A 72,089-nucleotide genomic window follows, 5' to 3' on the forward strand; every position below is an offset into this window, starting at 1 on the left:
GTGCTTTACTGTAATCTAAAATTTGGCAGTTTCCACTGAGTAGTACAATAATCATCGATATCAAATGTTACCAACATCTTCAACCACAATAAACAAGGGATAATCTTTTCACAAATTAATAAGATGCAAAAGATATCCTCCTAGACTATCACGACTCATGACGAAATGGCAATGCCCTATTTCTGTGAAGTAAAAAATGGCAAGAACAATGTCACAAAGATGTCCATCAGCTTCCTTACCCACAAGCTTCATCTCCAAAGCTTCATCTCCCTCAACTACTTCTCTGCCTCAATTCCATGACCAGTACAAATGTACATACCAAGGAGTCTTTCATGAATCACTCCATATAGTGATGGGCTGCCATCCTGTATTAGCCAATTGGACAACCGCACTCCATGGACCAGTAGCAAAACTCTGAAAAAAAATTGAACAATATTTTCAATGGTGTTGGTGATGCCTACAACCACAAAACGACAACTATCAAACCCAAAACAATTGATAAAGAAAGAACTCGGCCCAGGTGGGTCTCCTCCTGGGGCACGAGCCCAGGCCAGAGGTGCGGCGGAACAAACTTGTCGAGCTTGGGGGGCGGAGACGAGAGCAAGGAAGCAGCGCCAGTTCGACGAGGAGAGAGATCGCGTCCGTGGCGGAGCCAGATCGCGTCCCTGGTGGAGGAGAGAGATCGCGTCCGTGGCGGAGCCAGATCGCGTCCAGATCGCGTTCGGTGGAGGAGAGAGATCGCGTCCGTGGCGGAGCGATATCGTGTCCAAATCGCGTTCGGTGCCGGAGCGAAAACGTGTCCAGATCGCTTCCCGTGGCGGAGCGAGATCGCGTCCGGTGGCGGTTCTGATTGGTGGTGGGGTTAGGGTTGTGGGGGTGGGAGGCGTGACAGGTTTGGGGGTGGGACAACGACGATGCGGCCATGGGCTTTGGGAGTAGAGACGGAGGAAGAACTGCGGGGGAGAAGAGGAAGAAGAACTGTGCGCGGAGAAGAGGAAGTGGCCTTTGGGAGCAGAGACGGACTGCGGGGGAGAAGAGGAAGAAGAACTGTGCGCGGAGAAGAGGAAGAGGAACTGGAGATTAGGGTTCTGCACTTTTGAAAATAAAAAAGTAATACTGACTCGGTTATTTACCAAACCCGATGTCTATACTGAGTTTACTGTCTCGGTCCAATTCAACCGATGCCGTAGGTCAATTTGAAAAAGAATTACGCCTCGTTTTAACCATTAACCGAGGTAATTTGACATTTATGCCTCGGTTTAAAGAGAACCGAGGCCTATAAATTCACTTAAATTGCAAAAATGCCACCGCCTTTACATATACCTCGGTTATCTGAAAACCGCGACCTATTGGCCGCCTTCTTTACCGTATTTTGTACTAGTGAAAAGACCGCATTTATGAAGATAAGGGAAATACTCAATGTTGGGTACTCTAATGGGACTAAGCAAAGTCACCAAGCAATAGGCATTCCACTTCAGGGTAATTTTCTCTTGCATAGGTAATTAAATATTGCGAGAAAGTAAGAAATAAAAGGTTGTGGCAAAATCAAGTACAGTTGCAGAATAGAGGGCAATGGCATTAGTCATGGCACAAACATTTGCTCAACAGAACAGCAGCAAGAATGTTTGTGCACCCAAGAACATTGAATTTCACTTACAAAAAACATACTAAGCTTTGAGCTGCAGCAAGAATGAACTCAGTACCACACGGAAGGTTTGCCTTGGATGACAGGCCGAGCACATCCTCTCTGACGGGCTTGGTCCAGCCCAAACCAGCAGAACTGGGCCTCGAACCACTTCTAGAACCACCGGGGCCAGCAGGCCCACCTCCTGATCCCAGCGAATCGAAGCGCTCATGCTCCTTCCGCAGAGAAGGAAGGTTCAAGGGGGCGGAACGGAAAGCTTGGGTCCATCCTTGTGTGAACTGCGTGGCCGTGACGGAACCACCGCGGCTCCTGGGCGCTGCGATCTGACGGATCCAAGGGCAGTGGAATGCTGGCCATAGGACTTGTTCAGATTCACTGAGACGTATGTGGTGCCAGAATTGGCCGCCATCGCGAACCAAGTATGAATCGTCAAAGCATGAAAACCTTGCCCCGGATTGTTTTGACCAAATTTGTTGATGATCAAATTCGAACCCTAACCCTAATCAAGTTATTATATAGAAAAAAAAAATTACCCAAATGATAGGAGAGGAGAGGAAGATGACGTTTTGGAGGAGCAAAGAGGAAGGGTTTCTGAGCAAGGGTTTTGGACGACCAAACTTGGGCTACTGGAAAATGAATTGCAAAGAGGGAATAGCTGATTTTGGCCAAAATACTTCGAAGACATTACCGAGGACCCATAATCCTTCGGTATTTTATTTCACCACTGCATTACCGAGGGCTCATAGGCCGCCGATGAAATGCCGCCGGAAAAACCCACATTTCTTGTAGTGTAACTAAATATAAAATATAAAGAAAAGATAAAAATAATATATCTAAGACTCTGTCTCGAGCGGGTACATACAAATCGTATAAGTACAAAGTTTGTTACTATAATATAATCAACAAAGACTTAGTGAAGATATCTGTTTCTGCATTCAAATGACACAAAATATTTAATAATTTGCGAAGACGACATAGAAAACAAAATATCAACCCAAAAGACTCTCCCTGACCTTGCTTCATATAAATCTAGGAAAAAAAAGTATGGATGGGTGAAACGTAATAGTGACAAAGGGAGATGAGAAGAGACACCAACGTAAGAAGTCATTGATGAACAGGAAATAGAAACCTTAAAAATCCAATATTCTTCGATCAAGGCACTAGAAAGAAAAAAAAAAAGCGATCCCGACACTCTGACAGGAGACGAGACGTGTGACCATGCACGACGAACTTTAAAGAGCGACACTCTAAATCGTTGTCTGCAAGGAGACGAGATGCACCACCAGACACGACGAAAAATGAAGCATATCTACAACTTCAAATAGCATTGAGAATGTGTAGGAACTCCGATGTTGACGGCACGATGGTCGCCTAGCTTAAACGACTAAAATCGTGTCATCGTTAATCAAAATTGATACTCTAGTATTGACAGCGGTAAATGACGACGCCGCCAACAATGGTAGACGCTCCCGCCAATCGTGGTATACGGTGCCACCACCCATAGTAGTAAATGTAGTGGCAGAAACAATAAGTATTTTTTCTAAAAAAGAGCCTTAGAATTTAAATACCATATTGAATGTAATGAAAACTACCTATATAATTAATCTCTCTTCATTTAAATATATACATGAAATATTATATTTGTAATAAAAAAATATATAAATTAAACTCAAAATACAAATTAAAAATAATAACAAACAAATACAAAATCAAAGTAAAATAAAAATAATATATCTATCCCATAAACTTAATCGTGTTAAACTCCAACAATAATATTAAATTTTAAAGTCCATTTTAGCCTACCAAATCAAATTGACCATATATTAAATATGCTTTGTTATAATCAGTGTATCGCTGTTTCTCACAATTGAATATTTTATGATAGTTTTTAAAATGTTTGACTTGATGCATTGATTACAATCAAACATATTTGACGCCACTCGTGCTTTGAAATAATATACACATCATTTGAAATAAGTGTAGTTTTCATTATCTCCGTTTTTTCTACTTTGAAAAGAAAATTAGAAAAATTAGAAAAATAAGAAAAAAATAACATCTGTGTCAACATTCAATAAATATGATATGCTATTTTGTGTTATATATATATATATATATATATATATATATATATATATCGCTGCCTATCAACATAAATTAAATCAATGAATGAATTAATATATACTCTTAAAATTAAATTAAGTCGAGTTTTGTTTAGTTCTTAGCTGTTTTAAATAGACATTTTCACATTTTCATTCACCAAAAAAATAAATTATTATTTCACATATTTTTCATGAAGTAAATAAATTAAGATAACCAACTATGAAAGATGCATAAGTATATTAAAAAGAAAAAAAGAAAAAAAAGTTATTTAATGATGCTCTGACAACATACTAAATGTGTCATATTTACCCGTATGAGAAATTAAAATCCAAAGTTTAGAGATCGAGACTCTTATTATTGTATTTATCTGTTGTTCGATTTTAAGTAGAATCTATTTACTTATTTATCATAGTGAGATCAACTTAGGCAATCAATAATTAAATGTCTTAGGACCAATTTCATTTTCTTCCTTTGTTTAACATGTTTATTTTTTTTTCAACTACAAATTAATGCTTAAGGTCTTTTTGGACTAGTTTCATTTTCTTCTCTCCAAATATCCAAATGTATATGTTTCTTAGTTTCTTTTTTATCCGATTAAACGGATGGATTGATTAGTATACTTAATTTCAAATATCGAAATGTGTCACACCTTATGCACATCCAAACCCTCCTGTCAACTCATTTAAAACGCACTCAAAACCCTCTGCGCGGACGCCAGGTGTCAAGATACGAGGATCAGAAATCAGATAGTGGGATGCAGGTGTCAGTAGAAGAGTGGACGCTCATTTTGACGTGGGAAGAAAATGATTTTCTGAAAACTTCCGTCCCACTCTCTTCTGCATGCAACCTTCTTCCCAAAACTCTGATCTTCCATTGTCTCTGCGGGAGGAATCTCGGTAGATCCGGCCAAAGTGCGAGCGGTACTGGAATGGGAGAGTCCGCGTTCGGTCACTGAGGTTCGAAGCTTCGTGGGACTATGAGGATACTATAGACGGTCCATAGAAGGGTTTTCTAAGATAGTAGCTCCGCTGACTCAGTGACCAGGAAAGATCGACCGTTCGCTTAGACAGATCGGTGTGAATCCAGTTTCCAAGAACTGAAGCAGAAGTTGACGAGCGCTCCAGTTTTGGTCATTCTTGACACGACCAAACCTTTCGAAGTGTATTGTGATGCATCTCATCAAGGTTTGGGCTGCGTTCTTATGCAAGAGAAAAGGGCAGTGGCGTATGCTTCTCGGCAGCTGAAGGTACACGAGAAGAACTATCCGACGCACGACCTGGAATTGGCAGCGGTCGTCTTTGCACTGAAGATTTGGAGGCATTACCAGTATGGATCTACGTTCCAAGTCTTCAGCGATCACAAGAGTCTCAAGTACCTCTTTGATCAGAAGGAGTTGAATATGAGGCAGAGGAGGTGGCTTGAGTTTTTGAAAGACTATGACTTTGAACTACTCTACCATCCAGGAAAAGCGAACGTTGTAGCGGACGCTCTGAGCATAAAAGTGGTTCATGTCTCGTCCATGATGGTTCGAGAATTAAGTTTGGTGGAGAGCTTTAGAGATCTAAGGCTACAGTTCGACTTGGAACCGAACAGTATCAGATGTTGTAACCTTAAAATATCCAGTAACGTATTCGACCGAATCAGAGAGAAGCAATCAACGGATGAAGATCTGGTGAAGATCTTGAGCACGCTCGGTACGGATCAAGCCAAGCACTTCAACACTGGAACGGACGACCTCTTACGTTACATGGGTAGGACGTGCGTCCCTAATGATAGCGAGCTGAAGAGAATCATTCTAGAGGAAGGACATCACAGTCATCTTAGTATGCACCCTGGCATGACTAAGATGTATCAAAATCTAAGGAAGTCTTTCTGGTGGCCGGGAATGAAGAGTGATGTCGTTCGTTTTGTGACATCCTGTTTAACATGTCAACGTGCAAAGGCGGAGCATCAGAAACCGGGCGGTTTGCTACAACAATTGGAGATTCCTGAGTGGAAGTGGAACAACATCTCGATCGATTTCGTGACCCATTTACCACGCACGGTCAAAAATCACGACTCCATCTGGGTGATAGTGGATCGGCTGACGAAGAGTGCTCACTTCTTAGCCGTCAACTTGAAGATGTCCATGACGAAGCTTGCATAGCTCTACATCAACGAGATCGTTCGCTTGCATGGAGTTCCGTCCAGTATCATCTCTGACCGAGACACAAGGTTTGCTTCTCGGTTCTGGCAATCCCTGCAGAGCAAGCTCGGTAGCAAACTGCAGATGAGTTCAGCCTATCATCCTCGGACGGACGGTCAATCTAAGAGGACCATCCAGACGCTTGAAGATATGCTGAGGACGTGCGTGCTGGACCACATGGGCGTTTGGTATGAAGTCTTGCCTTTGGTTGAATTCACCTACACCAACAGCTTTCAGTCTAGCATCGGGATGGCTCCGTTTGAGGCTCTCTATGGGAGGAAGTGTCGAACGCCACTTTGTTGGTTCCAAGAAGGGGAGAAAGTATTAACGGGGTCAGAGCTTATTCAGCAGACGACCGAGAAGGTGAAATTGATCCAAGAAAGGTTGAAGACGTTGCGGAGTAGGCAGAAGTCCTACGCGGATAAAAGAAGAAGACCCTAGGAGTTCAATGCAGGAGATCACGTCTTCCTTAGACTAAATCCAACCACTGGAGTAGGCAGAGTTGTTCGTCCCAAGAAGCTATCTCCCAAGTTCGTCGGACCTTATCAAATCCTAAGGATGATCGGACCAGTGGCGTAAGAGTTGTCCTTGCCGCCTCAGCTGTCCAATCTTCATCCAGTCTTCCACGTTTCCCAACTCCGGAAGTACATAGCCGACCCTTCCCACATACTGGAGTTAGAGGACGTTCGTCTTCGTCAGGACCGAACGCTGGAGATGCAACCGGTTCGCGTTGAAGACAGTCGCACCAAGTACTACAAGAGGAAAGCAATCCGATTGGTGAAAGTCGTCTGGGATGACAAGACGGGCGACTCTACATGGGAAGTGGAGGATGCCATGAGGGACTTATATCCCCATCTGTTTTCGGGTAAGTTTTAATTTTCGAGGACGAAATTTTTTGTAGTTAGGGGGAATGTCAGACCTCGTAAATGCGCACCCAAACCACTCCTGTCAGCTCATTTAAAACGCACCCAAAACTCCTCTGCGCGGACGCCAGGTGTCAAAATACGAGGATCAGAAATCAGATAATGGGATGCAGGTGTCAGCAGAAGAGCGGACGCTCGTTTTGACGTGGGAAGAAAATGATTTTTCTGAAAACTTCTGTCCCACTCTCTTCTGCATGCAACCTTCTTCCCAAAACTTTGATCTTCCATTTCTCCTCCTTCTCACTAGAAAACTCTTCCTTCTCTCTAAGAAATCTTACCCTTTCTTTTCTCCGATCACCATTCAGGCACCGTGGAAGCGTTTCCGGCGCCCTGAGCTCCATTCTGAACCGAACAGCTTCGTGTTCTGAAACAGGTAAGTTTTCTTTTCCTTAACCGTTCGTTCTTGTAAAACATGCAAACCAAGTTCTGGTTGCATGGGCTCTTAGTTTCATTCTGAACGAGTTCGGTCTGTTGTTTTATTTTGGTTCGAAGAGTAGTTGAGCATTGAGGGTAGAAAGGATCGTAGTTTGGCGAACTGATTTTCATTTTGTAGGACGTACGTTCACGCTCTAAGGTAAGGGAAGCTTATTTAATTTAATCTGTATGTTTACTGTGTTGTATGAACGTTCGTTGATTTGATGACTGGAAATGAAATATGTCTGTGTCATGTTTTGAAGCATGAAATATATGAAATTTCTATGTTTGGATGTTATGAAATATGAAAGTAATTATGATATGAATCTGGAAAGTTATGAAGTATATGTTAAGAAATGAGTTTGAATATATATGAATTTTGAATATGAAATTCCCCTAAGAAAGAGTACGTACGTTACTGAACGGTCCTTAACCGTTCAGTTTTCTAGTGAATTTGGATTTGTAGTGGATTCTTTCATTTGGGAAGAATCCTAGTTGAGGAAGAGCGTCTTCACTTTATAATACTGTGCATGAGCGTTCGGCCAAGCACGGTTGGGTATTAACGTTCGGTTATAAATCTAAGTATATCTGTATTTGTATATTTTATCGTTCGTAAACACTACTTCAACATTTTAGTACTATGTTATCAAGCCCTTTTATGTTAAGTTTATTGGTGCTCGGTCTTACACCAAGCACTCGTACTGAGTAGTGTTCGGTCTTACACCAGGCACTCGTTCCATCTCCTTAAGCTAATGGTTAATACGAGCGTTCGTTTAAGCCCTCTAGGGTTCGCTCTCTATAGCGTTCAGTCTTTGACTGACATTTTGATTCCTTGATACTAAACTCAATTAAACACAAATGTTCGGTTTTCTTCATGTGAATCACTTTAAGTACCAGTTTTTGAATGCCTAGAAATATCCTTATTCATTGGTTTCACCCTAGAGTCTACGTCCTTGGTTTAGGTTTTTTTTTTATTGTTCTGAGTGAGTTCTCAAGAGTCAGTTCATCTAATTGACTCAACGTTGAAATTGACGTTCGTCCCATTCGTCCTTGGAATATATTATTGTACTCATTATCTCTCATTCTCACTCCACGTGTTCGATCTTGTTCTCAGTTCGGGTTGAACGTTCGTCATTTTAAAGTTTATTGGAATCTTTGTCCGAGATAGTTCACTGAGATATTTATTAATGAAAGATGAAGAAAATGTGATTTAGAAATGTTGTGGATTATGGACGAGCGTTCCGGGGAGGAACGACTCATGTATGAATATTGGAATTGGTAAAGTATGACTGTGGGCATGCTAAGCTGGTTGTTCATCCTGATGTTCCGTGAGTACTCGTCTTCACGTAGAGGAGGGTAGGTCATGTGTGGGAACAGCAGGAGGTCCTAGTCCTTAGGGGTACTTTGGACAGATAGGACTAACCTCGGGTGGCAGCTGTTGAGTGTATCCCAGTTACTACATCACCCGGGTGCACGAACGCCTGTAGCTGCACATATTTCATACAGTCCGGACGGTCAGTCTAGTGATAGGCTTTGTATGATACCTACGTTGAAATGCTCTTGTGTGTTGGATTGTTTAACTTATATGTTGATGCATGAATTAAATTACATAAGCTTACCCTGTGTTTTCCTTGTGTTGTCTCGTCTTGTGTGTCTGTCTTGTCATTGCAAAGATCATCCGTGTAGATGTGAGCAGAAGGAGACGCGCTGTTGGAAGAGGTGCTGGAAGAAGAAAACTTGGTGGAAGTGGAAGTGAAGGCCGAACCGTAGAATGTTCGGTTAATAGATAGTAGTTTAGTATGAGGTGATCGTACGGTCACGTCCTCTCTTTCTCGTTATCTGACCATTCGGTATTTGACTTTTGTAAACCGTTCGGTCAGGTTCTCAATTATCTGGTACAGGTAGCTGGAAAACTTATGTAAGGCCGTTCGGCCATAAACGTTCGTTGTTTAGTGTAAGACTGAACTGTTATATTATTAGATGTAATTAATTATATTATATGATTATTACTGTATTTTTTGGGATGTTACAATATATATGTTTCTTAGTTTTTTTTATCCGATTAAACGGATGGATTGATTAGAATACTTAATTCTTTATTTGGACAAATTTCATTTTATTTTTTTATATACCTAATGAGATTAATTTTTCTAACCTATAAAATGGAGTCCAATAGGACAAGTATAACTTAGGAGTTTTCGACTAGTTTCATTTCTCTTTCTTCCAAGTGTAGTGTGGAAGGAGACGAGTTTGCGTTCGTGGTAGATGAGTTTTTTTTTCTTTTTTCTAACTCATAATTTGTACTTCAATTTTAATTCCAATGTATGTACTTCATATATTTTGATATAAATATAAATTTACTATTATATTTAACTAGCAATTTGATGATCCATCTACTTGTTTTATTTATTTAAAAAAAATTTCAACAAAAATATATAAATAAATACATTAAATGTAAATAATTGTAGTTGAAAAAATATACGAATGCTTAGTAATAAATGAGTATGAAAATTAATTTTAATAGTTTCGAAATCTATGTTACAAGATGAGACCAATTCATCATATGTCCATTCCATATTTCTATAACATTAAAAAATATTAAACATCTTAAATTGTTCTATTCTTTTATATATTTTGGTCTTCTTATTTATCGATTAAATTAATTTTAATTATTATTTTGGTTCTCATAATGATAATTATTAAGTTTCATCAATTAATTTTTTTTAAATAATTATCATATAACAAATTTTTATAAATTTTCATTTCAAATATTTTAATTTCTTATTATATTTCTCTTAATCCAAACAATCTCCCTCTTCTTCTTTAAATCTATCCAAATTCACTCCTCCAAATTCATTAATCTTGAAAAACAAACCCTGGTCTTTTTGGACCATATTCGTTTTCTTCTTTTCAAATTTCTATAACGCTTACTTTTTCTATCCCATAAAATGGACTGATTAGGACAGTTAGTAGCATACAAGTCTTTGCACCAATTTCGTTTTCTTCTTTTCATGTATCTATCGTGTTTAATTTTTTTTATCCGATAAAATGGGCTCGAATATGTTAAGTATGACATAAAAGTTTTAGACCAGTTTTTTTCTTTTTTTTCCTTTTTTTTTAGTGTATTTAATTTTAATGGGGTGGGCTAGTACAACCATAAGTTTTTTCATATAATTATAGAATTACATTTTTTTACATCTCTGAATTAGTCTATCACATCTCCTATCATAACTTAATAAGTTAATTTATCACTCCAAAACTTATAAATGCAGAATCTACTCACTGACTTTATCAACAAAAAATAGTAATTTATTACTTAGTTTCTGAAAAGAGACTGAAAATGGATTTAATTACGACCAACGGAGTTTAAAAAGTATAAGTAGTAACAAATAAGATCGAATATCGTTTATTAAGACACTCACGTAAACTAAATAATCAGTAACTAATCTAGACTAAATAATAGTTCCATAATTTGAGATTATGTGTAGTAAAGTAAATTGATGAATAAATGTAAGGATAAACTTCCGAAGTTAAAGTCACTTAAAAAATGAAAAAAGGTTATAAAATGTATGGATTTGTATTGCTGAGATTAGATTTCACTGACTTCACTCTCATATATATTAAAACTCACGTCTCTATTAATATACTAATGTCAACCTTCAAGTCTAATTAAAATCTAATCCCTTAGTAGAATGAGTCTATGTTTCTTTATTAAGAGTCAATCCCTTAAACCTCTAATAAACAAACCTACTTTATCAACTAGGGTTTAAGACAACCAATAAGTCAAGCTTTATTCCTAAATACAAACTTCATTATGTATTTTGTTCCAAGCCTAGGTTTCAAAAGATATTTTCCAAAATATCTAATGAGCCAAGCACCAAGCTATGAGTGGCAACCATGTAGAATTGCTTACTTGACTTTGTTGAATAGCCTGATACACTATTTACTTGAAATGGTTGTATTGAATATAGCATAGTGCCAAAGATGACTCGGACCAATAGGTACATAATTCTACTAACTTCTTTCTTTGAATTTTATAATACTTATTTCTCTCTTCAGTTAAGTAAATGAGTAACTATGTTTATATTGAAATTCAGAATGAATGTAATTGTTATAGAGTTTAATTATTTTAATTATTTATCCTTGCTAATTAATAATAGCACCAAAAAAGTACTTTCGTTAATTGTATGTCTCTCTCGGCTACATAGATATTTTCATCAATTTTGTTAAACATTGATTTTCCTATGCTCTTATTCTGGCTTTACTAATGGGAGTTTCCTTTTCCATAAATGATAGATCTTTGGTTGGTATAAAGAAATTATTGATAGTTCAAATGAAGTATGCTTAGATCATTTTCAAAGTTCTTATATGTTGCCTTATGTAGTCTAATGGGTTCAAATAATTTACTTTACCACTAAAATTTGGTCTCCGAATTTTTCCCCATCATTAATGTTTGTTGTACAAATTTTAGCACAAAATTTACAATTTATAGCAATTTGCTTCATTTAGTATATCACTAATACTTGTTTCCAAACAAAGTTCCATCATTTTAGTAACGTTTGTCATAAATTTTGGCACAAAATTTGCAGTTTAGTGATTTGCTATAAGACTCCATTGATAAGTGTGAAAAAGAGTTATTTTTACACTTATAAATGAACTCAATCTGGTAATTATTCATGTTCACTACAAGAAAAAAGTGTATTACATACAGCAAAAATCCGTATATAAGACCCAAAATTCGTATATATTTTGTGTTTATATACGGATTATATACGGACAAAAATCCGTATATAATACCATCGTAGCTAAGTTTACATACGGATTTATCCGTATATAACTTATATACGGAAATTATATACGGATTTTTCCGTATATAAGTTATATACGGAAATATCCGTATATAAATTATATATAGAAATTATATACGGATTTATCCGTACATAAATTATATACGGAAAAATCCGTATATAATTTCCGTATATAAGTTATATACGGATATTTCCGTATATAACTTATATACGGATAAATCCGTATATAACTTATATACGGAAATTATATACGGATTTTTCCGTATATAATGGTTTAACGAGAGCTAAATAAATTCTCTGTATATAGCAGTTCTCCATGCACAATATACAAGCAGACCTGGACATTGTAGTGAACATTCAGCATTGTTACAAGCAAACCTGGACATTATACATTGCACATTGACATAAATTTAATAAGGTTTTCAGATACACTTAATCCACAAAGAAAACATTGTATATGAATACATAAATATTGTATAATGTAAATATAACTGCAACATTTGGAGTTCATAAACAGATTGTAGTTGTGGTTCTAAATAAGTTCAACAGTAATGGAAATAAGTTCTATAAAATTCCTAATAATGCATGTAATCATCCTTTCCATCTTCTGGTTGTTCATGTGGTGGTTGCTGGTGTGGTGGTTGCTGTTCTGGAGGTTGCTGTTCTGGTTGGACTATATTGGGTACGTCATTTTGAACTTGAGGATTTTGAAGGTTTAAAAATTGTTGTGCAGCCGCGGCTGCTGAAGGCGGAAGGAACGGCAGGAGGACGCCAATAAAGCCTTCAAACTTTTGAAGCTGCTGACCATATTGTTGTAACTGCGATTTCAGGTTAAGAATTTCTTCTGAATTTTGAGGTTGAGCAGTAGAAGATGCATGTGTCTGTTGGATGTAACTATCAACACAGTCATCTTGGGAAGTGACATTTCCAATGCCGTATATGCGTCCCTTGTATTTTCCACCAGATTTTTTAGTGAAATATTCCTTCCATTCCTCTGCATAGAAGTCATATACAATTAATTAATCACCAATAGATTCAGTGTGCTTAGCTGTTAAGTTACGTATAACACAAGACCATGTGACATATAGGCCTTTTGCTAGAGTTTGTCTTTGATTTTTTTAAGAAAATAAAAACCAAATTTTGTATAAGTTAAAAATAAAAATTGAAAAAGCTGGTGAAAACTTCATCATAAGTAATGTTCAATGAACAGAACACTTTAACAAACCAGGAAAGAAAGTGACAGAGGAAAAAACAAAGTGAGAGAGGAAAAAAAAAGCAGACATCATGGCATAACATATTATAATATAGAAATAGAAAAAACACAAAACTAAGGATAGATATTGTCATAAATGAATTATAAATCTAACTCAATCTATAAAACCCACTTCTAAAACTACTTAAATATTCTAAATTGGTCTTATAGATAAGAGATCCAACATATATATATCCTTAGCAGTGAGAAGGTAGCCATAATAATGAGTAGTAAACATTGAAGTATTTACGTTTTTGCTTGGGAAAAGTACGCACACAATCACAATCACAATCACAGATAGCAAAATACAAATGATGTGGTCGTGGTCTTGCATGGAAACGATTCCCAAGGAGAATCGAATCAGCCCACTTCCCTTCCTCTTTATTCTTCTTTACAGTTTGCCTCTACTTCCCTTTACCCTTCCCCAAGAGAATGGAGGCCAGATCTTCTTTCTAGGTAAGTAATATATGTTAAGTGGAATAAAGAAAAACACATGGCCCCGCTAGCTTGGAAAAAAGAAGCCTTTCATTTTGGAGAAAGAAGCAACACGTAAGGAAAGCAAATTGTCAAGGAACGCAAAGACCCACTGAATGAGACACATAACACATCAACAGAGGAAGTTAATATAATTGAATTTTCCAGAACTTCCGTTTCCAAATATTCTGGGCAACAGGAATGTTTATATGGTTGAATTCTAATACATCCAAATAAAGAACATTAAACTAAATTATTCCATTTGTTTAAATTGGGCAGAACTTTTCCCTTCCACGCATCTCAATTTCTTATCAAAATCACAATCCATGCCATCGGTTCCAAGACAAACTTCAAATTCAAAGAGACAAATTTTAAAAAACCAATAACTCTCAGGAAAAACTGCAAACAAAAGATTTCATATTGGAGAGACAAGAACTCACTTGTAACTCCACAGTGATAGCAAGGCCCTTGCTTGCCCATGTCTCAAACTTTTCCTCAAGTAAAGGGGAAAATATGTAGAAAAACTCAGAACACACAGAAAATATGTACAAAGGCAGCAGAAGCCAATACACCCAGAAGAGTTTATGTTTTACTGTCCTTAAAAAAACTCACATAAACATCACAGAACACACAGAATTACAGAAATTGATATCTGGGTGTTGTAGCTAGAAATCTGTACAAGAGAAAAAACCAGTAAAGCTATCTCAGAAATCACAGAGAAAAGAAGAAGGGAAGGTGCAATGGAGAGAGACAGAAAGAGAGAGGAAGGTCTGAGTATGTGACTTCTTGTTGTATTGTACATAATTTGAATAATCTGTTGACGGCCAATCTTCCTACTTTGCAATTAACGGCATGCTTAACAAATTGGAAAGGTGTTTTGGATAATATCAAAAGCAAAAAAGCACATAATGTAGGAGTACTTTAGCAATTAGAGGGGTACATTTAGTAGTTATCTTCAAGATTTTAACTCACCTTCTTTTAGTTTTACACCAAACAAAACCCAAGCAAATAAGAAAAGGTGTGCTACATTCACAAGTCACATAATAATGAAAATCATTATAAAACAATTAAATAAATGTTAGGAATAGAGAGCCAAAATATAATTTAGATTTTTTTTTTCAAACACAATTTATATATTTTAATAGGCTGAATGGGTGGGATCGACTCATTTTTGTTGTCTTAACAGCTGCAAAAATCATTACGTTGTGGAAGCAGAAAACAACCTGAAAATTCTTCAATTAAAGATGTTTGTTACATGTCTATGTTTCATTCCTGAGAATAGTGAGGATGGGAATAAGTATTCTCACTATTGGTAAAAGTTAGGGAAATATATTCTGGGATATCTTTATTACCAGCAAAACCCACCATCATGAAAATGATCTGGTATCTTTTATATTGCCCTAGATATGAAAGTCATTGTCCACAATAACTACTTATTCCCACTGAATTCTTCTAGTTTTCCTTTTATTTTTCAATTTTTAACAAAACTAATTTTAACTTTTATCTTAAATGTTAATGGGAACGTCATTCTTGGGTATAATATTACAGAGGATACGATTCCTAAGAGTACAAAATCATATCAGGAAACAAAACTAGCCACAGATTTTCAGAACTATTAATATAGTTCTATATTAAATGACCCCAATCAGATACAGATTGCCAAAAGAAGAATAACAACTATCCAATAGAACCCCAGAACAAAACAGAATATGAGCTCTATATTTTACAATTATCATTATAGGCTGGGCATATGACGCTGAAAAATGAAATAGACTATACAAAAGAAATTTTGCAACAAATTAGGGAGCATAAGATGAGAATTGTCAATGCAAAAATAAAAGATGAAAGACCACACTTTGAGTTGGAAATTGAAAAGAAATTTGCAGATAAGTGACTGAATAGCTGCATAATGAACTTACTGTTTGACCTCTTTATATGTCTGCATAATTTACTGCCACAACTGCACTGGAACACCTTGATAGGATGATCATGATCATCAAAGTCAATGCCATAATCCTGCAGTAACACAATAGGCTTTACAGTGAAAATTTGATTCCAGGATTAATATTAAATGGTTTTGCATTAAGTGAACTCCAGAAAATGAGAAGACAAGTCAGTACAAGTTACAACCATTCTCAATGGACTTTCAACTACCCAATTAATTTAATAGCCATAAACAACTACCAAATAATTTATGCAATGAATAAATCAAATTATCTTGACTTTGATAGTCATTGCCACCATCATGCTTCCTAGTTAAAAAGGGAAATTAATATGCATTACAAAGAATTGAAGATGTTTATATTACACTAACAAGCTTGCTCACCCATGTTAACTCCTCAAGTGCTGCTATTGTTCTGGAAGTAAAAAAAGCAAACTGCACATTTTAACACAAAATCATCAGTAAGAAAAATATTCAATAGTCCACCAAGGCAAAAAGAAGCTACTAAAAGATTTAATAACTTCTCACATGGTAGTAATAATGACCAGGATCCTCAACTTCAACTGGGATCTCAACCAAGTTTGCATCAAAACATATGGAAAAAAGAAGTATAATTACTATAAACTTTTCACAAATCACAATCAAATTGATACAAGAAAAAAAAAACTATAAAAGCAACTCAAATTTAGAAACAAAAATATAAATCAAATGAATAATTAAACCAAAATTTTAAAATTATAATCGCACTATTTTTTAAAAATCATTTCATAGTAAAACATATTTTAGCAAAAAATTTACTATCTCGTTTTAGTAAAAAAAAATTATATATATATATATATATATATATATATATATATATAAAGTTGCTCTATTTCCTGCTAAAAGCATTTTGTTTGTTCTTTTTCTGCCAATATTGAAGGCACCCTTTCTGTCTCCCATGTTCCTTAAAACAAAAACTCAAATTCTGTCTTTTTGCATGGTTTCAGTGACTCATCATATAAAGTATCTTAGTTCATTTGATTTTGTCTGCATGATCTCTTTAGCTCAAACTGCCTTCTGTTCTCCTATGTACCTTAACATAAACAGTACTATTATGTCTCCTATAGTGTCTTGACTCAAGCTTGGCAGCAGTTTTTAACACAAACTGGCATTTTCTATCTCGAGAATCAAGACATGTCAAAATTTAAAATTTGGACATTACCCCATTAATTGTGCATGATTTTGCCAATATATTATTTGAGAGTTCTGTGTAAGTTTATCTGGCTTCATGGATCAATTATTTCAGATCACTTACAGCGTTCCATATGCCTTAGTTTCCACACATATTCAGTCATTGGGGCTTGGCCAAGGTGAGCAGGGTTGATAGCTTATTCTTTCTTGTGAGTATATTATTGTATTTTATGGCTACTTATATTAACTGTTAGTATTTCCAGGATTGTCAATGGGGGTCCTAAATCTTGCAATAGTGTTCCCACAAGTATTACTTTTCGAATTATCCCCTATTTCTTGTTTCTTTTGTTGGATGGGGTGAGGTGGGAGGTTGAGATTTCTAACAAAAAAAAAATCAAACCGAGACAATCAACAAAGAGAAATTAAGAAATGTGGTTGAATTATTATAGAGTATTATTATAAAAGTCAGTGAACCTCTATTGCAGAACACATGGTTATAAAGACAGAGGAGCACTACATTACATTAGGTTATTCATTTGAACAAACTACAGCTGTCAGCTGTTTACTTTGTGTTTAGCCTTTGGATGTAAAACATGATTGTGCATTGAATTTCCATCACTGAGTGATCGCATTAAATAATCAGAGTGGCACAAGGGATTGCTTGCTAAGTGAGTCGAGTTTGAATCCATAATAGAGCAGTAGTAGCAGAAGCAAGAATCACATTTATAAAAGCTAATTTCCATTACAAGAGAGGAAATTAAAAACACCTTTTTGTGGTTCCTTCGGCCTTCGCAGCACCAAGTTCTACGTCTCAGCTTATACCGCAACACAGCAGCCTCAATCGATGCCTCGTCAAAATCCAACTACGTCTTCCCAGACGAACCAAAAATGGGGCAATGAAAATCAAATCAACACAGATTAGGTTTCAATTTTAAAGATTTCTAACCATTACAGATTACCATAAACATGAACGAAAAGAAGAATCACTTACCAGATTTAGGGCTCCAGAGAAGAATGATTTACAGCTGCAGAGAAGAGACGATCCATAGGGGACGTGACTGAAGGTTTCAGACGAAGGCTCGACACGAGAGCTGACTGAAGGTTGGAGAGGAGAGGTGAATGAATGGTTGATGAAGGATTGATGAAGAGGAGAGTTCGAGAGAGAGAACAAGAGTTCTAGAGTTCGAGAATAGAGTTAGGGTTCGAGAAAGAGGGGAAAACGCTTCTTCAGAGTGTGATATGCAGCTCAGCATCCAATTATTCAGAAAAAAAAAATTTAAAAAAAATAATTTCCCACATCCGTATATAATATCCGCAGTTAATAACTTCGTTCTAACTACATACGGATACTACGGATTATATACGGATATATCCCTGGATAATTTTCCCGCCACCACACGCAAACTTTATATACGGAATTTATATACGGATTTTTCCGTATATAAATATCCGTATATAATATCCGTATATAAAGCTTTTTCTGGTATCCGTACATAAATTCCGTACATAATGCCTCATTTATATACGGATATGAATCCGTATATAATTATCCGTATGTAATTTCATTATTTCTTGTAGTGGTTGTTACTCAGTGAAAGTTGTAATAGGAAGTAGATGTTATGTAAAACATTGTAAGGAAAGATTGTATTATTTGGACTCTTGTCAGCCAATTCTCGCAAAGCGCAAGCCCTAACTTGCCCAGTCAGAAGGAGGACATTCGCACAACGCACCAGTACCTGTGCGCTGAGCGAATACCATCAGTTGAAGTGCAGCAGTTAAGAAAATTTGCACAACGCATAAAGACATGTGCGCTAAGCGAATTAATGAAGTTAAGTGACTTAAAAAGACATGACAGAAGGACATAAACTATCTTCTGACACACAAACAGAGCACGAAAAAGACTAGAGAACTTGAGGAGACGCTCAGGAGACACTTCAAGACATCAAGACTTCACTTTCTGCAAGAAATTGCGGTAAATAGTACGTTTTAGATGTCTAGGAGAGACTAGTTTTTCTGTCCAGTGGAATTGGTTGTATGACAATACATTAATGTTCAGGATGTTTGAATAAATAACGTATTTTGTTCACGATGTTACTGTAATGTTAGTCACAGACCAATTCCAGTGATATTTATTCCAATTTTACAATTTTGAATTTTTACATTGTTAATTTGATGCTATTTTTCAAAGTTGAAATCAAATGTTGTTATCAATAATTTATTTTGATAAATAATCTTGAAAGAATAACGTGACTCAAATTCCCTTGAAAGAACGATATTTTACTTATTCACTGTATTACTTGTAACGATTTGGTATACTTGTAAAAAAGTTATCGAGTGTTTATTCTAAGATGAAGCTTTAATGATTTGATAGTGTGTAATTAGATAATCTATTTTGTAATTTTAATTTTAAGTCAATGTGAGAATTCCTAATAATGTGAATCTTTTACATTCCATCTTGAAAACTGATGATTGCTAGTGGCTTGTCACATTTAGTTATAGCCAATCGAAATTTGTATTTGTAAGAAAAAAATGTGAGATATCCCAATAAGTTGTACTTCAGCATATATTGAATCTCATCTTAATCACCTTTTTAAGGATGATCATGAATTTGATTATTGAAAATGCGGTCATTTAGATTCAATAAAATAGATTGAATATAAAATTCAGATTCATTTTAATTTCACTCTAGATTAATTTGGATTGTTTTTCAATTCAATATAAATTAAATTTACTTTGATAATTTGATTAATTATGATCAATAATGAATTTTGATATGGGATCCATCTAATTATGTTTGAGAAGTCCACTTCCTCTTTATCCAGCCATGCACTTTATTTGAGTTTGACCCTAGTATCATTTACTCCAAAAGCAGAAGAATGGTCTTTTTGAAATACTTTTATTTTTCCACATTATGTGATTATTTGTGTGGTTAATATTCTTAGCCATGAATAGAAATTAGGAGATACTAATTATATAAGTCAATACAACTAATACAAGCATCTACTCGTTCACATATGATATAGATTTTTTTTCCAATGCAAATATCATTAAAATATGTTTCAAACTTTATTCCAAAAGTGTCCTAATAATAAATGAATTATGAAGTTAATCTTACATGTTTATTGTCACTAAAAAAGGTTACCTTTGTATATATATATATATCGATGAATACTTCTATTATTCATAATTTGTTGTAAATTATGTATATAGATAAGATTAAACAATTTTGCATATAATTATTTCTAAAGATCAAATCTCAAAAACCTTCAAATTATAGATGCTTAATGTAAACCTAGAAAAATAAAATTGTATTAGCTATTCTTATTGAATACAGTGAAAATTATGTATGAGATTAATCTTTCTTTTGTTGTATATACACATAGGGTATTCTATTTATAATAAAAGAAATATGGGTTAAGTCCAAAATACAAATAAGAAATAATAACAAACAAACTAAGATAAAATATAAAAGATAATATATCTAACACTCCGTCTTAAGTGGGTGCATACAAATCGTACGTACAAAGCTTGTTACTATAATATAATTAACATAGACTTAGTGAAAATATTTGTTTATACACTCAAATGACACCAAATTATTAATGATTTGCGAATACGACATAGAAGACCAAATACCAAACCAAAAGACTCCCCCTAACCATAAATCTAGGAGGTTACTTCATATAAATCTAGGAAACAAAGTATATATGGATGGGTGAAACGCAATAGTGACAAAGGGAGATTGGAAGAGACAACAACAAAAGATGTCATTGATGAACAGGAAAGAAAAACCTAAAAAATCCCAAATGCTCTAAATAGCTACCTAACAAGAGACGAGACGTGCGACCATGCACGACGAACTTGAGAGAGCGATGCCTAAGAGGAGACAAAATACACCATCGAGCACTACGAAAAAATGGAGCATATCCACAACTTCAAATGGTATTGAGAGCGCATATGAGCTCCGATGTTGATGGCACGATGGTCGCCTGCCCTAAACGATTAAAATTGTGTCATTATCGGTCAAAACTGAAACTCTAGTATTGATAACGATAGATGACAGAGCAACCAACAATAATAGACGACGCCACCACCAACAGTAACAGATGTAGTGACAAAGACAACAAATATTTTTTTTAAAAGAGCCTTAAATTCTAAATACCATATTAAATGTAATAAAAATTACGTAGATGATTAATCTCTTTATTTAAATATATACATAAAACTTCATATTTATAATAAAAAAATATAAATTAAATCTAAAATATAAATAAAAAATAATAACAAACAAATAAAAAATAAAATAAAAATAAAAATAATATAACACATGTAAACTTACTCATATATGTTAAACTCCAACGATAATATTAAATTTTAAAGTTCATTTTAGCCGATCAAATCAAATCACCATATATAAACTTACTCATGTTAAACTCCAACGATAATATTAAATTTTAAAGTTCATTTTCGCCGATCAAATCAAATCACCATATATTAAATATGCTTTGTTATAATCAGTGTATGGCTGATTCTCACAATTGAATATTTTCTGATAGTTTTTAAAATGTTTGACTTGATGCATTGATTACAATCAATCATATTTGACACCACTCGTGCTTTGAAATAATATACACATCATTTGAAATAAGTGTAGCTTTCATTATCTCCGTTGTTTTTAACCTTGAAAAGAAAATTAGAAAAATGAGAATAAAACAAACATCTATGTCAACATTCAATACATATGAAATGCTTTTGTTTCTATCTATCTATCTATATATATATATATATCTATCTATATATATATATATATATATATCTATCTATATATATATATATCTATATATATATATATATCTATATATATATATATATATATAAATCTATATATATATATATATATATATATATATATATATATCTATATATATATATATATATATATATAAATCTATATATATATATATATATATATATATATATATATATATAAATCTATATATATCGCTGCCGATTAACATAAATTAAATCAATGAACGAATTGATATATACTCTTAAAATTAAATTCAGTCGAGTTTTATTTAATTCTTAGCTGTTTTAAATAGACATTTTCATTCACCAAAAAATAAATTATTATTTCACATATTTTTCATGAAGTAAATAAATTAAGATAACCAACTATAAAAGATGCATAAGTATATATTAAAAAGAAAAATATTATTTAATGATGCTCTGACAAAATACTAAATGTGTCATATTTACCCGTATGAGAAATTAGAATCCAAAGTTTAGAGATTGAGACTCTTGTTCTTATTATGGTATTTATCTGTATTTCGTTTTTAATTGGAATTTATTTATTTATTTATCATAATAAGATCAAATTAGGCCATCAATAAGTAAAGGTCTTAGGACCAATTTCATTTTATTCTTTTGTTTAACATGTTTATTTTATTTTCTTTAACTACAAATTAATGCTTAAGCTCTTTTTGGACTAGTTTCATTTTCTTCTGTCCAAATATCCAAATGTATATGTTTCTTAGTTTTTTTTATCCGATTAAACGGATGGATTGATTAGTATACTTAATTATTTACTTAGACAAATTTCATTTTCTGCTTTTCATATATACCTAATGTGATTAATTTTTCTAACCTATAAAATGGAGTCCAATAGGACAAGTATATCTTAGGAGTTTTCGACTAGTTTCATTTCTCTTTCTTCCAAGTGTAGTGTGGAAGAAGACGAGTTGGCGTTAGTGGTAGATGAGTTTTTTTTTCTTTTTTCTAACTCATAATTTGTACTTCAATTTTAATTCCAATGTATATACTTCAATTAAATGTGAATAATTGTAGTTGAAAAAAAATATATGAATGCTTAGTAATAAATGAGTATGAAAATTAATTTTAATAGTTTCGGAATCTATGTTACAGGTTGAGACCAATTCATGATATGTCCATTCCATATTTCTATAACATATAAAATAATATTAAACATCTGAAAGTAGAATTGTTCTATTCTTTTATATATTTTGGTCTTCTTATTTACGGATTAAATTAATTTTAATTATTATTTTGGTTCCCGAAATGATAATTTTTAAAATTTATCAATTAAAATATTTTTTTAAAAAAATTATCATATAAATATTTTTTATAAATTTTATTTTTCAAATATTTTTATTTCTTATTATATTTCTCTTAATCCAAACAATCTCTCTTCTTTATATCTATCCAAATTCATTAATCTTGAAAAACAAAACCTGGTCTTTGGACCAATTTCATTTGGTTTGATTTTTTTTCACATATGAAGTGCATTAAGACATATACAATAATTAATGCTTACGGTCTTTTTGGACCATACTCGTTTTCTTCTTTTGAAATGTCAATAACGCTTAGTTTTTCTATCCATAAAATGGATTGATTAGGACAGTTAGTAGCATAAGTCTTTGGACCAATTTCGTTTTTTTTTGGAGTGTTGCTTCCTCCACCACCACATACTTTTTCCTGGACCTTTTCATCTTTTTTTTGCCCTTTATTAATATTTAATTTTTATTTTTATTTTTTTACTAAAATTGTAACGGAAGTGGATAAACGGATGTCGACCATGGATATTCACATCCATTTAAGAAGTAAACGCATATTGACATCCGCTCAACGTTTTCAATAAGAGTCCCAACATGAACAAAACCTTCCTTCTACCTCAACTCACAGAAAGATAGGTTCAGGTTCGAAACTAAAAGCTTCGTAGTTGGTCGTGTTGCTCCTCTGTTTGACCGTGTTCGAAACCAAGCAACATGGCGAATGATATATGAGCTTGACGACCTCGAGCATGTGATCTCTTCAACCGTCGCGAAATTGCCAAGATTGTGAAGCAACGGCGAAAATTTGAGTACAGGCTGAAGCATTCGTGTCCTCTAAAGTAGGATTTCTTGGCCTATATTGAGTATGAGACTTAACTTGACGCTCTCTGCGAGCTACGCAAGAAGTCTGTAGCACGATAAATTAGAAATCAAGGTAACAAGAAGCTGAAGAAGTCCAAGTCGAATGTCGCCGGCTTGCATAAGATTATGGAGATTTACGAGCTCGCTTTGAAGTGCTACAAGGGTGACATGGATCTCTGGTTTCGCTATCTCGAGTTTTGCAGGATCAGAGAATACCGGACATGATCTCTAGAGCACTCATGAATACCGGGCACGCGCATGGCCTATTAAGCGCAACACAGCGATAACAGCAAGGATTGTGGGCGTGTATTGTGATTGATAAACCTCTAACACACGTCTAGTGTCTTTGGTTCATATAGCTTGCTATACCAACTACACTATGTGTTAAGTATTTCAATCTAAGACTGGTTCATATAGCTTGCTATACCAGGTCTGATGTATTACATCCTGTGAGACCCAGAATAAAAGTTTCTTATGTTTTTCTTTTGCTATAAGTAGGGGATTGTTGTAATAATGTTAGATTATTGCCAAAGAAAAACGTTGGATTGCAACGTTCAAAACTTTAATTGCCAATAACGTTTAAATTCATTTTATTAAGTGCCCAACCGGTAAAATATTTAATAACTTTTATTGTCTTTTATTGATTTTATTCTTTCCTAACTCTATAAATAGAGAGTTTTTCCCCCATTCCAAAAACATCCCAAGTCAGTCTTCTCTCCTTTTCTTTTCTTCTTTTCGTCTTCTGGGTTTATTTTATACTCTTTTTAGAGATCCTTGCTAGTTCTGATATCCTCAGAGAGAAGTTCTGTTGTATCCTTGGGGCCTTGCGCAATACACCGCGAATAAATCCTTAAGGACAGTGACGCCTCAAGAAATATTGCTCTTGATTTTGTCAGCATTTTTTTTACAACAATCTTAAGAACTTATACATCTGTATATAGATACAACCGACTGAAATTTTATTCCTTTGATTTCTGATCTGGTTACTATACAAAACTAAAAAGGTATAGGGAACTATCTTGATTTGCAATGGTTATTTTAAATTATGAGATTGTATGGTTGTCTTGCTTTCACTAGTGGAAAAATGACATTTATAACGTAATGATATATTATAACGTAGTTATTGGGGACATAGTTTTGGGCGATATAATAAGTCTGCGCATTTTATAACGTAACAAAAATTTACGTTATAATAACTTCAACATATTATAACGTAGTTTCTGAAGTTCGTCATAATATGCGCAGTTTATTATGACAAATTTTCATTTGTCCGTTATAATAAGACGAGACATATTATAACGTAAATTTGTTTTTACGTTATAATATGTCATCTATTATTACGTATATATTTTTGTACGTTATAACATCTGATCAACATATCATCACGTACATTCTTTAGTACGTTATAATATGTGTTTTTTTTAAAATAATAATGAATACATAATAATATTCTTTTCATCCAATCAATTTATAATCAATATAGATTCGAATAAAAAAATTTTAGGAAAAAATTTGATAAAAAATTTCAAAATAGTAAGATAGAACTGAAATCAACATAGATTATTCAGTCTCAAATAAATTATTCATTTGAGTAAAAAAAGTAAGATATGATAGTTTATAAAAAGGTAAAAGATTAATAATCACATAATTTACAAGTGTAAGTGACATTGGTAATTTTCTTATTTGAAAATTCTCACTAAATTTTGAACAGCTACAAGGAAAAAGTTGTTCTATTATCATCTATCAGTATGATACGATTGCTATATCACTAAAAAGAGATTTGATTCATAAACAGAAGCTTGTGGTTGTTACAGTAAAGGAGAACTCATAAGTATATAGTAATTCAATTGGATATGATAGGATTAAGAAGTTGGACACACAAAGATTACAATTAATCAATAATTAGAAAAAAAAAGCAAAGAAAACTTATATCCTATTTGAAATAATCTATAGAATAACCAATAATTATTTTTAACTTATCACAGTTCATAAAGCCATCAAACAAATATTTGGAATAAGAAGATCATAGACTTCCAATAAGTGCTGACACCTATAATATTTCATTTCTTAAATGAGAGAACAATATCTATATCTATAAATAACCAATAAACCTTTTTAAGTGTACTATCTCACTCTTTCAGTAGAGAGATAAAACAAAATGTTTTTAATGTATTTTTGAACGTTTAATAACTACAGTGCAGCATAGCACTGATACAAGATACACAAAATAAATAAATAGAAAATAAAAACAAAATGACAAAGTTATATAAACTTCCTAATAATTTGTAAGAAAAGGAGAAAAAATAGGGAATATGGGGCCACTAACTTCAAATGTCCAAAAGCTTCATCTCTTGGAAGATAAATATCAGAGCTCCTACTCTCACTTTTTGGATCTGTTTCATCAAAACACCAGAATTTATCAGCGGCAAAATATAAATATTCAAACTTAAAATAATTACTTCTAATTTCTAAACAATAAACAACATTCATCCGATATGGCTAGCTCAAATATTCACGATAAGGATCATTCTAGCATGGTCAAGTGTAGAAATAAGGGGTACTGAAGTACTGAATGTATATGCCTTCTTGGATAAAAGTGAAATAAGGGGTATATATATATATATATATATATATATATATATATATATATATATATATATATATATATATATATATATATATATATATATATATTGAATTCTAATTTTTGAGGTTACAAAATAAAAATCTAATAAAGGAAAATAAGAATGTGATTTGAATTGTGTTTTGAATATCTATGGATAGTGGATAAATTATGGTATGCTTTAACACTTGAATATTGTTTTGAATATTGTTTTTTTTCGTTGTAAATATTTTATATATATATATATATATATCTCTCTCTCTATATATATATATATATATATATATGGATGGGATCTCTGGTTTGGATTGTGTTGCTGCTGATATTAAATGAAATAATTATGTTTTGGTAAACTGGGAAGACTAAAGTTAATTTTTTTCTCATAATAATGATTAATGAAATGGTTGAATATTTTTTTGTGTATTCAAGTTTTGTGAGTATAGAAATTAAACAAGAATGTGATGGTAATATTGAACTGTTCTATCAAAAAGAGTAATACGAAGAATGTCGGGATAATACTTTTGGAATTGTTGTTTCGGCTATAATTTGAGGCACAATTATTTTGCTGGTCAGCTTTATTTTTTTTTCGTGAAGTGTGATGTTAGGTTTGCGTTCAACATATTGGTTTAGTTTAGTTTGAATAAGCAATTTTATGGTACTGTGAACATATCTTCATACATATATTATGATTTGGTGCATAAAAATTTGGATTAAATATTGTGGGACCATGATGGGTTCATTTGTTATAATGTTAACTTTGTAGAAATTTTTCAAAGATTGGCACATGGTATTGAATGGAAAGCTAACGTACGGTTTAGTGCTTTTGGCATATATTATTTTGATTTAAGGTGGTGCATTTTTTTTGTATAAATGCAGTGGCAGTTTTGTTTTAAAAATAGAATAAGTGTCGATAATTTTACTTAATTACTCAAAGAAATAAAATTGGCTTTTTCACCTGATATTGATAGTATTCTAAATTTGAAAATGATGATTGTCATTATATGTTTGTGTGTGGATGACATGATTTTGGTACACGTAATGAGATTGTCGCTAGAACTAAATTGTTTCTAGGATCAAATTTTGAAATGAAAGACATAGGTGAAGCCAATGTGATTTTAGGTATTAGAATCATAAGGAAGGGAGATAGTATATTACTATCCCAAGAACAATATATTGAGAAACTTCTTAAGAAGTTTAGGTTTTATGACCTCAAACCAGTGAGTACCCCTTATGATGCTAATTCTAAATTAATGAAAAATAGAGGAGAATTATTATCTCAGACTCAGTATGCCCAGATAATTGGGAGCTTACTACACTTGATGAACTTTTGTTATGCAGTAGGTAGACTGAGTAGGTACACTCAATGTCCAAATCAAGAACATTGGGATGCACTTTCCAGGATTATGAGATACTTAAGAGGTTCAATGGATTATGCCATTGAATATAATGGATTTCCCACTGTACTAGAAGGGTACAATGATGCTAACTGGATCTCTGATTCAGATGAGACAAAATCCACTAGTGGTTATGTATTCACACTTGGGGGTGGTGCGATTACATGGAGATAAGCCAGACAAAAAATTATTGAAAGATCAACAATGAAATATGAGTTTGTTGCTCTTGAGATGGCTGGTAGTGAGATTGTGTGGTTGACAAACTTCTTAGCGAACATTCCACTAGGAATGAAACCAACCCCATCGGTATCAATACATTGTGATTGTCAATCGACAATGGCCATAGCTAAAAACAAGAATTACAATGGAAAGAATAGAGACACAATTTGGTGAAGCAGCTACTAAAGAGTGGAACTATTTCCATTGACTATGTGAAGTCAGAACGAAATCTAGCAGATCCTCTAACAAAACCCTAGGAAGACAAATGATATTAGAAACATCGAGGGGAATAAGACTTAAGCCACTGGCAAACAAACAAGTGATGGTAACCCAACCTTTGTGATTGGAGATCCCATGAATAAGGTTCATATGGGTAAAAGCAAGTCATTTGTTAGTTCTGATAGCACTAAATTGATTTTAATCAATTATGTCCCTTCCTATGGTGTGTGTGAAAGTGCTAGAGACTGCAATATTGAGAGGTTAAACTTTGTCGTTAAAATTCTATGTGGTGAAAGAATTTTAGCTTAAACAAAGTTTTTAATGTTTTTTCATATCCCTTACGGGTGGTGTATGATTTGCAACATACACTTGATGAAATCACCTATATGAGTGTCGAGTGGGGCCGCTTGCATGAGATTGGTAAAAAGTTCAAAATTTTAAGAAAAATAAGGGGGCGAACAAGGGTCTCACACGAATTTCCACTCATACATCGGTACATCAACAAAATTCAAAAGAGAAAGTCCAGAGCTATATAACAAGAAAAAAAGAGCATTTGTTTCAAGCTTGTCAAAGCCCAGTTTTCATCCTGGCACCAAAGCCCAGTGTTCATTCTGGCACCAAAGATTCAAAAAAAAAAAAACTCAGTTTTCATTCTGGCACCAAAGCCCAGTTTTCATCTTGGCACCAAATCTTTTTTTTCTTCAAAAAAACAAGGTTTATACATCTCTCCAGCGAGATTCATAGGGCAAGTACACCTCTTAAGCGAAATCAAAGGTGATACCCCTTCCACAGCGAGATTCATAGGCAAGTACACCTCTTAAGCGAAATCAAAGGTGATACCCCCTCCACCAGCGAGATTCATAGGGCAAGTACACCTCTTAAGAGAAATCAAAGGTGATACCCCCTCCACAGCGAGATTCATAGGGCAAGTACAACTCTTAAGCGAAATCAAAGGTGATACCCCCTCCACAGCGAGATTCATAGGGCAAGTACACCTCTTAAGCGAAATCAAAGGTGATACCCCCTCCACAGCGAGATTCATAGGGCAAGTACACCTCTTAAGCGAAATCAAAGGTGATACCCCCTCCACAATGAGATTCATAGGGCAAGTACACCTCTTAAGCGAAATCAAAGGTGATACCCCCTCCACAGCGAGATTCATAGGGCAAGTACACCTCTTAAGCGAAATCAAAGGTGATACCCCCTCCACAGCGAGATTCATAGGGCAAGTACACCTCTTAAGCGAAATCAAAGGTGGTACCCCCTCCACGAGGTTCGTGCGCCTCTCCATTTAATTTTACGAGGTTTGTGCGCCTCACCATCAAGTTACAAGGTTCGTGCTCCTCTCCATTTAATTTTACGAGGTTAGTGCGCCTCACCGTCAAGTTATACGAGGCTCGTGCGCCTCTCCATTTAATTTTACGAGGTTCGTACGCCTCACCATCAAGTTATACGAGGTGTCACGGCTCTTCAGCAAGATCCTCAAGGTTGCTACATGCTCTACCAGGTACGCTCCGAGGTAATCTTTTTCCTTTTCCTTGGACCGAAACGAAATTAGTGTCTTTATCTTTATTTAGCTTTTACAAGGATAACACAAAAACTCTAAGGTTCATGTTATCCAGCAAAATCCAAATAAAGAGGGGCAACTATCAACACCCAATTTCGTCCGGGTAAGTAAATATTTAAAAATAATAAAAAATAGGATAATAATAATTAATGGCGGGTAAAAAGGGATAAAATAATGACTTTAATACAATATTTTTGAAATGTTAGGTTAATATGGTAATAATTTGAATTAATATTATGCTAATAATTATAAACAATAATTAAAATAGTATATTAATATAATTTGTTGCATCAGTTGAGAAAAATATGATTTTCTGACAATAATGATAATCAATGTTTTGAATATTATTTAATTTGTTTTCTGGCAACCATGACCATTTCTTTTCCTATTTTGTTTTATTGTCAATTAATTCACAATCAAGGCAAGATTTCCATAATATTATAATGTGTGTATATAAATACGCACTCTGTCATAGAAAAAAAAAGGGAGAGGGAGGTGTTGGTATCGGAGGGGGTATTTTTCGAAGAGTATAGCGCAGCGGAATTAAAACTCAGAGAGCGGAAAGCGTGTTCGATCACAATTAAAAATAATTTGGTCCTTTTAGTAAAAATAATTTTCTTTCAGAAAATTAATCAAACAGTTGATATACGTAAAATAATATGAGTGTAGGGAATAAGAAGATCAACACAAAATTTTTATCCTGGTTCGAATCAAAAGATTCTACGTCCAGTCGTTAATCACTATAAATAGTGATTAACCTTTTTCACTAAAAATGGTTTAACCGATTACAAGATAATGAATAGGAATAAAATGAAAAGAACCACTCTACCAACTTGAAGAGAACCGCTCCAGCAATCGACCAACGATTCACAAGCTTCTCCTTTCACAAGACCAGGCAGAGCACCTTGCTAACTTGAAGAGAGTCTGCTCCGACTATCGACACACACGATACGCGAGCCTCTCCTTTCACAAGACCAAGCAAGGGAGCAATGAACAAAAAGCTCTCTAAGAACGTTCCTCTGACACACAGTGTTCTAAGCTTTCTCAGTTCAAAAACATTCCCTTCTGATTTCTCCAAATCAAATTATATAGCCAAGTACACTGAGTGCCAAAGGTCAGCTCTCAACAGCCATGAATAATCGATTATTGTAAGTGATAATCGATTATTCAAGTCCATTACAGGTTTTCAAAAATGTGATAATCGATTATATGAAGTGATAATCGATTATTCAAGTATGACTTGTGATAATCGATTATTGCTTAACCATAATCGATTATTCTAGTAAACATTACAAAGTTTAACATTTTCCTACTACATTCAAAATCTACAAGTTGCTTTTTTAAATATTTTCCTACTACATCCAAAATCTAGCAGCATCATCAAAATACATCTTCAGGTTTTACCAATACTCCTTATTGGTAACAATCTCCCCCTTTTTGATGATGATCAAAAACTCTCTTTTTAAAAGCAACTCAGGTTTACCTGCAACATATATAAACTAATGGACAACCACAGTTAGTAGTACCTGTACAATTAAAAAACTATTTTTTTTTAATCCTCCCTTTATATTTCTTCTCCCCCTTTTTGATCATAAGCAAAAAGAATAATGTAATAACCTCCCCCTTAATATGAGCTTCCCCTCAAAAATGGAATATATGCAAAAAATAAAAGCTCATTATATTAAGAACAGAAAGGAATTACATGAAATTCATAAAGATTAAAAAACTAAATATCATAAAGACAATAACATAACAATCAAACTTAGAGGCCTAAAACCTAGAATTCAGGACTAGGAGAACGTTCAGGAGGTGGGATATTAAGATGACCCTCGATGTTAGATAGGCGAACATCAAGATCAAGAAATTGATCAACCATGTACTCATCAACAGATCGCTGCCACTCATAAATCTCCTCAAAGTGAGTCTTTTGTGCAAGACTCATATCCTCCAATGTTTAGATAACCTTGCAAAATGTTCTTCCATAGAAGTTGAGGAAGAGGAGGGTATGTTGGATGGTCCAGCATCAGACGGAGCAGCAGCATTTACTGGGTCAGCCATATGAGTGTCCATGTCATCATCTTCATCTACATCAGGATGATCATCATCTTTGTGAATAAGGACTCTGCCTCTAGTAATGAATCCCATTTGACGAAAGGTAGTATCTCCAATTTCTGATCCCACAGCTTCAATATTTTGAACGAGTTCTCCTTCAACAGGTACACCTTTGAATTCTAAAATCCTAGAAACAAGAAGGGCATAGGGAAGTTGATATGAATGGGATTTCTTGGCTTTTACCATTGTGTCAGCAATGAGAGCAGGCCAGTCGATATGTATGTGATTTAGAATCCCATACAAGAGAAGTAAATCCTGCTCAGAGCATTGAGCATGGTTGGTTGCTCTAGGACATAAAATCCAAACAATCAAGTAGTGGATCATCCTTTCTTCAACTTTAAAACCTCCAACCATTAATTGCCTTCTATTTGTTTGCCGTTCAGGATGACGTAGGAAGGATTGAAAAGTCATCATCCGGTTGAAATCTTCAAGTCCTAAATGGACTTTGACAGCATCATCCCAAATGGAAAGTTGAGCAACATTGGTCCATACATCATCATCTAAAATGATGCGTACTCCCTTGACCTTAGTAGATATTATCCCATCTCGATAGCGCAAGTTGAAGTAGAAGACTCTTATAAGATCAGGATAAATGCATCCTTTTTGTTCTAACAGATGCGTTAACCCCTGCTCAGCAAAAGTGTTTGGAAATTGAAAGCCATAGAAGCGGAAAAAGTCAAGACGAATAAACTTTACCGCCATGATCTTCCTTTCTTGCCAAGAATTAACAAAGTCTGCATGTTTCCCTTGATCTGAAATCCATCCATCTATGTTTGCAAGACGTGGTTGAGAAGAAGAGGAGGCTCCAGCTGTTCTGCGACGGTGCCTTCTTGAGTCAGCCATGGAGGAAGAATGGGAAAATGAGATTTTGAGAAGGTGAAGGGAAATGAAGAAGATTTGAGCTCTAGATTTGATTTCAGCAGTATTTGGTTGCAAAGGAGTGTCTAATAATCGATTATGGGGGGCTATTTATAAGAAAAATGGAAAAGCTAGCCGTTTATGGTCGTTTATAGCCGTTATGGGATGCTCCAACGGATTTATTTTTTGAAACTGTCAGCGCGATAATCGATTATGGCTCGTGATAATCGATTATCAGTTCAATAATTACTGCCCAGAATTGCATGATAATCGATTATGCATAATGATAATCGATTATCTGCTCAAGATTTTCCAGAATTGAATTTGATGCATGAATAATCGATTATAACTTAGTGATAATCGATTATGAAGCGTTAAGTTTACGAAAAATGCAAAAATTTGCATAGATTTTGATTCTAAGATATGTCTAACACTCCTAACTCTCTTCTAAGCTCAAAAAATCTATCTTTAGGTAGAGCCTTGGTAAAAATATCAGCTAATTGATGTAAAGAATCAACATATTCAATTTGACAATCGCCCTTTTGAATATGATCTCTTAAGAAATGGTGCCTAATTTCTATATGCTTAGTTCTTGAATGCATGATGGGGTTCTTGGTCAAATTTATCGCACTAGTATTGTCACATTTTAGAGGAATTTTGTCAAGGAAGATATCAAAGTCTTCTAATTATTGTTTCATCCACAAAATTTGGGCACAACAGTTTCCAACTGCAATATATTCAGCTTTGGTGGTAGACAAAGCTACACATGCTTGTTTCTTTGAGTGCCATGACACTAAAGAACATCCCAAGAAATGACAGGTTCCACTAGTACTTTTTCTATCAATTTTACAGCCACCATAATCTGCATCAGAATATCCTATTAAACTAAGTGAGGAGTCAGAGGGATACCAAAGTCCAAAAGAAGTAGTTCCCTTAAGATATTTTAGAATTCTCTTAACTGTAGTCAAATGAGATTCTTTAGGATTGGCTTGGTATCTAGCACAAACACAAACACTTTGCATAATATCTGGTCTACTAGCAGTTAAGTAAAGCAAGGATCCTATCATGCCTCTAAACATGGTTTCATTCACTCCTTTTCCAATTTCATCCTTGTCTAAATAACATGAAGTACCCATGGGTGTACTAGCTTCCTTGCAGCTATCCATACCAAATTTTCTAAGAATTTCTCTACAGTATTTAGTTTGGGAGATGAATGTTCCACCATTCATTTGTTTTATCTGTAGTCCTAAGAAAAAATTTAACTCACCCATCATAGACATCTCAAATTCACCTTGCATTATTTTTGCAAACTCTTCACACAAAGAATCATCAGTTGACCCAAAAATGATATCATCTACATAAACTTGCACGATTAAAATGTGTTTTCCTACTTTCTTAATGAATAAGGTTGAATCAACCTTTCCTCTAGAAAATTCATTTTCAATTAAAAAGGTACTAAGTCTTTCATACCAAGACCTAGGTGCTTGTTTAAGACCATAAAGGGCCTTTTTCAACTTGTAAACATGATCAGGGAATTTAAAATCTTCAAAGCCAGGAGGTTGACTAACATACACTTCTTCTTTTATAAAACCATTTAAGAAAGCACTTTTTACATCCATTTGATATAGTTTAAATTTCATCAAAGATGCATATGCAAGTAATAATCTAATTGCTTCTAACCTGGCTACCGGTGCATACGTTTCATCATAATCTATACCTTCCTCTTGACAGTAGCCCTTTGCAACTAGCCTTGCTTTGTTCTTTGTGATGTTTCCATCCTCATCAAGCTTGTTCCTGAATACCCATTTGGTTCCTATGACTTGATAATCATCTTGCTTTGGAATAAGTTCCCAGACTTCATTCCTTTCAAATTGGTTTAGCTCTTCTTGCATAGCAACACACCACTTATCATCTTGAAGAGCTTCCTTTATATTCTTGGGTTCTATCTGAGACACAAAAGCTACAGTTAGACAAAAATTATTAAGATTATGTCTAGTAGTTACTCCTTTTGAAATGTCTCCAATGATGTTGTCCAAGGAAAGTCCTCTTGGTTGTTGATAGCTTTTAGAATCAACAGCTTGAGGTGTTTCTTGAAGTTCTGGAGGATAGTTCTCATTTAGATACATCTCTTCAAGAGCTTCCTTTAAATAATCCTCATCACCTGCAATAGGTTTGTTTGACTCAAGAGGGTTTTCCTCAAGGTCCACAATCTCATCAAAGACAACATGCATTGATTCTTCAATTGTCAAAGTTCTTCTATTAAATACTCTATATGCTTTACTGGTCAAAGAATATCCTAGGAAAATTGCTTCATCAGATTTTGCATCAAATTTGCCTAGATTATCTTTTCCATTATTCAAGACAAAGCATTTGCACCCAAATATTTTCAAGTGAGATACATTTGGTTTTCTACCATTCAACAGTTCATATGGAGTTAATTTCAGAATTGGCCTAATAAGCATCCTGTTTAACACATAACAAGCAGTACTAACTGCATCAGCCCAAAAATATTTTGGCACATTAGATTCATTCATAAGGGTTCTAGCTAATTCTTCTAATGATCTATTTTTCCTTTCAACAACACCATTTTGTTGGGGAGTTCTAGGTGCAGAAAAGTTATGTGCTATGCCATATTCTTCACAAAATTTATCAAATGACTCATTTTCAAATTCTCCACCATGATCACTTCTCAAAGTTTTGATTTTCAAATCTTTTTCATTTTGAATACGTTTAGCAAAAATTTTAAATGCTTTGAAAGCTTCACTCTTCAGAGTTAAAAAGAAAGTCCAAGTGAATCTTGTGTAATCATCAACAATTACAAGAGCATAGTAATTTCCACCAAAACTTTTAATTCTAGATGGACCAAGTAAGTCCATATGCAAAAGTTCTAAAGGTTTTGATGTTGAAATCATGCTTTTGGATGAAAATGAAGATTTGGTTTGTTTACCTTTTTGACATGCAGTGCATAATTTGTCTTTCTCAAATTTCAGTTTAGGCAAACCAATCACAAGATCTTTTGAAATCAATTTATTTAAATGTTGCATATGAATATGTGCAGCTCTTTTATGCCATAGCCAAGGATTTTCTTCTTTAGCAACTAAGCATGTTATACTATGATTAGATGCACTTTCAATATCAATCAAATAAATATTGTTATGCCTAACACCTTACAAAGCAATATCAGCAGAATCTTTAAAGTAAACAGTGCATTTATCACTTTCAAAAGTTACCTTGAGACCTTTGTCGCATAATTGACTTATGCTTAAGAGGTTATGCTTGAGGCCTTCAACATATAGCACATCTCTTATTGTTAATGTATTTCCTCCTCCAATGTCTTCGGTACCCTTGATTCTACCTTTGTTGTTATCCCCATAAGTCACAAATCCTTGCTTCTTCTTCTCAAAAGAAATGAATCTTTTCTTGTCACCGGTCATGTGTCTTGACATCCACTGTCAAGATACCACAGTGACTTCTTTGACTTAGTAGATTCCTACAAAACAAATTAGCAAGAGTTTTAGGTCCCCAATCTAATTATGGGTCCTTGAGGTTAGTTCATGCAAGTATAAATCATTTTACAACTTTAACCCATGCATATTTACCATTTGGAACACCAAAATGTTTAATGTTGCATTTGTTTGATGTGTGTCCATGCTTCATACAGTAAAAACAACAAGCATTGCTTACTTTGTTTTTAATAAAAGTTCCTTTTTCAACCCAAACTCTACGAGTTCTTCTTACTTTGGACTTATTTATTTGATGCATATATTTCTATTTTCAACATTGTTTTTCTTAAGGTTTATCTTAGCATGTGAATTATTCTTGGTTTCCTTTGCAAGTAAGTTTTCAAGTATATCAATATCAAACATATGATTCTTACAAGACAAGCATTCAACAGGTTCAACAGTAGCATTTGCATCAGATAATTTTGTTTCTAAAGAACTAACTTTATTTTTTAAGACAACTTCATCATCAAGCAACTTTTCATAATTCAATTTTAATTCATTGTGCTCTTTCTTAAGTTTTTTATGTGCAGCATCAAGTTTTTCAGATTCAATCAACAATTCACAGAAGGCCTTTTGCATGTCTAATTCACTAGATTCAAAGCTGGAATCACTTACTTGGCTTCCAGTATCTTCTGAGTCAGCCATTAGACAAATATTGGCTTCTTCATCTGAATCACTTGAGCTTGTTGAGCTAGATGCATTGTCTTCCCAAGCTATGTATGCTTTCTTTTTCCTTTGAAATTTTCTTTCCTTCTTGTCTTCACTTTTCTTGCTTTTTGGACACTCAGATTTTACGTGCCCTCTTTCTCCACAACCGAAGCACTTTACGTTTGATGGAGATTCTGGACTTTCTTTCCTATCTTTGTGAAACTTGTCCTTTCCCTTTGCTTTCATGAACTTTGCAAATTTTTTTATCATCAAGCTCATGTTTTCTTCATCATCAGAATCATCTTCTTTGATCCTCTTAGAGCTTTTTCCTTTAGATATTTCAGACTTGAAAGCTAGAGTTTTTCTTTTGCCTTGATCCTCTTCAGCAGTCAATCTTCTCAGCTCAAGTTCATGCTCACGGAGCTTTCCAAACAAGATTGGCATTGACATTTGAGTAAGATTTTGAGATTCCGAGATGGCAGTCACCTTTGGTTGCCAAGACCTGTCCAGAGATTTCAGAATTTTTACATTAAGTTCATCAGTATCAAAAGTCTTACCCAACCCTGTTAAATGATTCACAATATGAGTGAATCATTTTTGAACGTCAGAGATAGTTTCTCCAGGTTGCATTCTGAACATCTCATATTCCTGAATGAGAGTGTTCTTCCTAGCGCGCTTCACGTCCTCTGTTCCTTCATGAGTGACTCTGAGGACTTCCCACATTTCCTGTGCTGTCTTACATACTGAAATTCTATAAAATTCATCAAGTACAACAGCAGATGAAATTATATTGCGAGCTTTAATATCAAACTGAGCTCGTCTATTTTCTTCAGCAGTCCAATTAAAATAAGGTTTTTCAGTCTCTACACCATCAACAGTATTCATAGGAATATAAGGGCCATTTTGTACAGCTTCCCAGATACCTCTATCAACAGACCCCATAAAAATCTCCATTCTCACTTTCCAAAAAGCATAGTTATCACCAGTAAACAATGGAGGTCTGTTAATGGAAGCACCCTCAGCATATACATGGTTTTGATTGTGACTAGCCATTTTCGCAAATGTTGAAAAACTATCAAAGCAAGCTCTGATACCAATTGTTGGTATCGGAGGGGGTATTTTTCGAAGAGTATAGCACAGCGGAATTAAAACTCAGAGAGCGGAAAGCGTGTTCGATCACAATTAAAAATAATTTTGTCCTTTTAGTAAAAATAATTTTCTTTCAGAAAATTAATCAAACAGTTGATATACGTAAAATAATATGAGTGTAGGGAATAAGAAGATCAACACATAATTTTTATCCTGGTTCGAATCAAAAGATTCTACGTCCAGTCGTTAATCACTATAAATAGTGATTAACCTTTTTCACTAAAAATGGTTTAACAGATTACAAGATAATGAACTGGAATAAAATGAAAAGAACCACTCTACCAACTTGAAGAGAACCGCTCCAGCAATCGACCAACGATTCACAAGCTTCTCCTTTCACAAGACCAGGCAGAGCACCTTGCTAACTTGAAGAGAGTCTGCTCCGACTATCGACACACACGATACGCGAGCCTCTCCTTTCACAAGACCAAGCAAGGGAACAATGAACAAAAAGCTCTCTAAGAACGTTCCTCTGACACACAGTGTTCTAAGCTTTCTCAGTTCAAAAACATTCCCTTCTGATTTCTCCAAATCAAATTATATAGCCAAGTACACTGAGTGCCAAAGGTCAGCTCTCAACTGCCATGAATAATCGATTATTGTAAGTGATAATCGATTATTCAAGTCCGTTACAGGTTTTCAAAAATGTGATAATCGATTATATGAAGTGATAATCGATTATTCAAGTATGACTTGTGATAATCGATTATTGCTTAACCATAATCGATTATTCTAGTAAAAATTATAAAGTTTAACATTTTCCTACTACATTCAAAATCTACAAGTTGTTTTTTTAAATATTTTCCTACTACATCCAAAATCTATAAGTTGCAGCATCATCAAAATACATCTTCAGGTTTTACCAATACTCCTTATTGGTAACAGGAGGGAGGAATATTTTGAAATAATAGAGATAGCAAGAGTACTGAAGAAGATAGAGAAAAGTAAGCTCTCAGGTTGGAGGAACTCTGCCAAAAGAGATTATCAAGGACTCTCTTCTCTGCTCAAACTTTTCTCGAATGAAGTTTGATGACCACCAAATGTAATATTTTTTTCATTTGATACAAATGCATGTTGATTAACTATTTTAGGTATGATTTCCGTTTGTTTTGACTGATTATTTTCGTGTTCTTGTTCTTTATAGGTGCATTTTGCTTTCTCTCTCATTGGTGACAAGATTTTATTCCGACGAACCCACCTTTTGAAGATTAGTTTTCGTTTTCATTTTGAAGAACTTGTTTGTTCAACTTGTTTGTTGTTATTGTCTGTTGTTTGTTGTTGTTGATACTACATTACACATTATACATATAAGGTTTAGAGTCGAACTGAGAGTATATTGAAAACAACTCCAAATGACCTAAAAATTTGTCATAGTTTTTGTCTTTTTACATTTGTTGTTTTTCTCCTTTTCAAAAATGACCTAAAAATTTGTCATAGTTTTTGTCCTTTTTACATTTGTTGTTTTTCTGCTTTTCAAGTCTCGTAGAGTTGTAAAAAAGATCACAAATGATCAAAATTAATTAAAAAAAACAAAAAAATGATTAACGTCGCACATTAGCAAAATTTGATGTTAATTGACGTTCGACATAAAGCAATATCCGATTGGGGATGTCCAATTGTTTAATGTCCAACATCAATTAATGTAAATTAACGTCGAATCTTTTAAATTCGACTTCAATTTAATGTCTTCCAATATGATGTCGATCTCAAATTTGACGTGAAAGGTGAAAAGACACCGACGTTATACTATTCTTTTGTACTAGGGCCCATAAAATACTATGAGAGAACCATACTTTAGAGTTTTAGACTAGCTACATTTTTTCTCTTTTAAATATGTGATAAATTTTCTAACTTATAAAATGGATTCAATTAGGGAAATTAATGAATTGATATTTTGGGACTAATTTCCTTTTTCTCTTTTTCAACCATCATGTACGATAAATAGGTTGTTGCTTTCTTAGGAATACTTTTATTTTTCCTTCTGTGTTATTTGTGAACTGATTTTCTATTTCAGAGCGGACTAAGACTGTCATTATATTTAGATATTTTGAACTAGTTTCATTATGGGTGTGATTAATTTCTTCAAACCTAGGTTTTAAAGTTTTACCTCATTATAACCCATTCATCCAGTCACACATCTTAAAGTTCTAATTCCACACAACTCATGCTTTGAAATAATATACACATCATGTGAACTAAGTGTAGTTTTCATTCATCTTCATAGTTTTCTACCTTGCAAAGTAAGTTAGAAAAATGAGAAAACAATAACATCCATGTCCACATTGATCAATACATTTGATGGATTTCCTTTATATGTTTGTGATATTAGTTTATACAATTAATGATTTTCGTGTATATAGAAACTTAATAAGTTATAGTTTGAAATGTCATGAAGAATGTTTTATGTACGAAGGAAACACATCATAATTAATAGGAGTTAAATACAAAATCATAGTCTTACATTCATTATTTGACACTCTTTATTTTCTTTCTACTCTTTTTTTGTCATAAAAATACAAAATTTCAATCTTTTATCATCATTTTACTCTTTTGAATCTACTCTTTTGATACGTGTTAAATGAATATAAAGGTTTGTCATCCTATCATTACATTACATCTTCCATTCACCTTATTGTGCATTTCATACCATATCTCCACAACATGGAAAAAATATAAAACATCTTAAACTGTTTTTCTTATATCTTTCACTTTATTTTGGTATTCTCAGTCATTGGTTAGTTTCAATTTACAAATAATCTTTAGTTCTCAATTATAAATTTTGATATTATAAAAACATTAAATTGTTTGAAATAATTTTATATTATAACTTAAATTATTTATTTTAAATCTATACCAGTAAAATTATTCATTTATAATAACTACTATTTTATAGATTCAATATTTCATTAATAAATATTGATAAAATATTATAAAGTATCGGACATGGATAGCGTCAAACATGGACAACATAGACGCATGATCCAAATTAATCAAGTATATAAAACATAAGAAAGTAATGTATCTAATGTTTGCCAAAGAACGATGGAACTCTTGTATGCTAAAATAACAACAACTAATTTCCATATCTATATGAATTCTGTTTTTTTTATATATTTATATTTAGTATTATTAAATGTAGTATTGAGAATTTATCTTTTTCTTGTATTTAGAACGTAAATGAGGGAAAAAACCAACCAGCCGACCAATTGTCAACATAAATGTTGCCAAATAGTTTTTTGAACTTTGCAAGTTAGTAATTGTGTTTCTGAATTATTTATTCCTTTTGTTTTAATTTACTTTTTGTGCAATTTGAATGTTTCATTCTTTTTCCTTTTTTCGTAGAGTGTTTAATTTGCTAATAGTAAAATAGATTTGAATAGTAGAATCCTCAAGTTCTTTGGACCAATTTCGTCTTCTTCGTTTCAAGTGTCTAAGATCCATGCTTAATTTTTTTTTCAAACCCATAGAATGGATTCAAATATGACAATAATGGTTTAAGGACTTCCTGGGCTAGTCTCATTTTCATCTTTTGAAAATGTCTAGCATGCTTATCTTTTCTAACACTTCAAATGGATTTATATACAACAATTAGTCGTTTAAGGTCTTTTATTTGGATTAGTTCAATGTTTTCTCTTTTCGGTGTGTTTCAAATTTATAAGCTATTGATAAGGAAATCAATAACTTGAGATTTTTGGACCAATCTTATTTTTTATCATATAATTAATTTTTAAACAACAAAAAAAAAAAAGAGTAAGAACAATCAACATCTTGTTTTTTCTCAAGACAAGTTTTATTTTTCCTTTGCGTTATTGGTGCACTAATTTTCTAACTCGGTGGGCCTAATGGTAAGATTTTTCTGAATTAGTTTCAATTTTCCTCATTATGTGATTATTCGTGTGGTTAATTTTCCTATCCTTAGATTGGAAATGAGAAGATAATAATGATCTAACACCATACAAATTCAATCATCTTCCTCGTTCCGGAGAAAACCAAATTAAAAAAAAAAAATTAGGCATATCATAGAGTTTTGGAAACACGCAACTCTGGTCCTTACAATTATGAATATAAATGAATCATAGTTTGTTTCTCTCAATATACTACTCTTGTTTACTCTTCCCTCAGTTCAGATTATTTGATATCAGAAAAACTACAATGACTGCTTATTTTCTGAAAACAGTTTACGTTCTTCTTCTTCTTTCTTTGCTTGCCTCAGGAATTATTGCCACATTGAAAAACTCAAGCGAAAGTGGTGAAGCAAAGTGCATAGAGAGGGAGAGAGAAGCACTCCTCAGCTTCAAAGAAGGCCTCATAGATGACTTTGGCATGCTCTCCACTTGGACCAACCATCTCAATAACACAGACTGCTGCAAATGGAAACGCATTCAATGCAACAATCAAACTGGTCATGTGCAATCTTCATGGAAACTACCACTATAGACCGTATTTGAGAGGTACAATCAATGTCATTTCATTGATTCACTTGCCATTTATTCAACACATGGATCTCAGCCATAATTGTTTTGAACTGAGTTGCATTCCAGAGTTCATGGTCTCTTTCACCAACTTAAGACATCTTGATGTCTCCCATTCTTATTTTGCGGGTACAATTCCTTCTACACTTGGAAATCTCTTACAACTACGTTATTTAGATCTTGGGGAAAATGTTCTTTGGGGAGAAATTCCAATTCAGATTGGGAATCTGAAACACTTACAGTATCTCGATCTTGGACTATTTTATCTTTCAGGAAAAATCCCAACTCAAATTGGCAATCTCAGAAAGTTACAATATCTCAGGCTTGGATGTAACACTCCTCTATATACAACCAAAACGTCAAAATATATTTCAAATTCCCTTTCTGGAGAAATCCCTTTTCGAGCAGGGAATCTTCCATTGTTGCATACTCTCCGACTAGTTGGCAATTTTGATATAAAACCTAAGGATGCAAAATGGTTGTCTACTCTCCATTCTTTAACCATTCTTGAGTTGAGTTCATTGCATAATGTTAGTTTCTCTCACCAGTGGCTATTGCAAAGTATTAATAAGCTCATTCCAAACTTGGGCGAGTTGAGGCTGAATAATTATGATCTTTTGGATGATGATATTCAATCTTTGTTTCATTCCCATTCTTCAAACAATTCAATTTCCCTTACCATCCTAGATCTCTCTTGTAATTCGTTGACATCATCAACATTTCAATTCTTGTTTAACTTTAGCCTTCATCTTAAAGAACTTTATCTTTCTCACAATAATATAGCTTTGCCACCTTCTTTATGCCCAAAATTTCCTTCTCTTAAGATCCTCGACCTCTCTAATAATAATCTAACATCATCAATGTTTCTAGGGAATTTTAATATAAGCTCTAAACTGCAAGAGCTTTATCTACGAAACTGCAGTCTTATAGACAGAAGTTTCCTTGTTTCATCTACTTCCACAATGAATGTTTTGTCCTCGCTTCAAATCCTTGATCTCAGTCATAACTTGTTAAAATCATCTCCTATGTTGTACTTGTTGGGTATCAGTCATACAGCACAAGCACACACAACTAAAATAGAGAAGAGAAAAATACCGATGATAGACAAAATGGAAATTTTATACTACTGAAAGAAAATTACAGCACCTCTCTCTTTCACTAAAGAACTTCTCAAAATTATGAGAATTCAAGAAAGGAGAGAAGAAATGAGAGAATGGGATGTGTTACAAAGGGAGCAAGGGGTTTCTTTTATAACCACCAAGCCATACCCCTTTACAAGTTCCCACCAATGTGGGACTTCATTTCTTACAATCTCCCACTTGAAGATTTTGATGAAACTAATCAAATCTTCACACCATCTTTGCCTTCGTGTTACTTGTTCTTCTGATAAACTTCAGTAGAATCGAATTTACTTAAATCTGTCAATAGCCTTTGACACCTAATTCTGATTCTCCGAAACGCAATGCAAAACCTGATCAATATTTCACTGCTCTCCACCAAAAACTGCTACGAACCTACTAACCACTCCCAGTGCTTGTGCAATGTCTGGGTCTTGTACATATCATAAGAATTACAAGGCTGTCCACCACTGATGCATACGGTACTCGAGACTTCTCCATCCTTTCCGCTTCATTGCTAGGACTCATACTTGAGGATGATTGATAGGAGATGGGGTAAAACTGGCTTGCACTCTTGCATGTTGAAGCGCCGCAAGACTTTCAGTAAGTTTTACTTCTGAGAAAGCCAAATCTTCCTATCTTTTTCTGTCTCGGTGAATTTGCATCCCTAAAATCTTGTTTGTCGGTTCCAAGTCCTTCATATCAAACTCCCTAGCCATTGTTCAACCTACAAACCAAGTTTTCTTGTTCTTCAAAGCCTTCTGGTTGGAGCATCATTTTATTCCTGCTTAACAATAACCTTGTGAACGGTGAAACTCACAGGCAATACCCCTTCACATTGTTAGCATATCCAAGCACTTAATTCTTTCCCCAGTTTCAAGCTTGTGCTTTAGTTTCCTTGAACTGGTAACAACACATTTGACTTCCTCTTGATGTAATACACTCAAACTCCTGGAATAAACTTTGCTTCTCCTAGGAATAACTCCGGTGATTCCCTTACATCAGAATGAACCAAGTCTTCTTGTGTTTTCTTTTCTGGTAGTCAAACTAGTAAACCTCGATCTATGTTTAAGCCCGGGTACAGATTACGTTCTGCCTTGCAAACTTCACTTTGACATTTGTCCAAGTACGATGTCACGTCAACACCGCTTCTTCTTGACTTGTCGATGTAACCATTGCATTAGTCTTTTGCAACGTATCTCCCATAAGTATATGCCATGATCTTCTAAGCTTTTATGACTTACCAGACCTCCCTTCTTTCTCACAGAATATCTTCATCCTCTAAGGTATTTGCCATACAACCTTGTGAGGTTGATGCCTCAGAGTTCTTTGTTCCACTCTTCCCGTGCCAACATTCTTTCTTGACATGCCCCCTCTTACCACAATTGTAGCATTTGAGATGCTTCTTACTTTGAGATATATCATGGGACTGACTCCCACTAGACCCATATTTCGTTGATTTTCCTCTCATCATCACCAAAGCTTGTGTTTGCTTTGAACTTTCCAGCATGTCTTCTTTGTTCCTTCACCTGAATTCTTCTTCAAGAATTGCTCCGGCAACATCCTCAAAGTGTAGACTACCTTCAATATTATTATTCGTAATATTCATGATGAGTTGATCATACGAGTCGGGTAAACTCTGCAGTAGAAGCTCCGCGCATTCATTTTCAACTATGTTGAAATCAACAACTGATAGTTGGGCAAACAAAGTGTTCAGATGGTTGATGTGGTCCGTCACCGTTGTGGACTCACTCATCTGGAGAGTGTAGAGTTTCCTCTTCACGAATATTCTTGTGTGGAGAGACTTCACCTCATATAATTTTATGAGGGCATCCCAAATCTCCCTTGCTATTTCTTTTTCCGCCACACTAACACTGAATCTGCCATTGATAGGTGCAAATTCGCGATGGCGTTATTGTCAATTTCTTTCCGTTGAACCTCTCTAACTCGTATTTTGTTGTCATGGTTTTTAAGAACCGGCTTATGCACTTCTCACTATGAATAATATTGTGTTGGGTATCAGTCATACAGCACAAGCACACACAACTAAAATAGAAAAGAGAAAAAAATATCAATGATAGACAAAATGAAAATTTTATACTACTGAAAGAAATTTACAATACCTCTCTCTTTCACTAAAGAACTTCTCAAAATTATGAGAATTCAAGAAAGGAGAGAAGAAATGAGAGAATGGGATGTATAACAAAGGGGGCAAGGGGTTTCTTTTATAGTCATCAAGCCATACCCCTTTACAAGTTCCCACCAATGTGGGACTTCATTTCTTACAGTACTGGCTTTCTAACTTCACCACCAATCTACTTATCATTGATATTAGTAGTAACTTATTAGAAAGTCCCATTCCGGGTGAATTTGGGAAAGCGATGAACTCTATTGAATATCTTTCTCTCTCTAATAACAACCTACAAGGCAAGGTTCCGTCTTTGTTTGGGAGCATGTGCATATTACATAGATTAGACCTCTCAAATAACGAGTTGAATGGCAAACTTCCGAGCTTCATTCAAAATTCTTCATGGTGTGGCAGACACATATTACGGGAATTGAACTTATCTTATAACCAAATTACTGGCAAGATACCCAAGAGCATCAGAGTGCTATCTGAGTTGGAGATTTTATCGTTGGAGGGGAATTCTGTAGAGGGTGATTTCACTGAAGCTCATCTTTCTAATTTTTCCAAATTATATTACTTAGACTTGTCAGGTAACTCGTTGTCTCTAAAGTTTGGCTCTAGTTGGGTTCCTCCTTTTCAATTAAATTACTTGCATCTTGCATCTTGCAAGCTAGGTCCGAGTTTTCCGTATGGGCTAAATGATTTAGTACCAGAATGGTTTTGGAACAAGTTGCAAATTCTGTACAATTTGAATATGTCTCACAATAATCTCATTGGTTCAATCCCTAATATGCATTTGAAGCTTCCTTACAGGACATCTATAATTTTAAATTCAAATAAATTTGAGGGAGAAGTTCCATTATTTTTACTAGAAGCTTCCGAGCTCTTACTCTCTGAAAATAAATTTTCAAATTTCTTATGTGGAAACATCACAGCATCAAACTTGGCCACTTTGGATTTATCATACAATCAAATAAAGGGGCAACTTCCAGATTGTTGGAAATCGGTAAAGCAATTATTGTTTCTTGATATAAGTAGCAATGAATTGTCAGGGAAACTTCCTATGTCCATGGGAACCCTTGTTAAATTGGAAGCTTTGGTTTTACGAAACAATAGTCTAATGGGTGAATTGCCTTCCTCTTTGAAAAATTGCAATAATTTAATTATGCTGGATGTGAGTGAGAATATGTTGTCGGGTCCAATACAATCCTGGGTTGGAGAAAGCATGCAGCAATCGATAATCTTGATCATGCGAGGGAATCGCTTCTCTGGAAATCTTCCACTACATTTATGTTATTTGAAGCGTATTCAATTGTTGGATCTTTCCAAGAATAATTTATCAGAAGGAATTCCAACTTGCTTAAGCAATTTTACTGCATTGTCTCAAAACACCATAAACAAAATTGAAACTGAAAATCGTGTTTATTGGTACAATAGTACTTACTCTGAAATTTATAATTTTTTCAGTGAGAGTTATTATTCGTTTCATATAACATGGATGTGGAAAGGTATGGAACACGGCTTCACACATCCGGAATTAACTCTTCAGAGCATTGATCTCTCGTGTAACAATTTAATTGGTGAAATACCGGAAGAGATTACATACATGCTCGGGTTAGTTTCTTTGAATTTATCAAGAAATAATTTGAGTGGAGAAATTCCTTGGGATATTGGATATTTAAGTTCACTTGAATCCCTTGACTTGTCAAGAAATAAATTTTATGGGAGAATTCCTTCTTCTCTTTCCCAAATGGATTTTCTCCAAAAATTAGACTTGTCACACAATTCTCTTTCTGGAAGAATCCCAGTGGGAAGACACATGGATACATTTGATGTCTCTTGTTTTGAAGGAAATGTTGACCTTTGTGGTGAACAACTTAACAAGAGTTGTGCAGGGGATCAGACATTAGTAAAGCCTAAAAAAGCAGCAGTCAATGGAGAATATTATATTTTCTATGAAGCATTCTACAGGAGCTTGGGGATAGGATTCTTCACAGGCTTTTGGGGCTTATTAGGTCCATTACTACTTTGGCAACCATGGAGAATGGCTTATCTGACGTTATTGAACAGACTGATAGACTATCTACTTGTAATGATTGAACTGAACTTAGCAAAGTGCCGAAGGTATATCAAAGACTAACAGAAGGCGTGGTTCAGAAACTAGCAGGTACATAATTCTAATAACTTCTTTCTTAATAGGTTTTATAATGAAATGGAGAATGCCTTTCTAAAAAGAAATGTACAAGGCTTGTCATGAATGTAAGTGTTAAAATTTGATTCTTCCTTACAATATAGCACTAAACGTACTTTAATTAATTGTATGTCTCTCTTAGCTACATACTGATTTTCAACAATTTTATTAAACATTGATTATCCTACGCTCGTATTCATGGCTTTATTGGTACTTCTTTTTTCCAAAATAATTGTTTTTTATTGGTGCAAAGGAATTATTGATAGTGTGCTTTGTTATGAGAAGTTTTCATTTTTTTCAAATGAATTATGCTTAGGCCCTTTTAAAAATGCTTACATGTTATACACCTTTTTGAGTACTCTATTGAGTTTAAATAATTTAGTTTTCATTTAGTTTACAACTAAAATTTGATCTCCGAATTGTTTTTCCATCATTACTGATATTGTTTGTCATCACATGAATCTTAGCACAAGTTTACAGCAATTATCTTCATTTAGTTTATCATTAATATTTGGTTTCCAATTTTTTTCCTTCATTACTAATTTTTGTCATATAAATTTTAGCACCAAATTTGCAGTTTATAATTATTTGCTTGAAGACTCCATTATGAGATGAAAGCATTACAGATTGTTGTCAGTGTGAGATTTGGAGGCTGAAGTTTCATGAAGCAATGATTTGACAGTGTGTGGTTGTATAATCTATAATATAAACTTAATTTTAAGCCAAGAATTCGAGATATCCTAATTTGTATATGTAAGAATATGGGATATCTCAAAAATTTGTAATTCAGAATCCATTGAATCTCCTCTTTAATTACTCTTTCATACATTCATATCCCAATGGCAGGGACATTACATCTAACTTCTTATCTATCACAGTATATAAATATTGTTGATGTTATTTTAATACAATTATATAGTAATAGAATAACACTTATGATAATATGTTAAAAAAAAATTATATAACAAATGTCAAAAAAATGTTTTACATAATTAAATAAACAACAAATAAAAATATTAAAAAAATACAACATAAATAAAATTGCACAAACATAAAACAAATGTGTAATTAAGGGTATGATAAGATAAAAGATATTTTAGACATCTAAGAAAATTTTTAAGATATCAAATTAATAGAACTGTTAGAAAGATAATGAAAAATTATTTTAACAAAATAAAAAGAGTTCTTTAAATGAAACAACTTACACTACAAAAATATATAATTTTTCCAGGCGTTAATTTTAGCGTTTTCGGCGGTTTTAACCCCTGGAAAATTCGTTTCCCGCGGTTTCATTAAGCTCTGGTAAAAGCAGTGCCGCTAAACATTAGCAACGGTTTTCTACAAAACTAGAAAGCCAACACCAGAGACAAAATATTTTGAGTTATAACACAAAGATCGAAAACTAGAAAGCCAAAACCAGAGACGAAATGTTTTGAGTTATAACACAAAGATCGAACATCAATAGATCGAACAAAGAACGAGAGAGCCAAAACCAGATCAAACACATTCTTAACTCGACCTCAACCTATGACCGGTCAATGCGGGAGCGCGCCAAAGCACCTCGACCTCGCTCAACCCACAAATGTCTCGACGCCTCGACCCCTCCACCTCGACGCTCAACCAGATGAACACGAAGTCAAACAGGAGAAGATGAACACGAAGCCAAGGAGAAGATTGTAGTGTGGAAAAGGATTTGAGAGAAAATTTGATGAGAACGGGAGAAGCTTAGGGTTTAGATTTCAGGGAATTAGAGATGAGATGAATAAACGACCGAAGGCGAGGAGAGAATAATATGGGTTGGGTAAGTATTCTAAAAATAAAAAAGTTTAAAAAAATAATAAAAAATAGTAACATGCGGTTTTTAGAGATAAACCCGCAACAATTATTGGGTTTTCCAAAACCGTCTCCAAAAAACCCCTCCTAAAATCAATCATTTTTGTAGTGTTAAAAATAAAAGAATAAAGAAGATAAATATTTTATATTACCTAGTAAATAAAGGGTTTATGCTATTAGATACATAAATTGAGAGTTAAAAATTAAAAAAATAAACAATAAAAAAAGTAGTAAAAATATTTAAATATAAGACATAACAAATATTTAATTTACATATATCATTTAAATATAACTAGATAAAGTTGTTCTGATCATAGAGAAAGTATCTCCAAGATGTAATTGATTTCACACCAAATCAAAACAATATAAAAGAACAAAAAAGTGTGTAACTAAAATTAAAAGAAAAATTATAAAATTAAAGACTAAGAATAATAAATTGGATACTCCTTAATTAATTGAGGAAGATGGAATATAAAGCTTCCACACTAAGAGAAAAGATGAAAAAAAGATAACTAATTGTAAATAAGAAACTTACTTATATGAAATTATGATAGACTATCTATCTCTTGTCCTCTCAAACGTGTGACCTGATTGTTAAGAAATGTATACAACTATAACCTAAAAACTAGAGAGAATATTGAGAGTTTATAATTTTACTAAGATGAAGTGTTGTAAGTAATTAAATGTTTTAAGCCTAATTATAATTATTTTCAGAAATAAATTTTATTCTCTGTTTAATTTAAATGTTGTTTTGTATAAAATAAGTCATTAATCTTCAATTCATGTTATTGTAGATTTCATACATATCTCTACATCATGCAAAAAATTTAAAATATCATAACCAATCAAATGAAAAGAAGGCACCAACGCTTTTATGGGAAAAAGTGAGATGAGCATGTATCTTCTCCCAAACTTGAAATGAGTCGAAACCAATGATGCGAGCTGAGAAGGACGCGGATAAGGAGGAATAGTATGGAATCTAAGGGTTAACCAGAAAACGTTGTTGGCAATGGGCTTTGATCATATGTTCTACTTATTGTTGCCAGACAAAGAAATTAGTATCAGTGAGTTTTTTCGAAATGGAATAGGAAAAGAGAACAGGCGTGGAGGTGTCCATGGAAAACCAAAATTGAAAAAATAATACTGCTAACAACCAAAACAGAAAACAAAGCAGACAAATAAAATCATCAGATTCTAACATATTTCTATGCGTCCTAACACTCATAAATTTTGTAAACCTTACAAACAATTATGGTGAAGAACCTCTACACGTAATTATGAAAAAAAATATATATTTCAATTTTCATGTAAAAAATTGTGTCTAACTCAATTTTATAATGAATGGTTTGACTTTTGTAGTGTAGAGATAAAATGAGCGATGATGATTCGTTTCTTAACCATAATTTGTTTTTCAACTTTATCTTTTGTGTACTCCCTCATTTCAAATGGTAAGTATAAAATGATTCAGTTGAAATCTTTTACTCAAATTGTTATAAATATACTATAACGTGATTGTTAATATTTTTTTTACAACTTAGTAAAATTTAAATTTAATTTAATTTTACAAAATTTTGTTTGTAACTTTTGAATTTAAGACCTAATTCCATTTCTACAAATATATTTTACCACAAATAAATCTCCTAATAAAAGAAATTAATCGTAAAATAAAAGTTAAAAATTACAAGCATATTTGAAGTCAAAAGATACATCATTATCAAACGAAGAAACGTGTTTCATTTGAAGAACAACCTTTGCAGCACATTATGAAAAAACATTTAAACCACAATTGACAAAGTTCTATAAAGAGTCCCTTGCTTCAAATTTGAGAGAGGAACACAAGAAAAATGTCAACAACTGGCCACCTGCAAAAGTTAAATAAAATTGATTCATATAAATTAATAATAAAATACATGAGAGTAATTTATCATGTTTCTTTTAATAAATGATAAATTTGTTATTGTTACAAAAATTTAAACTTTATTATTAAGGGTTAAATATATTTTTAGTTTCTAAATTTTAATGCAAAATTGAAATATATTTTTATTTGAAACTTTAATACATTTTTATTCTCAAATTTTAAAAAGGTATGAATATGGTCATTTTGATTCAATTACTTAAATTTTTTTCACATGTCAAAACATGTTTTCTAACTGACATTAAAATAAGAATGTCATACCATATGAACAATTTAAATGCGAGCATGAAAAACATTTAGTACTTAAAAAAGTTAATCTATTAAAAAGACTATATTTATTCATTTTAAAGTTTGAAACCAAAATATATTAAAGTTTCGTTTTATTCAATTTCAAATCAAATTTTAAGAACTAAAAACATATTGTATCTTTATTCTTCTTAATTACCATTCTTACAAATCCTATTTTGCATAATGTTCATTGCTATAAATGTTTACTGCTATCATCATGGTCAATGATTTAGTCGAGTAGTGTGCATTCAAGTTTGAAATATACATTTATTTATGAATGGAGGATGAATTGGTCAGTAAAAATCAACGTTGCAAGAAGATATGAAAATAACGATTTCCAAGAAGGAAGTTTTCTTAAAAGAAAAGAGAAAATAATATATATTACGAATCTTCATTGGAAAACTTTTTCCAACTCCTTAAATTTCTTACAAAATCCTCCTGATTTTTCTTTCATCAATTTATGTTAGTAATTTGGTTTTTTACTTATAAATCAAACAACTGAATTAAACATGTTGCATGATTTCATCTGCATAACTTTCTTAAGTGAATTATAAAACAAGATTAAACTTGTTAACAGCAAAGCATCCACTCTTTCTTTCCTCCCAGATTACATTATAATTATGGCAATAACACTGAGATAGACTAACGCATGTTCACTAAAACATACCTGCTACCCAAGCTTTGAGCCATTGGCAGAAATTTTGCATATTCATCATAGCTGTATCTCAGTTGTCAATCTGTTCAAGAACCTTAGGTAACCAATTCTCCAAGGTTTCCAAATTAGAATTGGCCCTATTAAGCCCCAAAATCCTACGAAGAATCCTAGGCCCATGCTCATGTATAATGCTTCATAGAAATCAGAATCATCTCCGTCCTTTTCTGTTGCTGCTTTTGATTTTGCGGTTGAATAGTCTCCAGGACAACTTTTGTTGAGTTGTTCACCACAAAGATCACTATTTCCTTCAAAACTAGAGGCTTCAAAGGTCTGGAAATGTCTTTCCAATGGAATTCTTCCAGAAAGATAGTTGTATGACAAGTCTAATTTTCCTAAGAAATCAAGTTGAGAAAGAGAAGAAGGAATTCTCCCATGCAAATGATTTCTTGACAAGTCAAGAGATTCAAGTGAACTTAAATTTCCAATCTCAGAAGGAATTTCTCCACTCAGATTGTTTCTTGATAAATTTAAAGAAACAATCCCAAACAAATACACAACTTCTTTTGGTATTTCACCTGTGAAATTATTGCTTGAGAGATCCATAATCTTAAGAATCAATTGGGGATCTCCGAACACTTGTTCCACACCTTTCCACACCAACGTTATGTCAAGCTTGTAGTCAAAAGACATAGAGGGACCGTAGATTTCCCTATAAGTAATATTGTACCCATATATAAGGTCTCGAGTTTCAGTTCTGTTGATGCTCTTTTCAGACATGGCTGTAAAATTCTTTAAGCAGGTTGGAATTGCTTTTGATAATTTATTCCTGGAGAGATTCAACAATTGAATATCCCTTAAATAACAAAGTTGAATAGGAAAATTTAATGAGAAGTGATTCCCTTGCATGTTCAAGATTCTCAATTGCTGCATACTTTCTCCAATCCATGAGGGTATTCGACCAGACAATTTATTTTCACTCACATCCAGCATAATTAAATTAGTGCAATTCTTCAAACTGGAATGCAGTCCACCTGTTAAATTATTCTTTCGTAAAACCAACGCTTCTAATTTAGCAAGTTTCCCCATGGAGATGGGAATATTCCCAGACAACTTATTCTCGCTCAAATCAAGAAATAGTAATTGGTGTAAAGATTGCCAACAATCAGGAATTTGTGCCGTTATGTGATTGTTTGATAAATCTAAAGTTGCCAAATTCGGAGCAATGACTTGGTTACACAAAAAAGAATACAAATCAGAAATTTTATTTTGAGAGAGTAACAGCCCTGAAGCTTGTAGCAAAAATGGTGGAAGTGCTCCCTCAAATTGATTTGAATTCAGAATTATAGATGGTCCATAAGGAAGCTTTAATGGTATATCAGGAATTGCACCATTGAGATTATTGTGAGACATGTTTAACCATTCCAAATTTTGCAAGTTCTTCCAAAACCATGCTGGTACAGAATCATTAAGCTCATTATCAGATATATCTAACCAGCTTAAGGAATTTTGTGTCTGGAGCCAACCAGGAAAACTCGGACCTAGCTTGCAAGATGCTAAATTCAATCTTGTTGCTTGAAAAGGAGGAACCCAACTAGAGGAAAATCTTAGAGACAATGTGTTGAATGATAAGAATAAGGTTTCTAATTTGGAAAAATTAGAAAGATGAGATTCAGTGACATCACCCTCTAAAGAATTTCGCCCCAAGGATAAATACTCCAACTCGGATAACAATCTAATGCTTTCAGGTATCTTTCCTGTAATTTGGTTATATGATAAATCCAAATTTTGAAATACGTGTCTATGGCACCATGAAGAATTTTGAAAGAAATGAGAAATTTCCCCATTCAACTTGTTATTTGAAAGGTGTAAGCTCTGCAGTCTGCACATGTTTCCAAAGAAAGATGGAATGTTTCCTTGTAGTCTGTTCCTGGAGGCATAGAATTGTTCAAGAGAGTTCATTACTTTTCCCAATCCATCTGGAATGGGACCTTCTAACAGGTTGTCATCAAGGTAAAGGATCTGAAGATTCGTGGTGCAATTCAGAATCCAGTAAAACACAGTAGATGATTTCAATAGATTTGAGGAGAGATCAAGTATGACAAGAGAAGATAGAGAAGATGAAGAATTAATTGTGGAAGCAGAGGAAATAGGAAAACTTTTATCTGTAAAACTGCAATTATACAAACGAAGCTCCCGTAGTTTGGAGCCAACATTAAAATTATCTCCAAATACTGATGCTGTTAGATTATTTATAGAGAGATCAAGGATATTAAGAGATGGAAAATTTGGATAAAGAAAAGATGACAAGGCAATGTCATTATCTGTGAGATAAAGCTCTTGTAGATGAAGGCTAAAATTGAATAACAGTTGAAATGTTGAGGAAGTTAGCACATTAGAAGACAAATCAAGGACAACAAGAGAAGTTGAAAAGTTGGAATGAGAACGAAACAAAGTTTTGATATTAGTATCTGAAAGAGAACAATCGACAAGCCTCAACTCTACTAAGTTTGGAATGAGCTCACTCATAGCTTGTAGCCACTGGCGCGAGGAGTTGAGATTATGCAATGAGCTCAAGTGAAGACTTGTTAAAGAATGGAGATTAGATAACCACTGTGAATCCTCGGCTTCTATATAAAAATCACCACCTAGCCCAAGAGTTTGTAAGAGAGGAAGATTCCCATTCCGAAAAGGGATAGCTCCAGAAAGAGTGTTACTTGCAAGATTAAGATATTGTAGCCGCTTGAGATTTCTAAGTTGAAATGGGATTTCTCCTGATAAATAATTCTCTCCAAGATTAAGATATTGTAGCCGCTTGAGATTCCTAAGTTGAAATGGGATTTCTCCTGATAAAGAATTCTCTCCAAGATCAAGATATTGCAGCCGGTTGAGATTTCTAAGTTGAAATGGGATTTCTCCTGATAAAGAATTCTCTCCAAGATCAAGATATTGCAGCCGGTTGAGATTCCCAAGTTGAAATGGGATTTCTCCTGATAGAGAATTTCCTCCAAGATGAAGATATTGTAACCGTCTAAGATTCCCAATCTGAAAAGGAACTGGTCCAAGAAGACTATTTCTTCCAAGGTCTAGATACTTTAGTAGTGAAAGATTTCCAAGTTGGAAAGGAATCCTCCCACTAAATACAGAAAATGAGAGGTTGAGATATCGTAAGTTGGTGAAAGAGCCAATGGCTTGTGGGATGTGAGTCCACAAAAAATCATTATTGCTGAGGTCTAGATGTTGAATGTATTGCAAGTGAATCAATGAAGTGAGATTGATTGCACCTTTCAAATATTTTGTATCCAGACAACGAAGATCAAGTAGAATGACATAACCAGTTTGATGGTTGCATTGAATGCCTTCCCAATTGCAGCAATCTGTATTATTTTGATGATCAGTCCATGTAGACAGTCTGCCATAGTGATTAATGAGGCTTTGTTTGAAGTTGAGGAGTGCTTGTCTCTCATTCTCTCTGCAGTTGCTTTCACCACTTTTACGTGATTCCTTGAATCCAACTGAAAATCCAAAGGAATACAATAAAAGCAGATGAAATAATGTTACAACGTAAGGACTCATCATAATTTTGCTGATAATCTAAACTAAGAGAAGAGTGACGAAATAAGAAAATTTTGATTCAAGTTTTCTCTTTCAGTTCTGAAATTTAGAAAGCTGGATCGCATTATATAGTGACAATAGAAAACGAGTAATTATAGTATATATGTCTATTTTTTTATAGCTTTTTTGACACTACTTCGTCTAAAACTATTAAATAAAAAAAGTAAATATAAGTAATAAGAAAACTACTTAAAAGTTATTAATCTCCCTACGAATCCATTTCAAGAGTTAGAAAATTACGCACAACACTTCGTGAAAAGATATAAAAAAAAAACATTTTAAAGGTTATTTTATAATTTCTAAAATATAGTTCTATTATTTTCATCCTTAATAACTTTATAGAGACTAAAAGAAAGGTGCAAAAAAGTAATTAAAATTACAGAGACCAGAAGTCAATTTTTATTTAAATTACAATAAAATATGATTATATTTCAAGGATAAAAAAGAAAAATGCTTAAACAAAATCTAAATTTAATTTATTGATTTTGCTATTCTTAACCTTTTTTTTACTACAACGAAAGAGCAAACATGAAATCTTCATAGTTCAATATGTTTTACATGGGTTTGAAAAATTAACACACCAATCATAAAAGAAAAAGTAAAAAACTAGTCTAAAAGAATTTATTATCATTTGATGTGATTGCACGTTTAATTTTCTAATCCGTTAAAAGAATTTAAAAATAATGGTGGATTGTGATCTATCCACACAGTTTGCATACACAATTATTCATGTTTTGTCTTCGCTTCACAAAATATGTTTTCTTTATGTATTCGCCACCTTTAATTACTTCCAATAAAAAGACAATCATGTAATGCGTGTCATTTTTTTTTATCATTAAAGGCAAGAAAACGTGCAGCAGAAAAAAAAAAGTAGTGAAAAAGTTATAGAGAAATTTAAAGCTGAGCGTACAACACATGAAAAAGGTTGGTATGAAAACTTTAAGAAGAAAACAAAAATGCTTTATGAATATCTAAACAACTTTTAATGTTAAAGACACTTCTTTTGGAAAGTAATTATTACACGACCTTATCATTCTTTCATAAAACAAAATATAGAATTTATTACCCATATTCCTGTAGATGAAAATAATCGCCAGTAGAAAATGAGTCATCCATTCATTAGATTTATATCAATTCTAATTATTTAAGTTAATTTCAGAGAAATTAAGTGAATTTTCTAATAGATATATAAGTTGTACACTAAATTTTGGAGTAGATGATGTGGAAATTCTCAATACTTTCTTTTCACCTATGTTCTGAAGTATGTAATGAGCAACATGAACTATGAACTCTGATAGATTTCAGTTCAAAATAAAGGACCGAATATTACTTATTTTAGTTCCAATGAATTTTTTTGTCATTTAAATATTGTTTAAAAGCTTACATCACTTAATTAGAAAATTATTTGAAAAATTAAAAATTTATTTGAAATTATAATAGATCCCGAACTAAATCTTTCAAATTGTTTAAACTATATGTACTAACTTATTTTAAAATATATATGTATGCTTAATTCATATGTTTTTGTTTTTATTGTAATAAATTCATTTATATTTAATTGGATTCATATGCATCCATTAAAAAAACCTTAATTACCTTTTGAGATGTACAAATGGATAAATTAATTATTTGTATTAAATTATGGATTGTTCATAGTTTAGTAAAATTATATTTTATAGTTTATTAATGTATATTGTTAGATATATTACTTTTATCTTATATTTTTAGTTAGTTTGTTATTATTTTTTATTTGTATTTTCAGCTTTGTCCATATTTCTTCTATTAAATAGAGAGGACCTTATATGTATATTAAACACAAAAGGAAGATTAATCCTATACATAGTTTTAACTATATTCAACATGGTATTCAGAGCCTAAGATTCTTTTGAGTAAAAAGTTCTTTTTGTCTCTCTTACTTCACCTGTCGTTGCTAGTAGCGGCGCCATCTGTTTTCGGTGGCACCATCGTCTAATGTCATTGTCTACCGTAGCTATTACCACCAAGTGAACACCATGTCATCAACGACGCCTCACCAGTGCAACGAGGGGAAACGACAATGGCTGTTTTTGACAATCCACTTCGGTTTTTGAATCGAGGCATATACTGGCGAGATAAAAAGGTAGGGGACTTTTGGCCTTGGTTCCAACCGAGGTAATATGTCTAAGGTTTCTACTTTGATTCCTCTACGCCCGAAGTAGTAAGGAAGGAGGGTGGAGGAGTTATTACGTATGGCAGTAATAATGTAAAAAGTCTAATAACTATAAATAAACTCATATGTGTTAATCACTACCAGATTTTGGCTTATTACCGGCGGATTATTATCGAAGGCCTATGGGCCTTCGGTAAATGTGTGTTCTCGACGGTCAAAATGAGCATTACAGACGGGCATAGTGAAATATAGTTACCGAAGGTCAAAAGAGCATTACCGAGGGGTTTATGGCCTTCGGTAAGACGATCGACCTCTTAAACTAAGGTTGTCCCCAATTTTGTTAAATAGAACTCTACCCTACCTTCTCGTCTTGTTTCCCATTCTTTCCCTCTCCGTTGTGTTTCGTTCCTTCTCATCCCATTGTGCTTCCCATTTCTCCCTCTCACTTTTGTTTGACGTTTCTCTCCCTCTCCCTCTCTCTATCCCTTGTGTCCGGTGGCATTGTGTTGCTAGGGTTCACTTCCCGGAAATCCCCTGGAGTGGTGTTCGAGTGTTTCTTCCACCACTGCGTTGGCGTTGCCCTTCAGGAGGGTGGTCTGTTAACATCATGGTGTGTGGACGTTGTTGTCAGGAGGGTGTTTGTCTTCGCCAAGGGAGGCTCTTGGGAGACCATTGCGTCGAGGTATGTTCTCTGTGTCTGTCTAAGCCTTATATTTATTTTTACAATTAGATTGGATGAAGCGATTCTCCTAGATGTGCAGAATAGTTTACTACTGTTAGGAATTTATTTTTGATTATGCTTATATGATGGAACCACTGTGAATAAATTGAAGTTGAAGAGGAACATTTTATATTTCATTGTGTGCGTTTTCTGCCTTAAATAAACATGGATAGGAGTAATAATTTCGTAATTGTATTATAAGATAAGCATAAGGGTAGTATTCTTCTACCTGATTCCTCTTTGGCAGATGTCGATTAGAACAAAGTTGGTCTTCCAATGTAACTTGTTTTTGTCTCAATTCTCCTCAATTATTCACGTTGTTGGCTGGGGTAGTAGGTCGTCTTTCCTTCTCTAAATATTTATTTGAAGACTTCAAACTAACCAATGTTGGTCATCCCTCTAGTCACGGTGTTGGCTTGGCTTTCATTATTCCTTATAATCAATATTTTTTTTATGACTGATCCATGATTATAGACGGACCCAATTCAAAGTGGGCTTATGAGCTAGAGAACTGTGGCCTCCTATTCTAGTTTTCACGTTAGATGGTTGAAGTTTGGGATAGCTTTGTCCTTGGTTTTGTCTCCACTCAAACATGTATGGTGACCTTCCTCATTTGTCACTCTTATTAGTTGGTTCAGTTGTGTGAAGGAGCCTCCTTAGTCTGTATTTTTTCAGATATTTTCATAAGGAAAACCAAGCTTTACTTCATTTCTCTTTTCTTTAAAATCGTGGCCTTGTGAGCATGAATATACGTAGGAATTAGTTGGCACCAAAGACACCTTTGCTCATTAAATTGTATTCCAATCTGATGAGGGTGGCCAAAACAGATTTATGAGATTTGAATCAGAAATTACAAAGCTTTAGTAGTCGAGAGTGAATTTGTTCTATTAAGATCCTTCTTCTCTTTTAGTGTGGATTTTTCAGGGTTTTCCTTAATGAGTAGACTTGTTTTCGGCCTTGAGATGCAGAGATATTATCCTCAGTCATTTTAAATCCATGAAGAACATAATAGCTCATGAAATCAGTAGCTTAATCCAATGGAAACTAAAAAAAGGACCCACTGGATGATGACAGTGTTGGGTCGACATCGTTGGTGGGAAGAAAAAGGGACGAGTGTATGGTACAGGACAACTTGCTGCAAACTATATAACATCGAGAGGAGGTACTCTGAAGCACTAACCTTCTTCTTCCACCACTACTGCTGATGAGGTCGTTCTCCGCCTCACGCAGGCACTAGAGCAACTTGACCAGGAAATCACTGATTTGAGAGCAGAGTTTACAAACTTTAAGGCCCTGGTCATGAGAGTCTTGCCTGAAACTTCACAAGATGAATTCAATATCCCTCCGACCCAGCCACGACCCTCCTCGTCACCCGCTGTCCCTCAGCAGCCCACATCAGTCCAACCCTCATCAGTCCAGCCGACATCAGTCCAACCCACACCAGTCCAACCATCTATAGAGGAGTAGGATGATGAAGATCATTCTAACGATAACTATGTACATTATTAGTTTCATTTTGTTATTAGTTGTTATAGAAACATTTGGATATTAGAACATTTGGAGTTTAGATCATTTGGATGTTAGATCAATTGGATGATTTGGATGTTAGAACATCATTATGTTACATTGTTTTATGTTTTAAATATAAATACATGTTCTATGGATTAATAGATGATTCAAATGTTATATTGTTTTTCTGATCAATGATTGCATCATTGAGATGCACATTATGAAGGTATGTATGTGCTTGGAAAATGTTATGCAGGTCTGTTTGTGTTGTGAACAGTTTGGTTTCATAAGAAATACAATTGTGCCTTAGATCTGCCTCCAACTTATCGAAGGCCTTTGCCCTTCGGTAACTACCCACGTTAGGTAACTACCGAAGGCTTCCGCCCTTCGGTAACTACCAAAGGGCGGAAGCCCTCGGTAAATCTTAGCGACAAGAGATTTACCGAGGGCTTATTGGCCGTCGATAAGCCGTCTGTAATTACCTTTTACCGACGATTTCAGGTTGTTACCGAGGGCTCCTAGCCTTCGGTAATGCCCTTCTTTTTTGTAGTGAATGTATTTTAAATCCTAATAACTATGCACTATTGTATAATCTAATTAAATGTTTTGCAAGTTCCTTCCTTAGGAATGTAAGTGACTTCTCAGAAAGTGGAGTAGGAGTCTTGAATCTCTGCACAAGACACATGATATTATTTAGTGTATATGAATTCCAAATGATGGAGAAAAACAAAATTCATTAAAACTAAATATTACCGTTTCCCATCCACTTGTAAATGGGCACGAATACGTAGTATCCACACTCATATGACCCACTTTGTCTATGACACTACAATATAACATCATAGTTGTAAATAGTTAGTGAAAATCATTAAAAGAAAACAACTATAAGAAAATATGGCTTTAGCATATGTCAAACCTTGAGAGCCAACCATGCAAGCTTTTTATTGTTAGTAGTTGATCTCTCAGACAATGTCATATGTGTTGCAATGGAACTATTAAAAAAGGTTTTAGCATTCATTTTTATAACAAAGAAAGTTCAAACATTGAAGTTCTTACCAATCAACTACATGTCTGAGATGTTTGGAAGGAGACTTGTGCAATAAGCAGAACCACACAACAACTTCCTCCGGTATGGAAACAATAAGTAGCTGCCAATGATGCTGAAATTGATAATAACTTAATTCTTATATATTAAAATAACAAATGGAACTTTGAAGTTAACAAACTTCACTTACCTAGATATATAAGGGACAAAATATATCTCCTTCCCCCTTCCAAAGTTGTTGGTGAGGTATGTTTTGATGTCATCAAATTTATTTGCTTCGTGAGTGACTTAAGGATCAATGAACCCATAGACATCATTGTACCTCAAGTTGTTACTTACATCAAACATATACCTAAAATCAAAAATTACATTTGATATAAGTATACTTGATATATAAATCAATTTTATATAACTAATTGCTCATAGACTTACATTATCCATAGTTGAATTAATGTAATATTCAAATCTTCTCTTCCCAACACAAGCTTTTTGACATCTTGCCTATGCAAGTATATTGGGACCTCAAATCCTCTCTCAAATACATTGGGATCATATTCAACCATCATAGGCTCATTTGCAATGATGTCACAAAGTTAGTGCAAAGCACCAAGAGGATCATCCTTAGATAAACAAATCTTCTCTTTTCCATGCGTTTGTTGTTACATGGAAAAATAGGATAAGTTTCGACATCAATAACATGTAAACTTTAAAATTGCAAAATGTAACGTAAGAATCCATACCGGGGGGTCAAAAACAGAACCAACCAAGTGTTTAGGCCAAGCGATAAAAGACTGGAACTGAGGCATCTAGTATGATAATGTCGTCTACTAACACCTTGACCTCATCCTCTGATAGCTCCATACCAGGAACAATAGTCGCTGCCTGAAACACTATTCCACGAGCCACCAACATCATCCAGTACCATCTAAAACATATAATAGGCATGGACTACCGTCGTCCATGTCATCCCTTGGGATGGCTGGTGCTGAAAAACTTCGTTTTCCGCTTCTCTTTGTCAGAGTAAATTTTAGATTATACAAATAATAAATTATTCAACAGAAATGTTTATTAATTTTACTTGTGGGAGTGATAGGTTGTCGTTGAAGCTATCAAATTAATACTACTTTTCAAGGCAACTTCAGTATTGCCAAGTAGTATTCAAGAAGGTAGATAGGGCTAAAGTAACCCTGAGTCGTCTCCCAACGAACACAGAATTGCTTTTGAATATCTGACTCTTATGTTATGCAATGCTTATGAATAAAAATGATGTTTGGAGAATGTTTAAAGAACAATTAATAAACTTAAAAATAGTTACGATGAAATAGGCTAATTCCACTGCTTTTCCAAGATAGATTCATCATCGGTTATTCACGGATAATTGTTCAATTGATTATTGTTTAAGTTTCAAATTAATTAAAGTACATTCTTAATTAATTTGAGGGCGATCATGCATTTAACCAAAGTAAATTCTCAATCAAATGCAAAACCTTTCTAGATTATTCACAATAAATTCAACCAAAGTACATTCTCAATCAAATTCTATTGTGTTTAATCATATCTATTCTTAAATCTCCTAACCAAATTAAAAGCTAATCAATCAAAGTAAATTCTCAATTGATTATAGTTGAAATTATTACGAATCAATGAAAGTACATTCTCAATTGAAAGTAAAAACCATTTAATCATATGAAAGTTTCTAAATTAAATCAAAGTAGATTCTCAATTAAACCTAGAAACCCTAGAACTCATATAATCAATATGCATGTAGATTCAAACACATTATGATGGAAAAATCTTTGCTTTTAATTTGATAGAGAGATGAAAGACATAGAGAGAACAACTTAAATCAATAATCAAAATAAACAATTGCATTAACTCAATCTAACCTCAGAATCCATAATGGAATTACAGCAGAATTAGCCCTAGATGCTTAGCTCTCCATGAATGGAGTTGAATACAAGATGAAAGAAAAGTGAGAGGAGTATGAAAGAATGAATGTATGAAGTGAAGTCCCCTTTTCTGCCTCCCTTGGGTCTCTTTATATAGGCTTGATTGGGCTTGGACTTTGAATAGTTTGTTGATAAGATATTTTCTGTTGATATATTATATCTTTCAAATATTCATTAGATTAAATCAGTTTCAAAGAATATTTGATAGATATTAACTTAATTATCTTATATCCTATATCTTCCAAATAACTAAAAGATTTAGATAATGATAAAATTATTTGGAAGATATTTTCTGTTGATATTCCCAAATTAAATTCAACAACTGAATTTTATCTTTTAGATTTTCTGACTTTCCAAAATTGCACAAATACCCTGAAATTTCCTCTATCTACACTTTAGCCCCTTCTGAATTTTCCAAATAAAATCTGACTTTGGGCCTTGAATTGCCATTTGGACCAATAAAACTTATATTCTCAGCTGCACAAATAAACATTAGAAAATCCAAGAATAATTTATGCATTAAAACTCACTTTTTACGTCTCTCTATTTTCCAAAGCCAATAATTCCAATCATCACAAATTCACTTAAAATAAACCATTTAAACACAATTATCCCATCAAAATTTTAATTTTCAAACATAAATGTGGGCATAAATATGCACTCATCAGGGTGACACACCATATTCCTGTAATGGAGATGGTTGTGGGGGCATCCCATAAGTCTCAAACTACTGCTGAAATTGGTGCATAACTCTTTCAGTCACTTCTGTTGTGACTTCATCATACAATTGCGTCCTAAGCTTTTTTGAGATCTCCTCCGTTAGCCTTTGTTCATGCTCTTGGTTGTGTGCGTATGAAGTCCGACGCGAGGTACTTCCAAAATAATCTCTAATGCCTACTTTAGTACCAACAACACACACTCGTCCAGGGTGCTCAAGTCGTTCAATTGCAATGGTAAGAATATATTGGCCACCCTCTGGAGTGAATTTACCTTGGGAGCTTTGCTTAACCAAAGATTCCTGTAACATAACAAAACATCATTATTCTTTAAAAAGTTCAATGTAATACATATAATGAAACTATTAATATTCTAGTAATATTGATATCTTACAATTCTTTTTTATATTTCTTTTGTAGTCTCAGAAGTGTAGGAGCCCGATGATCTTAGACAGACTAACTCCCACTTCTCATGCCGAGAAGGTGGTGAAGGAGGCTGGGGACTACCACCATCAGGAAGTGGGGCTCTACCTTTTTTCTTTTACTTCAGGAGTTTCTCTTCAAGCTTCCTATACCCACCAAGAGATAATAAGTGGGGGTTTTTATTTTTAGCACTTATTCCTTGTGCTTTTGTTCTTTTTCCTGTCACTTAGTGAATTAGTTCATATGATATAAATTTGTTAATGAGGAATTGAATAATATCAACTATAATAACCTGCCATGCCTTTGGTGCCCGACTCTCTACAAAGACGTCAAGTCTCTTCATCAATCGTCTTATATTTTGCACATGGAGACTCATTTTTTTTGCTCCAAATATATATCTCGAGGTCAATTTAGTCTTAAAACCTAGAAATTTTTTAGCAATAGCTGATAAACACTTATTTCAAAGTGTTGCGACATTTCAAAAGTCAAATGTCAATCTGCAATAAAGAGAATCAAGTTGTATCAATACAAAATTATCAATATAAAGAAAGTGTAAATCAAATGATATTAATTAACTTACCAATTAATCATTCCATATAATGTTCCGATCAACCTCAGACACATGGTCAAAAAATGGAGTAAGAATAAATATTCTATTACGCGCTAGTATTCCAATGTATGATCTGAAGACATCTGCATTTGGGCTAGATGTCACACTAGTGATCACATTAACATCCACAAGTGTCCTTTCACCACTATTTCTTCTGACCATCAGTTGTCTCAACGTGGTGGCTCCTCTAATAGGTCTAGCTGAGACAGTCTCATCCCTTGATGAATGTGGGTGGTCAGCCATATATCTGGCAAAATAAATAAAAACATGAAATATAAGTAAAAGACTTGTGTAATATCATATTATTTAAAAAAACATGTAATAGGGGTCATATGGAATATTAATAAAAGACTTATGTAATATTAATAAAAAAATTATTCACAAATATGAAATTCATGCATAAAGAGATGGATTGGTCATATGTATATTCCCTCATTATGATATTCCCGAATTGCATGTATATCGTCAACTAGAGGGTGGTCATCCAAATTTGTCGTTGTTTTAAATGAATGGTTGTCAACAATATGAATATTAATCAGATTGTTTCATTAACTTCAATTTGTTTTTTGCCTTGAAGAGCGACATACCAATAATTAGATGCATGATCGTTGACATAAAAAACCTGAGATTCTTGATGTACCATGATAAACGGTTCGTCTCGATAACCCACCTTTCGAAAATCAACTAGTGTCATATCCGACTCATCTATTTTCACACCACTCTTATTGTCAAACCGCTTACATTTGAATAATGGAACAAAAAACATAGTGTAATCAACCTCCCATATCTCTTCTATTATACCATAATATCTCATTGATCTAAGTACATGATTTTGATCTTTTGATGTGGAAAATTGGTGCGACTCAACTTCTAGACTGACTCTACTATTTTGTAATGTGCTTATATCATCCAAAGTCTTTGTATAGAATGTGAAATTATTGATTTCATAACATGTACAACAAGCTTTAAGTATCCTTGTGGTACCTTGATACTCTTTAAATAGAGGCAAAACCTTATCTTCTCTTGTTTGGACATTGTGTAACATGCAAGGGGCAAATAAGTACGTTTATTAATCTCTCTTGGTGCCAACTCTTCTCGGATCTTCATGTCAACCAAATCCAAATGAGCATTCACTCCATCTTTTGTCTTTCCCTAAATGTTGAGTAGTGTATCACCCAAGCTATCACACACATTCTTCTCTACATGCATCACATCTATGCAATGTCTAACATCTAACTTTGACCAATATGGAAGATCAAAGAATATTAATTTCTTCTTCCAATGGGTCGTTCCAGATGACTTCTTAGATGTATTCCAAAATACATGATGTATTTTATTAACTTTTTCAAGAATTTGAAGGCTAATAAGTGGATTTGGTGCATCGTCTTTCTCTTGATATCCATTGAATGTTTTTTCTAACCTTCGATATGGATGATTACATTTTAAAAATCTTTGATGATGCAGATACACAATCTTCCTTCTGTTTTCAATTAATGAGGTACAATGTTTTCTTCACATATAGGACATGCTTTGTGACCTGTTAAGATGTCGACAAGTGTACCGAATCGTATCAAGTAATATAAAATGGTAAGACCAAGTATCGTATCCCAAAAGACTCACGACACTAAACAGTTATGTAATCGCTTAACTAATTAAGACTTAAGAACAATTTTTTTGTGTTTTTGAAGACAAATGCAATAAAAATAAACATGAATGCAAATTGATCAATTGAGGCTAAACACAAGAATGAATGGATGATGTTGATAATATGAGATGAGTATGTTGTAGGGGTTTAGATTTCATTATCTTTACTCTCATGCATATATGAATTCTTCTTCTTTATTAATTATTAACAATACTTTCTAAAATACTTAGAACCCGATGTCTCGGCGAAAAAAACTTATCCTTAATTACTAGTTTACATTGTCTTGTCCCCCTAATAGATAATTCTGCATTACGAACGGAAGCTTAAGATGACACAAACTCATATCCCCTTTCCTGAGCAATACTGCTTTTGGGAGAAATTCCCAAATCTAGATTTCCTCGTATGTGTCCATATCACGAAAACCAATAATCATGTCATGAATGAGTTAAACATAACAAGCATATAGCAAAGAATAATAACCCTAACAATTAATGAAAGAAGCATAAATAAATTGGAATCAATTCAAATACATGAGAGTTTAGAGGTTACATCTTCCCCAACAACAAATAAGGTTTAGTTCTCCATTATCATGGAGAAACTAGAGGAGCAGTGGAATGGAAGAGATAGAAAAACCCTAGAAACTGAAGAGGAGATCTCCCACATCCCCAAATCTGCCTCCAAGGGACGAAAAGTGTGTTTCTATGCTCAAGTCATAAAGAGATACCAACCCTAGGTCGTGCAAGTCCTTAAATAGGGTTGAATTGGATCATGGGCCAACGTTGTTGGCGCTCAGTGCCCCTACTTAGGGCGCCTAGGAAAAACTGTGAGAAAACTGGCGCTCAGCGCCCCTAAAAGGGCGCTCAAGCTTTGTGCGATACATGAAACTAGCGCTCAGCTCTGACTAGTTGACGCTCAGGGCCCCTTTCTAGCGCTCAGCTTCAGCTTGACTTTTCTGCATTGCGTCTTTTTCTCTTTTTTTGCATTCCAATTACTTGGTACTTTAACTACTCTTTTAAATCATTCCAATAACCTACAAAATCAAGGGAATTTAGTGATAAAATCATCAAGTGTACCCTCTACTCACTTATTCACAAAACTATAATATAAACATGAGTTCAAGCAAGCTTCTAAGTAAAAAAGGGTTGATTTAATATCAAAATTGAATCACAGATAACAATATTTTCAACCGTTATCATGACCCTTGACATTATATCATGACAAATTATTGTAAGCTGGGAAGTCATTAATGGTGCAAAGTAACATTGCATGCATCACAAAAAGTTTCAGAAGCGAAGGCATCAAATATTTCTACCCCATCAACCCACAACAACTTCAAGTCTTCAACCAGTGGGTTTAGATAAACATCTATGTCAATTTCGTTATGCTTTGGACCAGATATCATCAAATACAACATCATGTACTTCCTCTTCATGCACAATGTAGGAGATAAGTTGTAAATTATCAATATAAGTGGCCAACAACTGTGATTGGTACTTAAATTTCCAAATGGATTCATTCCATCAGTGGTTAAACCAAGCCTAAGATTTCTACATTCTTGACCAAATTGGAGGAATTCTTGATCAATATTTTTCCATTGCTTTGAATCAGCTGAATGACAAAACAACCCATCAATTTCTCTCTCATTTGCATGCCATCTAAGGTTTTTAGCATCTTTTGGATTCGTAAACAAACGTTTAAGTTTGTCCATAGTTAGAAGGTACCAAACTACTTTCAAAGAAGAACCATTTTTTTCTATCATACCATTATCTTCACTGTTGTTATTTTTTGACTGTAGCACGATAACCCGCATTTTGTGCACTTTTGCAAAACGTCAAACTCTTTCCTATATAAAATGCAGTCATTGGGACAAGCATGTATCCTTTTATACTCCATACCCATCGTACAAACAATTTTCTTCGCATCATAATTATGAGTCGGAAGTGTATTTCCATCTCGCAACATTTTATTCAACAACGTCAACAATTCTGTGAAACTTTTATCAGTCCATCCATTAGTCACCTTCAAATTCATGAGCCTTAACACCACTGATAACTCTGTGAACATATTTGAATTGACAAAAAGGAGTTTCCGCATCATTGGACATTGTCTCATACACATGAGCTTGGGCAAAATTTTCTGCCTAACATCACAAATCATGTCCTCTAATTTGTCTTCTTCTTGTCGATCTTCCATGGTGAAATCAATAACATTTTCAGTTTGGCAGATAGTAAAAAAGTATAGTTCTTTGTCGTGCCATATCCATGTTGTATAACATCGTAGAAAACCATCACAAATAAGATGTTCTCTGATTTAGGTTGTGTTCAACTTTCTCCCATTCAAACTATTGACACAAGGCCATCTAAACTTCACTTCATCATCACTTCTATCCTCATTATGTTGCACAAATTGTATATGTTAGAAATAGTAAAGCTTGTTTCTCAACACCAAGAGGGGCGGTGAATTGGTGTTTTATAAAAACTTGCACTTTTATATGTTTTTCAGAAAATATAATGTGGTTGAAATCTTTCTTGTGCAGTAAGCAAATATGTGTGCAATGAAACAGTAAATTCAAATGTAAAGACATAAAGGAGAGAAAAAGTAACACATTTTTTATCCTAGTTCGGCCTCAATGCCTACATCCAGTCACCCTTCCAATCAACCATTGATTAAAGGATATTTCACTATAATGATTGGAGAATTACACCAAAGGTTTTACTCTGAATACACGCTCACAAAGTAAACACCTTTACCACTCAAACAATCAAATATAAAAACAACAACACCTACAAACATAGTACCCCACGTTCTTGTTGCAGAAACCCTTTGAGAATCTCCTCTCAAAGTCAAGAGCACACCACTCTTCTTCTTGACGTGAACGTTCAAGGAAACGACAATTCAAAGATTGCAAATCTTCTCTCCTGATCAATACAAATGCACCTTCAGTCGTCCAAATGTGATCAGCCAATGTAATCCACAAAGATGCCTCACAAGAACTCTTCACGATTCTTCAAACTCTTCGCCTTCTTGATTCATAGAGCGTATTGAGTAATTTGTAAACTTTCTAATATCTAGACAATCAAGTATGAAAATGTTAGAACGATCAAAAGTTACAAAAATTCAAATAATCGATTAGGTTAATAGTGTAATCGATTAAAATTGTTGTAACAGTATTACAACTAACTCAGCTTCTAATTGAATGTACAATTAATTTAATCGATTTGGATTAAATGCTTGGTCAAACATATTTAAAAATATGATCGTTATAACACTTATGACAAGCATGAAATCAATTTTCAAAGCTTAACAAACTTAATTGAATACACAACACATGTAATCGATTAAGCTTAACACTTACACACATTTTGAAAACTTTTTCTTCCCAAAAACTCATCACAACACATTTGAAAAAGATATTTGCAAACACACGAGTTTTAATCGATTCAACACCTAATGTAATCGATTCAATCTAGTTGTTTTGCCACAGTTCAAAACATAAGTTGTCTGATGACCTTAATTGATTACTACAACATTGTAATCGATTATGTCATGCAAATATGCTTTTGTGCTTGTGGTTTTCAATACACATAAACATACAGTGTGCATACACAGATATAATCACATCATAATCACAATAGTATGCATAAATCAAATAGTATGTCAAACACATGCATTTGTCACAATATATGCATTTATCACAGTAAGCATGTACAAATTCAAATATGTATAACACAACATAGAAACACTTTTTTGTTGTGACATTACAACATTCATGTGTTGTTGCTATTAATGTATTGTCATCATCAAAAACAATATAACAGGCATTTGGTTCAGTTATCACATTGCTCCCCTATCAATAATCTCCCAATTTTTTGATGATGCACAACCATGATTAATAAAACAACCATGATATACAATACACAATAAAAAATTGTTTCACGCAGTTTCAAACAATCTCATTCAACAGTCTCGTTCAATTTCAATTTCAATTATTTCTCCCTCTTTGGGCATTAGCAAAAAAGGATTTATAGCACAATGTAACTGAAACAAAGATATTGAATCACGTAGAGATGCATCAGCATATGTAAACAAAAAAACATGATGCTCCCCCTGTTAGCAATATTCACATGAATTTTTACTTCTTCCCCTTTTAACATGTGATCACATCATTTAATAGTATACAAAACTCCCCCTATTAATATGCATATCATATTTCAGTCAGAGTTGCATGATAGAGATCTAACAAAGTATGTATCATTCAAGCATTTTCAAGCAGTGTATCAAATCACAAATATCAGAGCTTTTTAGATACATCTTTAAACATAGTAACCTAGTGTTATCATTCATAAACTCATACCAGATACACATCAGATTTCAAACAATTCAGTTTATGATGAATAAACACTCATGAAATCATAAGTCATGATTTAAAGTAAAAGATTCAGCAATTTAGAAACTTCAAACGAGTTGACGAAATTCAATCGATTATATCACTCCTATAATCGATTCAGATATGCAGAGTATTGATGAATTTCCATTTCAACTTTGTGTACAAGCAGTAAACCTGCATAACCTCTTCATCTCAACTAGATCAAGCGTTATTCATATGCAATATAACTGAGAACTAATCAATATCGCATATTAAGTATGAATATGCAATGTAATGATGAAATAATGAAATGTTCAATTTGCATACATACAAGTCAAATCATATTTAATCATTCTTAGATCACAAATTTTATCACCAGAACATAATTTCATTGATATTTAATAGATGATTACAACTAAAGCATAAAAGATAAGATGGCTTAAAAGCCACTGACTGCAAAACCAAATGAAACAAACAAAAACTAAGAAAGTTCTAGTTCATGATTAATATGCCTTATATATTCTTTTCTTTTGCTTGTTTTTCTTCATGAAATTAATCAGCATGTCGCTGTCACTTTCCTCTTCACTATTCTCTTCCTCTTCCTCAA

General features: G+C 33.7%; 3 protein-coding genes and 1 long non-coding RNA gene across 6 annotated transcripts; 1 reads left to right on the top strand and 3 right to left on the bottom strand.

Annotated features, from left to right (window-relative positions):
* Nucleotides 1-12,480: 12,480 nt before the first annotated feature.
* Nucleotides 12,481-15,447, bottom strand: LOC148203042 (uncharacterized). The gene is made up of 2 exons (XM_088108848.1): nt 14,242-15,447; nt 12,481-13,069 (listed from the first exon to the last, which is right to left on the bottom strand). Exons 1-2 carry the CDS (start codon nt 14,279-14,281, stop codon nt 12,651-12,653), a joined length of 459 nt encoding a protein of 152 aa, XP_087964974.1. The 5' UTR covers nt 14,282-15,447; the 3' UTR covers nt 12,481-12,650.
* A 291-nt stretch (nt 15,448-15,738) lies between these two features.
* LOC148203043 (uncharacterized) lies at nt 15,739-18,062 on the bottom strand. Of its 3 annotated transcripts, none has more exons than XR_015785251.1 (4): nt 17,905-18,062; nt 17,681-17,782; nt 16,128-16,178; nt 15,739-15,817 (listed from the first exon to the last, which is right to left on the bottom strand). It is a non-coding gene; the product is annotated as an uncharacterized LOC148203043 (long non-coding RNA). The 3 variants fall into 3 exon arrangements; XR_015785252.1 differs by having other exon boundaries at nt 17,681-17,776; nt 17,905-17,959; XR_015785250.1 differs by lacking the exon at nt 17,905-18,062 and having other exon boundaries at nt 17,681-17,898.
* A 24,563-nt stretch (nt 18,063-42,625) lies between these two features.
* LOC148203044 (receptor-like protein EIX2) lies at nt 42,626-48,886 on the top strand. Its single transcript, XM_088108181.1, has 3 exons — nt 42,626-43,639; nt 45,299; nt 46,016-48,886. The coding sequence occupies exons 1-3, from the start codon at nt 42,636-42,638 to the stop codon at nt 47,993-47,995; spliced, it is 2,985 nt and encodes a 994-aa protein (XP_087964307.1). The 5' UTR covers nt 42,626-42,635; the 3' UTR covers nt 47,996-48,886.
* A 2,658-nt stretch (nt 48,887-51,544) lies between these two features.
* LOC148203045 (receptor-like protein EIX2) lies at nt 51,545-56,372 on the bottom strand. Its single transcript, XM_088108180.1, has 2 exons — nt 52,750-56,372; nt 51,545-51,741 (listed from the first exon to the last, which is right to left on the bottom strand). Exon 1 carries the CDS (start codon nt 56,311-56,313, stop codon nt 52,795-52,797), a length of 3,519 nt encoding a protein of 1,172 aa, XP_087964306.1. The 5' UTR covers nt 56,314-56,372; the 3' UTR covers nt 51,545-51,741; nt 52,750-52,794.
* Nucleotides 56,373-72,089: the final 15,717 nt, after the last annotated feature.

This window comes from Vigna umbellata, chromosome 3 (genome assembly GCF_029865625.1).
Source record: "Vigna umbellata cultivar VRB3 chromosome 3, Vumbellata_1.0, whole genome shotgun sequence".
Classification (NCBI taxonomy): domain Eukaryota; kingdom Viridiplantae; phylum Streptophyta; class Magnoliopsida; order Fabales; family Fabaceae; genus Vigna; species Vigna umbellata.

What these genes read in the sequence shown, in the direction of transcription:
- LOC148203045 (XM_088108180.1), bottom strand. Translation starts at nt 56,313, where the DNA reads ATGATGAGTCCTTACGTTGTAACATTATTTCATCTGCTTTTATTGTAT.
- LOC148203044 (XM_088108181.1), top strand. Translation starts at nt 42,636, where the DNA reads ATGGATCTCAGCCATAATTGTTTTGAACTGAGTTGCATTCCAGAGTTC.
- LOC148203042 (XM_088108848.1), bottom strand. Translation starts at nt 14,281, where the DNA reads ATGGGCAAGCAAGGGCCTTGCTATCACTGTGGAGTTACAA. An exon ending in CTATCACTGTGGAGTTACAA is followed by an intron (nt 13,070 to 14,241) that starts GTGAGTTCTTGT and finishes ACTTCTATGCAG; the next exon opens with AGGAATGGAAGGAATATTTC.